This window comes from Leucopleurus acutus, assembly GCF_964270905.1.
Source record: "Leucopleurus acutus genome assembly, chromosome: 7".
NCBI lineage: Eukaryota > Metazoa > Chordata > Mammalia > Artiodactyla > Delphinidae > Leucopleurus > Leucopleurus acutus.
In genome coordinates, this window is record NC_139150.1 from 88,312,546 (window position 1) to 88,384,634 (window position 72,089).

Genomic DNA, 72,089 nt, shown 5'->3' on the forward strand with positions numbered 1-72,089 from the left:
AAAGACTATTAAAGGGACAAAGAAGGACACTACATAATGAACAAGGGATCGATCCAAGAAGAAGATATAACAATTGTAAATATGTATGCACCCAACATAGGAGCACCTCAATACATAAGGCAAATACTAACAGCCATAAAAGGGAAAATCAACAGTAACACATTCACAGTAGGGGACTTTAACACCCCACTTTCACCAATGGACAGATCATCCAAAATGAAAATAAATAAGGAAACACAAGCTTTAAATGATACATTAAACAAGATGGACTTAATTGATATGTATAGGACATTCCATCCAAAAACAGCAGAATACACATTTTTCTCATGTGCTCATGGAACATTCTCCAGGATAGATCATATCTTGGGTCACAAATCAAGCCTTAGTAAATTTAAGAAAATTGAAATCGTATCAAGTATCTTTTCCGACCACAACGCTATAAGACAAGATATCAATTACAGGAAAAGATCTGTAAAAAATACAAACACATGGAGGCTAAACAATACACTACTTAATAACGAAGTGTTCACTGAAGAAATCAAAGAGCAAATCAAAAAATACCTAGAAACAAATGACAATGGAGACACAACAACCCAAAACCTATGGGATGCAGCAAAAGCAGTTGTAAGAGCGAAGTTTATAGCAATACAATCCTGCCTTGAGAAACAGGACACATCTCGAATAAACAACCTAAACTTGCAGCTAAAGCAATAAGAGAAAGAAGAACAAAAAACCCCCCAAAACTTAGCAGAAGGAAAGAAATCATAAAGATCAGATCAGAAATAAATGAAAAAGAAATGAAGGAAATGATGACAAAGATCAATAAAACTAAAAGCTGATTCTTTGGGAAGATAAACAAAATTGATAAACCATTAGCCAGACCCATAAGGAAAAAAAGGAAGAAGACTCTAATAAATGGAATTAGAAATGAAAAAGGAGAAGTGACAACTGACACTGCAGAAATACAAAGGAACTTGAGTACTACAAGCAACTCTATGCCAATAAAATGGACAACCTGGAAGAAATGGACAAATTCTTAGAAATACACAACCTGCCAAGACTGAATCAGGAAGAAATAGAAAATATGAACAGACCAATCACAAGCACTGAAATTGAAACTGTGATTATAAATCTTCCAACAAGGCTTCCCTGGTGGCGCATTGTTTGGGAGTACGCCTGCCAAAGCAGGGGGCGCGGATTCGTGTCCTGGTCTGGGAGGATCCCGCGTGCCGTGGAACGGCTGGGCCCGTGAGCCATCTCTGCTGAGCCTGTGCGTCTGGAGCCTGTTACTCCGTGGTGGGAGAGGCCACAACAGTGAGAGGCCCGTGTACTGCAAAAAAAAAACAACAAACAAACAAAAAATAAAAACAAAAAGAAAACAAAACAAAAAAAATCTTCCAACAAACAAAAGCCCAGGAACAGATGGCTTCACAGGCGAATTCTATCAAACATTTAGAGAAGAGCTAACACCTATCCTTCTCAAACTTCCAAAATATAGCAGAGGGAGGAACACTCCCAAACTCATTCTACGAGGCCACCATCATCCTGACACCAAAACCAGACAAGGATGTCACAAAGAAAGAAAACTACAGGCCAATATCACTGATGAACATAGATACAAAAATCCTCAACAAAATACTAGCAAACAGAATCCAACAGCACAGTAAAAGGATCATACACCATGATCAAGTGGGGTTTATTCCAAGAATGCAAGGATTCTTCAATATACGCAAATCAATCAATGTGATACACCATATTAACAAACTGAAGGAGAAAAACCATATGATCATCTCAATAGATGCAGAGAAAGCTTTTGACAAAATTCAACACCATTTATGATAAAAACCCTGCAGAAAGTAGGCATAGAGGGAACTTTTCTCAACATAATAAAGGCCATTTACGACAAACCCACAGCCAAGATCGTCCTCAATGGTGAAAAACTGAAACCATTTCCACTAAGATCAGGAACAAGACAAGGTTGCCCACTCTCAACACTCTTATTCAACATAGTTTTGGAAGTTTTAGCCACAGCAATCAGAGAAGAAAAGGAAATAAAAGGAATCCAAATCGGAAAAGAAGGAGTAAAGCTGTCACTGTTTGCAGATGACATGATACTATATATATAGAATGCTAAAGATGCTACCAAAAAACTACTAGAGCTAATCAATGAATTTGGAAAAGTAGCAGTATATAAAATTAACGCACAGAAATCTCTGGCATTCCTATACACTAATGATGAAAAATCTGAAAGTGAAATCAAGAAAACACTCCCATTTGCCATTGCAACAAAAAGAATAAAATATCTAGGAATGAACCTACCTAAGGAGACAAAAGACCTGTATGCAGAAAATTATAAGAGAATGAAGAAAAAAATTAAAGATGATACAAATAGATGGAGAGATATACCATGTTCTTGTATTGGAAGAATCAACATTGTGAAAATGACTCTACTACCCAAAGCAATCTACAGATTCAATGCAATCCCTATTAAACTACCACTGGCATTTTTCACAGAACTAGAACAAAAAATTTCACAATTTGTATGAAAACACAAAAGACCCCGAATAGCCAAAGCAATCTTGAGAACGAAAAACGGAGCTGGAGGAATCAGGCTCCCTGACTTCAGACTATATTACAAAGGTACAGTAATCAAGACAGTATGGTACTGGCACAAAAACAGAAATATAGATCAATGGAACAGGATAGAAAGCCCAGAGATAAACCCATGCACATATGGTCACCTTATCTTTGACAAAGGATGCAGGAATGTACAGTGGAGAAAGGACAGCCTATTCAATAAGTGGTGCTGGGAAAACTGGACAGGTACATGTAAAAGAATGAAATTAGAACACTCCCTAACACCATACACAAAAATAAGCTCGAAATGGAGTAAAGACCTAAATGTAAGGCCGGAAACTATCAGACTTTTAGAGGAAAACATAGGCAGAACACCCCATTACGTAAATCACAGCAAGATCCTTTCTGACCCACCTGCTAGAGAAATGGAAATAAAAACAAAAATAAACAAATGGGACCTATTGAACTTAAAAGCTTTTGCACAGCAAAGGAAACCATAAAAAAGACTAAAAGGCAACACTCAGAATGGGAGAAAATAAGCTGTGACAAAGTGAGAGAGTGTCATGGACATATATACAGTACCAATTGTAAAATAGCTAGTGGGAAGCAGCCGCATAGCACAGGGAGATCAACTCAGTGCTTTGTGACCACCTAGAGGGGTGGGATAGGGAGGGCGGGAGGGAGGGAGACGCAAGAGGGAAGAGATATGGGAACATATGTATATGTATAACTGATTCACTTTGTTATAAAGCAGAAACTAACACACCATTGTAAAGCAATTATACTCCAATAAGGAGAAAAAAAAAAAAAAGAATCTGCCTGCCAGTGCAGGGAACACGGGTTTGAGCCCTGGTCCAGAAAGATCCCACATGCCGTGGAGCAACTAAGCCTGTGTGCCACAAGTACTGAGCTTGCACTCTAGAGCCTATAAGCCACAACTGCTGAGCCCTTTTGCCACAACTACTGAAGCCCACATGCCACAACTACTGAAGCCCACGTGCCTAGAGCCCATGCTCCACAACAAGAGAAGCCACCTCAATGAGAAGCACGCGCAACACAACGAAGAGTAGCCCCCACTCGCCGCAACTTGAGAAAGTGCGTACGCAACAAAGAAGACCCAACACAGCCAAAAATAAATAAATAAAATAAATAAAAAAGACAGAGAGGTAAGTTTGGAACCAATCAACCATCTTAGTAGAACTAAAGGTGACCTAGATGGGACAGAATGAAGGCAGGCTGTCAGATTTCTGAGATTCTACAAGAAGGGAAAATAGAGCTATCTATCTGACTACAAACACATTATCCATCAAGAAAAGGAAAGAATGACCCCAAAGGTGAAAGAGAGACCAGCAGGTCTGCCATTTCCAAAACAGGCCCAGAGAATAAATGTCTGAGGAGCCGTATGGTTCTTCCATGGTTTCAGTGGGCCAGGTATTACCGCTGCCATCCCAGTGAGACCAGAAGGTGGGTCTGCCACCCCAGTGGGACCAGAGGGCAGGATACATAGCTAAAGATTATTCTCAAGCCTTAACAACTAACATAATTTGCCTTGCAAGGTTTTAAACTTGCTTGGGACCCAGCAATCCTTCTTACCACTTTTAGAATGGAAATGTGAATTCTCTGATTATCCTATCATTGTATTTTGGAAGCGAATAACTTGTCTGGTTCACAGGTTCACAGCTGGAAAGAAACTGTGCCAAAGGATGAAACATACCTCTACTCTCATCCACACTCAATTTAGAAGAGATTTTGAATTTAGAGTTGATACTGGAATGGGTTAAGATGTTTGCAGCTTTTAAGATGGGGTGAATGTATTTTGTATGTGAAGAATATGAATCTGGGGGGTCCAGAGGGCTGAGTTGTTAAGTCTGAATTGTTCCCCCTAATTCATACATTGAAGCCATAACCTACAATGTGACTTTTAAAGGTAAATATTATGAGGTTATAGGGTGGAGCCCTAACCCAGTATGGCTGGTGTCCTCAGAAGAAGAGAGATACCAGGGAAGCACACACACAGAAAAAAGGCCATTCAGGACTCAGCAAGAATGCAATCATCTGCAAGCCAAGGGGCGAGACTTCAGGAAAAACCAAACTGCCTACACATTGATCTTAGACTTCCAGTCTCAAGAACTTTGAAAAAACAAACTTCTGTTCTTTAAGCCACCACGTCTGTGGTATTTTGTTATGGCAGCCCTAGCAAATTAAAACACATTGCTAGTGCAAGAAGTAAACCATAAATCAACTATCTTAAGATCACTGAAAGAATGCAACATTTTTTTCCTCGACTGAATTTAAGGAAAGTGGAACATTTCCTAGTGATATCTGCCATCTACACACTCATGGGGAAAAGAAAGGAAACGTCAAGAGAACAGCTCTTGTGGCAGGAGGTGATGGCCAGACTTGGTCCTCTTATGTCTGTGGAGATGAGACTTCTGGCTAAAGCCACGACCGCACTCCCTGCACACATATGGCTTCTCTCCTGAATGGGTCCGCTGATGTCTGATGAGGGCTGACTTGAAGCCAAAGCCACGTCCACACTCATCACACACACACGGCTTTTCTCCTGAGTATGTCCTCTGGTCAGAGGTGAGGTGGGTCTTCTGACCAAGTCTTTGCTCACATACTCCGTACACATCAGCCTCCTCCCCTGAATGTGTCCTCTGGTGTCTGGTGAGGAGTGACTTGAAGCCAAAGGTACGTCCACACTCAGAGCACAGATAAGGCTTCTCCCCAGTATGCGTCCTCTGGTGTCTGATGAGGGTGACCTTCTGACCAAAACCACGCCCACACTCAGGGCACACATAAGGCTTCTCACCCGTGTGTGTCCTCTGGTGGCCCATGAGGGAGACTTTCTGGCTAAAGCCACGCCCACACTCAGAGCACATGTAAGGCTTCTCCCCTGTGTGTGTTCTCTGGTGTCTGATGAGAGTGACCTTTTGGCGAAAGCTGTGCCCACACTCGGCACAAACATAAGGCTTCTCCCCTGAGTGTGTGACTTGATGACTGAGGAGCAGCGACTGCTGCCTGAAGCCGCGCCCACACTCAAGGCACAAGAAGGGCCTCTCAGCCGAATGTGAGCTACGGTGTTGGAGGAGTGATGCCTTCTGGCAAAAGCCTCTTCCACACTCTGGACACACAAAAGGCTTCTCCTCCAAGTGTGTCCTCTGGTGCAGGATGAGGGCAATCTTCTGGCGAAAGCCTCGCCCACACTCCTGACATACAAAGGGTCTCTCCCCAGAGTGTATCCTCTTATGGTTAGTTAGGGAGGATGTATACCTGAAGTGTCGCCCACACTCCCTACACATGTAGGGCTTCTCCCCTGAGTGTTTCCTCTGGTGTATGGTGAGGGAGGACTTCCGGCCAAAGCCTCGCCCACACTCCCTACAACTATAGGGCTTCTCCCCCGTGTGTGTCCTCTGGTGCTTGATGAGGTCTGACCTCTGGTAGAAGCTTCTGCCACATTCAGGGCACACATGAAGCTTCTGGAGGCTAAACAGGCTTGACTTTGTGCTAAGTCCTAGTCTGTATTTTTCACATATGACTGCTCCAGATTCTGAGATGTCTGCCCCTGTCAACATTGCATCTGTCTCCTCAGGGATCACCCCCTGATCTATTCCTCCACCACTGTTGCCTTCCTGGTCTACTGGCTGACCTTGAGATGGGCTGAAGAATGCCCTTGAAGTCCCGCTCAGCCGCGGCCTCCCAAACACAGTGCAAGAGCCTTCTCTCTCTCCATCTTCTGCTTTGTTACTCGAGCAGCTTGGAGCTTCTAGTAGGAAGTGGCTTCCTGCAGATGAACCTGGGAAGATCTGAGGGAAGTGACCGCAGAGCACATATTGATGGAGGAACTGTGGACTGGAAAAACTCACTGGGCAGGAGAGATGGGGCTGGAATTCTGTTCTTGGTTCTGCTGGAGAGAAAGTGTCGGTCAGAATCACCACAGGTACCTTGTGGATGGTAACACTTGTCCAGCAGTCATTCCTCAGATGTTCCCACAGCAAAGATTTCCTTCACAGACCTACCTTTCATCCCAGGGTGACACATTAATGTATATCCTTTTACAACACATAAAACCCACACAATGAGCCAGCTCTAAATATCAGCCCAGCTTAAATAGTTTTAAGAAAGCATCACAGGCAGCTCTAGCCCTATAAATTGCTGCCATTAGAGTTGTACATCTGCCCCCAATACAATTATCTTACAAGCCGCAGTCATTAACACTGATGTAAACAATATCTACAAATATATGCTTTTACTGAGAGTTAAACTACATAACTTATTACAAATTTCTTTAGGGACATTTCCTACAAGAAAGGATGGAGTCAAAAAAGGGAGTCACTCCACCTAGAGGCCCCATGGTGGAGGCAATAGAGAGGACAGGTCAGAGACCCATGTGGGAAATGAACTGGAAGGTGTTTCCCCCATCCTAAACAAGTATTTCCTAGAGCATTATGCAGTGGGTTCTCTATCTGGGAGTGTGAATTCAGCAGTAAAACACAAAAACATAGTCTAGGCCTGCAACCCATTAAAGGATTTTGACTCCACCAAGACCTGCTTTTCGCAGTGTTGTTTTTTTTTTTTAACTGTTGTAAATGGAAAAATTTCCACCTAAAATAGCTCTAACAGATATCAAATTTGTATGCCTTGCTCCATTACTCTGCTTCTATCTGCCAGAAGCCTTTGCAGACCTACCTGATTCTTTCTTCATCAATCAAAAGTATTTTATGGGGCTTCCCTGGTGGTGCAGTGGTTGAGAGTCCGGCTGCAAATGCAGGGGACGCGGGTTCGTGCCCCGGTCCGGGAGGACCCCACATGCCGCGGAGCGGCTGGGCCCGTGAGCCGTGGCCGCTGAGCCTGCGCATCGGAGCCTGTGCTCCGCAACGGGAGAGGCCACAGCGGTGAGAGGCCCGCGTACCGCAAAAAAAAAAAAAAAAAAAAAAAAAGTATTTTATGAACCATCTATAACACTGGGCAGCAAACTACAGCCAACTAGGTGTTTTGTAAATAAAGGTCTATTAGACCACAGCCACACTCTGTCTTCATGTTGTGTCTATGGAAGCTTTCACATACAACAACAAAGGTGAGTAGTTGCAACACAGAACATAAAGGCTACAAAGACTAAAATATTTACGACCTGGCCCTTTTACAGAAAACTACTCATTCCATCTGGTCTAAGAGGCTAGTTTTCAATACTAATAAGAAGAGCTACCATGAAACCCCTTCCTAACACTTAAAAGCCCCTCAGCAAACTATTCAGTAAATTTAGTTCTGTGTGTGTGTGTGTGTGTGTGTGTGTTGCTAGACCTAGAAGCTCCTGTGAAATGGCCTTGATAATCACAAGTGCTGACCCTGCTGGACTTTCACTGTGAAAGTGAACATCCTTTCAGTCAGGGGTCCCACCATGGTTGGTCTCTAGTTCAGCTCATTGAACTATCAGTCAGTTTATTTTGTTAAGCTAGACTGTCCACATTTTCGAAATTCGTGGCATGTATGTACATTTCTGGCCTGCAGTTTCCAAGAAATACTTTGTTGTAATTCTAAAGTTCTGACAGCTGAGCTTTCAGTATTGCACTACTGTCTCCTTGTCTGTGATGGGGAGAGAAAAGCAGCCCCTGCCTTCTCCTTGGCCTGTTTATTCTCCTGCCTAGGCATAAAGTCTAAGGCCAGTGGTAAATGGCACATCATTACAGGTGTGCCGTTCAGTGTCTTCTGTATAAAATACGGTGACTGATTTAAATAGTTAACGCTGCCCTTATCGGAACTATAGCCTCTAATATGACTACTCATTCATCATTTTTGTGCCTATCTAGTAATGTGGCAAATTTTAGCTAAAAGTGATTAAGAATTACAAAGTTCACTTTGGTTTTAAACATCCAGAAGTTCCTCAATAGAAGGAGAAATAAAAAACAAAATGTTACCAAGGTAATGCTTTTCACTTAGTCACAAAAATTTCCATGATGTAGAAAAAAGTTAATCAGTTTATAAATTCTTTTATATTCTACAGCTGCTCTCATGCCAATTGATTTTTCAGACCAGTAACTACTTCAATAATTGTACATGAACTTAAACGTTCCAAAGGAAAAAAAAATCCATGTCTAATGGCTCCTTAAAGAAATTTTGCCTTCTGCAGCTGCAGTTGTGAGAAAGGAAAGTATAGCAGTGAGTTAAACAAATGACCATAGACACTGGATTACAGCAGAAGAAGGAATGCTGTGCATTCACTGCTTTTAAACAATTTAAAGAATTTTAAGACTTGGTCCACAAATGTAGAAAGGGAACATTTTCAATATTAATCAGAATTAATCCCTGGAAATTGGACAACTTTCATAATATGCCATCTCTGTGATTTTAAGAAAATATAAAAGAAATATTAGCATATGTGATGGTTAATTTTATGTATTAACTTTGCTGGTCACAGGTTGCCATGACAGAGGAAAATTAGACTTCCTCAATATTAAATATCTGCTCATCAGAAGTTATTGTTAAGAAAATGAACAGAAAAGTTTCAGACTGAGAGGATGTTTGCAAAATGTACAAATGACAATGGACTGGTATCCAGGATTAATAAAGAACTCATAGAACTCAATAATAAAAACAATGCAGAAAAATTGGAAAAAGATTTGAATGTATACCTCACAAAGTAAGGTCTATGATGCATATTAATGATCAAAAAGCATACAGAAGGTTTCACTGTCATTAAGTGTCAGCAAAATGGAAACCCCCATGAGATAACTCTACACATCCATCACCAGAAATAAAATGAAAACTGTCGGGGAAGATGTGAAGTGACAGGAACTCTCATGTGTTTGTTGTTCATGGAAGTGAGAAATTGTACAACCACTCTGGAAAAGTTCTAGTCGTTTCTTATAAAACTACACATACAGTTACCCTATGACTCAGTGAGTTGAATGAATATTATCCCACCAAAATTAATATCAACCTGGAACATGTGAATGTGGCCTTCTTTTGAAATAGAGTCTTTGCAGAGGTAATCAAGTTAAGATGAGGTTATACTGGATTAGAATGAGCTTTAATTCAATGACTGGAATCCTCACAAGGAGAGGGTGATTTGGATACAGATACATATAGAAGGAAGCAGCCTATGTAACCACAGAGGCAGAGATTAGAGTGATACGGCTACAAGCCAAGGAATCCTAGGGATTGTAAGCAACCACCAGAACCTAAGGGAGACAAAGAACAGACTCCATTTCAAAACCTCCAGAAGGAACCAGCCCCTCCAGTATGTTGATGCTGAACTGTGAAAGAATAAATTTCTTTGTTTTAAGCCTCTAAGTTTGTGGTAATTTATTACAGCAACCCTAGAAAACTAATATACCCTAGGTATTTATCCAAAGGAAATGAAAACAAAGGTTTACCAAAAACAAACAAAAAATTCTCAGCAGAAGAATGTTAACAGCAACTTTTTTTTTTCTTTTTGCGGTACGCGGGCCTCTCCCTGTTGTGGCCTCTCCCGTTGTGGAGCACAGGCTCCGAACACGCAGGCTCAGCTGCCATGGCTCACGGGCCCAGCCACTCTGCAGCATGTGGGATCTTCCCGGACCAGGGCACGAACCTGTGTCCCCTGCATCGGCAGGCGGACTCTCAACCACTGCACCACCAGAGAAGCCCAATAGCAACTTTTTTAAAATGACTAAAAACTGGAAGCCATCAAGGTGTCTATTAAGGAGAATGAATAAACAGTCATATATTCATATAATTGAATGCTATTTGATGTTAAAAAAAAAGAACAGACTACTGATGTATGCAACAACATGGATGAAGTTTAAAAACTATACCGAGTCGGGCTTCCCTGGTGGTGCGGTAGTTGGGAGTCCGCCTGCCGATGCAGGAGACATAGGTTCATGCCTCGGCCCGGGAATATCCCACATGCCACGGAGCAGCTAGGCCCGTGAGCCATGGCTGCTGAGCCTGCGCATCTGGAGCCTGTGCTCCACAACGGGAGAGGCCACAGCAGTGAGAGGCCCGCATACCGCAAGAAAAACAAAAACAAAAACAAAAAACAAACTACTGAGTGAAAGAAGCCTTAAACAAACAACATATTAAATGATTCCATTAATGCAAAATTGTATGGTGGGCCAAACTAATCAATGGTGAAATAAAATCAGAACAGTGGTACCTCTGAGGGGTAGGAGCAGGGGTTTACTGGGATGGGCCACAAGGGAACTATGTGGATAACAGTAATGATCTGTATTTTGATAAAGTTTGGGTTTTGGAGGTATATGCATCGTTTGAACTCACAGACCAGTACACTTAAGATTTCTCGGGTATTTTCAGGAAGACGGCGGAAGAGTAAGACGCAGAGATCACCTTCCTCCCCACAGATACATCAGAAATACATCTACATGTGGAACAACTACAGAACACCTACTGAATGCTGGCAGAAGACCTAAGACCTTCCAAAAGGCAAGAAACTCCCCACGTAACTGGGTACGGCAAAAGAAACAAGAATAAACAGAGACAAAAGAATAGGGATGGGACCTGCACCAGTGGGAGGGAGCTATGAAGGAGGAAAGGTTTCCACACACTAGGAAGCCCCTTCCCGGGCGGAGACTGCAGTTGGCGGTGGGGGGATGATTCGAGGCCGCGGAGGAGAGCACAGCAACAGGGGTGCAGAGGGCAAAGCGGAGACATTCCTGCACAGAGGATCAGTGCCAACCGGCACTCATTAGCCTGAGAGGCTTCTCTGCTCACCCGCCGGGGTGGGCGGGGCTGGGAGCTGAGGCTCGGGCTTTGGTTGGAGCGCAGGGAGAGGACTGGCGGCGTGAACACACCCTGAAGGGGTTAGTGCACGACGGCTAGCCAGGAGGGAGTCCGGGAAAAAGTTTGGACCTGCTGAAGAGGCAAGAGACTTTTTCTTCCCTTTTTGTTTCCTGGTGCACGAGGAGAGGGGATTAAGAGCGCTGCTTAAAGGAGCTCCAGAGATGGGCGCAAGCCGCGGCTACCAGCGCGGACCCCAGAGACGGGTATGAGACGCTAAGGCTGCTGCTGCCACCACCAAGAAGCCTGTGTGCGAGCACAGGTCACTATCCACACCTCCCTTCCGGGTAGCCTGTGGAGCCTGCCACAGCCAGGGTCCTGGGATCCAGGGACAACTTCCCCAGGAGAACGCACAGTGCACCTCAGGCTGGTGCAACATCATGCCAGCCTCTGTCGCCGCAGGCTCGCCCCGCATCGTGCCCCTCCCTCTCCCCAGCCTGTGTAAGCCAGAGCCCCTGAATCAGTGGCTTCTTTAACCTGTCCTGTCTGAGCGACGAACAGACGCCCTCCGGCGACCTACACGCAGAGGCGGGGCCAAATCCAAAGCTGAACCCAGGGAGCTGTGAGAACAAAGAAGACAAAGGGAAATCTCTCCCAGCTGCCTCAGGAGCAGCGGATTAAATCTCCAGTCAACTAGATACACCCAGCATCTGTGGAATACCTGAATAGACAATGAATCATCCCAAATTGAGGAGGTGGATGTTGAGAGCAACATTTATTATTTTTTCCCCTTTTGCTCTTTTTCTGAGTGTGTATGTGTATGCTTCTGTGTGAGCTTTACTCTGTATAGCTTTGCTTTCACCATTTGTCCTAGAGTTCTATCTGTCCGGTTTTTTTGTTTTACTTTCTAAAAACACTTTTTTCTTAATAATTATTTTTTATTTTAATAACTTTATTTTATCTTACTTTATTTTATTTTCTTTCATCCTCTTTCTTTCCTTCTATATTTTCTCCCTTTTATTCTGAGCCGTGTGGATGAAACGCTCTTGGTGCTGCAGCCAGGAGTCAGTGCTGTGCCGCTGAGGTGGGAGAGCCAACTTCAGGACACTGGTCCACAAGAGACCTCCCAGGTGCACGTAATATCAAACAGCGAAAATCTCCCAGGGATCTCCATCTCAATACCAACACCCAGCTTCACTCAACGACAAGCAAGCTACAGTGCTGGACACCCTATGCCAAACAACTAGCAAGACAGGAACACAACCCCATCCATTAGCAGAGAGGCTGCCTAAAATCATAGTAAGTCCACAGACATGCCAAAACACACCACCAGACATGGACCTGCCCACCAGAAAGACAGGATCCAGCCTCATCCACCAGAACACAGGCACTAGTCCCCTCCGCCAGGAAGCCTACACAACCCACGTTAACAACATTAGCCACTGGGGACAGATACCAAAAACAACGGGAACTATGAACCTGCAGCCTGCAATAAGGAGACCCCAAACACAGTAAGATAAGCAAAATGAGAAGACAGAAAAACACACAGCAGATGAAGGAGCAAGATAAAAACCCACCAGACCTAACAATGAAGAGGAAATAGGCAGTCTACTTGAAAAAGAATTCAGAATAATGATAGTAAAGATGATCCAAAATCTTGGAAATAGAATAGACAAAATCAAGAAACATTTAACAAGGACCTAGAAGAACTAAAGAGGAAACAAGCAACGATGAACAACACAATAAATGAAATTAAAAATACTCTAGAAGGGACCAATAGCAGAATAACTGAGGCAGAAGAACGGATAAGTGACCTGGAAGATAAAATAGTGGAAATAACTACAGCCGAGCAGAATAAAGAAAAAAGAATGAAAAGAACTGAGGACAGTCTCAGAGACCTCTGGGACAACATTAAATGCACCAACAGTCGAATCATAGGGGTTCCAGAAGAAGAAGAGAAAAAGAAAGTGACTGAGAAAATATTTGAAGAGATTATAGTTGAAAACTTCCCTAATATGGGAAGGGAAATAGTTAATCAAGTCCAGGAAGCACAGAGAGTCCCATACAGGGTAAATCCAAGGAGAAATACACCAAGACACATATTAATCAAACTGTCAAAAATTAAATACAAAGAAAACAGATTAAAAGCACCAAGGGAAAAACAACAAATAACACACAAGGGAATCCCCATAAGGTTAACAGCTGATCTTTCAGCAGAAACTCTGAAATCCAGAAGGGACTGGCAGGACATATTTAAAGTGATGAAGGAGAAAAACCTACAACCAAGATTACTCTACCCAGCAAGGATCTCATTCAGATTTGATGGAGAAATTAAAACCTTTACAAACAAGCAAAAGCTGAGAGAGTTCAGCACCACCAAACCAGCTTTTCAACAAATGGTAAAGAACCTTTTCTAGGCAAGAAACACAAGAGAAAGAAAAGACCTACAATAACAAACCCAAAGCAATTAAGAAAATGGGAATAGGAACATACATATCGATAATTACCTTAAATGTAAATGGATTAAAAGCTCCGACCAGAAGACACAGACTGGCTGAATGGATACAAAAACAAGACCCATATATATGCTGTCTACAAGAGACCCACTTCGACCTAGAGACACATACAGACTGAAAGTGAGGGGATGGAAAAAGATATTACATGCAAATGAAAATCAAAACAAAGCTGGAGTAGCAATACACATATCAGACAAAATAGACTTTAAAATAAAGACTATTACAAGAGACAAGGAAGGACACTACATAATGATCAAGGGATCGATCCAAGAAGAAGATATAACAATTGTAAATATTTGTGCACCCAACATAGGAGCACGTCAATACATAAGTCAAATACTAACAGCCATAAAAGGGGAAATCAGCAGTAACACATTCATAGTAGGGGACTTTAACACCCCACTTTCACCAATGGACAGATCATCCAAAATGAAAATAAATAAGGAAACACAAGCTTTAAATGATACATTAAACAAGATGGACTTAATTGATATGTATAGGACATTCCATCCAAAAACAACAGAATACACATTTTTCTCAAGTCCTCATGGAACATTCTCCAGGATAGATCATATCTTGGATCACAAATCAAGCCTTGGTAAATTTAAGAAAATTAAAATTTTATCAAGTATCTTTTCTGACCACAATGCTATGAGACTAGATATCAATTACAGGAAAAGATCGGTAAAAAATAAAAACACATGGAGGCTAAACAATACACTACTTAATAACGAGGTGATCACTGAAGAAATCAAAGAGGAAATCAAAAGATACCTAGAAACAAATGACAATGGAGACACGACAACCCAAAACTGATGGGATGCAGCAAAAGCAGTTCTAAGAGCGAAGTGTATAGCAATACAATCCTACCTTAAGAAACAGGAAACATCTTGAATAAACAACCTAAACTTGCACCTAAAGCAATTAGAGAAAGAAGAACAAAAAAACCCAAAGTTAGCAGAAGGAAAGAAATCATAAAAATCAGATCAGAAATAAATGAAGGGACTCCCTGGTGGCGTGGTGGTTGGGAATCTGCCTGCCAACACAGGGGACACGGGTTCAAGCCCTGGCCTGGGAAGATCCCACATGCCCTGGCAACGAACAGTGGCTTCTGCTCGCCACAGCTAGAGAAAGCCCGCATGCAGCAGGGAAGGCCCAACACAGCCATAAATAAATAAATTAATTTTAAAAAAAGAAATAAATGAAAAAGAAATGAAGGAAATGATAGTAAAGATCAATAAAACTAAAAGCTGGTTCTTTGAGAAGATAAAAAAATTGATAAACCATTAGCCAGACTCATCAAGAAAAAAAGGGAGAAGACTCAAATCAATAGAATTAGAAATGAAAAAGGAGAAGTAATAACTGACAGTGCAGAAATACAAAAGATCACGAGAGATTACTACAAGCAACTCTATGCCAATAAAATGGACAACCTGGAAAAAATGGACAAATTCTTAGAAATGCACAACCTGCCAAGACTGAATCAGGAAGAAGTAGAAAATATGAACAGACCAATCACAAGCACTGAAATTGAAACTGTGATTTAAAATCTTCCAACAAACAAAAGCCCAGGACTGGATGGCTTCACAGGCGAATTTTATCAAACATTTAGAGAAGAGCTAACACCTATCCTTCTCAAACTCTTCCAAAATATAGCAGAGGGAGGAACACTCCCAAACTCATTCTACGAGGCCACCATCACCCTGATATCAAAACCAGACAAGGATATCACAAAGAAAGAAAACTACAGGCCAATATCATTGATGAACATAGATGCAAAAATCCTCAATAAAAACTAGCAAACATAATCCAACAGCACATTAAGAGGATCATACACCATGATCAAGTGGGGTTTATTCCAGGAATGCAAGGATTCTTCAATATACGCAAATCAATCAATGTGATACACCATATTAACAAACTGAAGGAGAAAAACCATATGGTCATCTCAATGGATGCAGAGAAAGCTTTCGACAAAGTTCAACACCCATGTATGATAAAAACCCTGCAGAAAGTAGGCATAGAGAGAACTTTCCTCAACATAATAAAAGACATATATGACAAACCCACAGCCAACATCGTCCTGAACGGTGAAAAACTGAAAGCATTTCCACTAAGATCAGGAACAAGACAAGGTTGCCCACTCTCACCTCTATTATTCAACATAGTTGTGGAATTTTAGCCATAGCAATCAGAGAAGAAAAGGAAATAAAAGGGATCCAAATCGGAAAAGAAGAAATAAAGCTGTCACTGTTTGCAGAAGACATGATACTATACACAGAGAATCCTAAAGATGCTACCAGAAAACTACTAGAGCTAACCAATGAATTTGGTAAAGTAGCAGGATACAAAATTAATGCACAGAAATCTCTGGCATTCCTATATACTAAGGATGAAAAATCTGAAAGTGAAATCAAGAAAACACTCACATTTACCAATGCAACAAAAAGAATAAAATATCTAGGAATAAACCTATCTAAGGAGACAAAAGACCTGTATGCAGAAAATTATAAGACACTGATGAAAGAAATTAAAGATGATACAAATAGATGGAGAGATATACCATGTTCTTGGATTGGTAGAATCAACATTGTGAAAATGACTCTACTACCCAAAGCAATCTACAGATTCAATGCAATCCCTATCAAACTACCACTGGCATTTTTCACAGAATTAGAACAAAAGTTTCACAATTTGTAATGGAGACACAAAAGATTCCGAATAGGCAAAGCAAGCTTGAGAACAAAAAACGGAGCTGGAGGAATCAGGCTCCCGGACTTCAGACTATACTACAAAGCTACTGTAATCAAGACAGTATGGTACTGGCACAAAAACAGAAATATAGATCAATGGAACAGCATAGAAAGCCCAGAGTTAAACCCACACACATATGGTCACTTATGTTTGACAAAGGATGCAGGAATGTACAGTGGAGAAAGAACAGCCTATTCAATAAGTGGTGCTGGATAAAGTGGACAGGTACATGTAAAAGTATGAGATTAGAACACTCTCTAACACCATACACAAAAATAAGCTCAAAATGGATTAAAGACCTAAATGTAAGGCAAGAAACTATCAAAGTCTTAGAGGAAAACATAGGCACAACACTCTATGACATAAATGACAGCAAGATCCTTTGTGACCCACCTCCTAGAGAAATGGAAATAAAAACAACAATAACCAAATGGGACCTATTGAAACTTAAAAGCTTTTGCACAGCAAAGGAAAGCATAAACAAGACCAAAAGACAAATCTCAGAATGGGAGAAAATGTTGGCAAATGAAGCAACTGACAAAGGATTAATCTCCAAAATTTACAAGCAGCTCATGCAGCTCAATAACAAAAAAACAAACAACGCAATCCAAGAATGGGCAGAAGACCTAAATAGACATTTCACCAAAGAAGATATACAGAGTTTGAACAAACACATGAAAGAATGCTCAACATCATTAATCATTAGAGTAATGCAAATCAAAAGTACAATGAGATATCATCTCACACCAGTCAGAATGGCCATCATCAAAAAATCTAGAAACAATAATGCTGGAGAGGGTGTGGAAGAAAGGGAACACTCTTGCACTGCTGGTGGGAATGTGAATTGGTACAGCCACTATGGAGAACAGTATGGAGGTTCCATAAAAAACTACAAATAGAACTACCATAGGACCCAGCAATCCCACTACTGGGCATATACCCTGAGGAAACCATAATTCAAAAAGAGTCATGTACCCGAATGTTCATTGCAGCTCTATTTACAATAGCCAGGAGATGGAAACAACCTAAGTGTCCATCATCGGATGAATGGATAAAGAAGATGTGGCACATATATACAATGGAATATTACTCAGCCATAAAAAGAAACGAAATTGAGTTATTTTAGTGAGGTGGATGGACCTAGAGTCTGTCATACAGAGTGAAGTAAGTCAGAAAGAGAAAGACAAATACCGTATGCTAACACATATATACGGAATCTAAGAAAAAAATAAATGTCATGAAGAACCTAGGGGTAAGACAGGAATAAAGACACAGATCTACTAGAGAATGGACTTGAGGATATGGGGAGGGGGAAGGGTAAGCTGTGACAAAGTGAGAGAGTGGCATGGACTTATATACACTACCAAATGTAAAACAGCTAGTGGGAAGCAGCCGCATAGCACAGGGAGATCAGCTCGGTGCTTTGTGACCACCTAGAGGGGTGGGATAGGGAGGGCGAGAGGGAGGGAGACACAAGAGGGAGAGATATGGGAACATATGTATATGTATAACTGATTCACTTTGTTATACAGCCGAAACTAACACACCATTGTAAAGCAATTATACTCCAATAAAGATGTAAAAAAAAAAAATTTCACATTTCCTTTTAAGTTATTTCCACCTTAAACAAATAAACAACTCTAGGTAATCATATGCATGCTACCCATTACTCCTGGGGCCAACCACCTTTCATGGGGCCCACTAAGCTGAGATGAGCTGCCAGAAGTTGGCCCTTTTAAAACTGCAGTGTCTGGAGATGCTCAAGTGGACACCCTGGAACTGAGTCCATGGGTCCCTTCCTGCCAACCACTCACATGAGCTAACCCAGGAGTAGACTCTGCCTTTCCTCTCAGCACTTGTTAGATTGTCTTTGCCAGAACGATTTGCTGTTCAGATCAGATCTTAAGACACACTTATATCTGCCAGCCACCTGGGGATAAAGATCGTCTGAGCAGAATGAGTAGATGCTAAGGACATGCCATGAAGACCTCACAAAATGACAGCAATAGCCACCCATAAACAGGGACTCATGCTTTTTACCTACCCATGGGAGAACACAAGTCTCTTTCTAAGAAGAGTAAAGCCTTGATACAGTGCACTTAACTCAGATATGCTCAGCTACTCAGCTCTCTCCAGAGAGGAACTGCTTGCATTAAACTACTTACTCTTACCAACTAAGGAGATACTGCTAGAAATCTATTAGAATGGCTAAAATAAAAAATAGTGCTGGGACTTCCCTGGTGGCACAGTGGTTAAGGCTCCGCACTCCCAATGCAAGGGGCCCGGGTTCGACCCCTGCTCAGGGAACCAGATCCCACATGCATGCCACAATTAAGAGTTCGCATGCTGCAACTAAGGAGCCCGTGAGCCACAACTAAGGAGCCCACCTGCTGCAATTAAGACCCGGTGCAACCAAATAAATAAATAAATGGTTTTTTTTTTAAATAGTGCTAACACCAAATCCTGGCAAGAATGCAGACAAACTGGATCACTCAAACACTGCTGGTGGGAATGTAAAATGGTTTAGCCATTCTGGAAATGAGTATGGCACTTTATTACAAAATTAAACATATTGATATATTTATACAAGCCAGAAACTTGCACTTTTGGGCATTTATGCCAGAAATGAAAACCTTACGTTCACACAAAAACCTATACACAAATGTCCATAGCAGCTTTATTCATAATAGCCAAAAACTATACAGAACCCAGATGTCCTTCAATGGATGAATGGTTTAACAAACTGTGGTACCTTCATACATTAGACTACTACTCAGCAATAAAAGGAATGGAATACTGATACATGCAACAATTTGGATGGATCTCAAAAGAAAATTATGCTGAGTGAAAAAAAGCAATCCCCAAAGGTAACATATGATATGACTTCTTCCATATAACATTCTTGAAGTGACAAAGTTATAGAGACAAAGAACAGATTAGTGGCTGCCAGAAGAAGAGAAGGGGAGGAGTGAGGGAGTTGGCTGTGACTATAAAAGGGTAGCAGAATGGATCCTCGTGATGGAACTGTCCTGTATCTTTGAATATAGTGGTAGTTACATGAATGTACATGTATAAAATTTCATAGAACTAAATACACATACACAAAAGTGAAGGTCAAACTGGTAAAATCTGAATAAGGTCAGTGCATTGCATTACAGAAATACAAGGCTGGTTTAAGAAGAAAAAAAACCCCTGTAATTTACCAAATTAAAAGACTAAAAAAGAAAAACACACATGATCATCTCTAAAGATGCCAAAAAAAAGTGGACAAAATCCAGCATTCATTCCCAATAAAAACTCATCAAACAAGGAATAGAAGGGAAGTTTGTCAAGCTGCTGAAGGGCAGCTATAAAACTTCCACTTAGGAGGACAGTATTCCCCATAAGATCAGGAAGAAGGAAAGGATGTCTACTCTCACCATTTAAATTCATCATTGCACTGATTTTCTCACCATGCAATGAGGCAAGAAAAAGAAATTAAAGACATAAAGAATGGAAAGAAGTAAACTATACTTACTTACAAATAACTTAATAATCTATTTAGAAAATCCTATACAATCTACAAAACCTGCTAGGACTGAGAAGTAAGTTTTGAAAATTTACCAGATACAAGATCATTATACATAAATTAATTATATTTCTATATACTATCAACAAACAATTGAAAACTGAAATTTTAAAGTACCTTAAATAGCACCAAAAATATGAAACACAGAGGGATAAATCTGACAAGATGCATAAGACCTGTGTATGAAAAACTACAAAACAATGCTGACAAAAATTAAGAAGTCCCATAAAAATAGAGATCGACTGTGTTCATATACTGGATGACAGAGTATTATTTACATGTAAATTCTCCTCAAATTGATGTACATTCAACTCAGTCCCAATCAAAATCCCAGCAGGCCTTTTTTTTGTGAAAATTGCCAAGCTGAGTCTAAAATTCATGTGGAAATGCAAAGAATCTAGCACAACTTGAAAAAAGAAAAAATGTTAAAGGATTTATACTAAGTTCCAGACTTACTATAAAGCTTCAGTAATCAAGACTACATAGTATTGGGACTTCCCTGGTGGCACAGTGGTTAAGAATCTGCCTGCCAATGCAGGGGAGATGGGTGTGAGCCCTGGTCCAGGAAGATCCCACATGCCACAGAGCAACTAAGCCCGTGCACCACAACTACTGAGCCTACTCTCTAGAGACCGCAAGCCACAACTACTGAACCCACATGCTGCAACTACTGAAGCCCGCATGCCTAGAGCCTGTGCTCTGCAACAAGAGAAGCCACCACAATGAGAAGCCCACACGCTGCCCCTATTCGCCGCAACTAGAGAAAGCCCGCACGCAGCAACAGAGACCCAATACAGCCAAAAAATAAATAAAATAAATAAATAGGGCTTCCCTGGTGGCACAGTGGTTAAGAATCCGCCTGCCAATGCAGGGTACATGGGTTCAAGCCCTGGTCTGGGAAGATCCCACATGCTGTGAAGCCACTAAGCCCGTGCACCACAACTACTGAGCCTGTGCTCTAGAGCCCGTGAGCCACAACTACTGAAGCCCGCGTGCCCTAGAGCCCATGCTCTGCAACAAGAGAAGCCACCGTAATGAGAAGCCTGCACACCACAATGAAGAGTAGCCCCCACTCGCTGCAACTAGAGAAAGCCTGCGCACCGCAACTAGAGAAAGCCTACACACAGCAATGAAGACCCAATGTGGCCAAAAAAAACCTAATAAAATAAAATTAATTAAAACTAATTAATTAATTAATTAAAAAGACTATGTGGTATTGACATCAAGATAGATAAAGAAAGGAGTGAAAAAGAGTCTGGACATAGACCCATACACAACTGATTTACCACAAAGGTTCACAGGAAATTCAGTAAAGAAAGGGTTGTCTTTTCAATAAATGGTGCTGGAAAATTGGATATTTGTATACAAAAGAAAAGAAAGAAAAATTGTACTTAAATCCAGACCTGGTACCAAGTATAAAAATTTATTCAAGATATAGACCTAAATGTAAAGTAAAAATTATAAAACTTTTAGAAGAAAAAATATATGAAACTCTTTTTGGCCTTCATTTTGGGAAAGATTTCTTAAATATGTCACCAAAAGTGAAATTCATGAAAGAAAAAATTGAAACTTTGGACTTCACCAAAATTAAGAAATTCTCATTGAAAGACACTATTAAGAGAATAAAAAGCAAGCCACAGAGAAAATACTTGTAAATCAAATATCTGATACTGGAGTTCTATACAGAATATATGAAAAACTTGCAAAATTCAATAATAAAAACATAAGAAACCAACTTTTCAAATGGGCCAAAGATTTGAGAAGACATTTCACCAAAGAAGATACACAGATAGCAAATAAGCACTTGAAAAGGTTCTCAACATCACTAGTCATTAGAAAAATGTCAAGTAAAACCACATAAGATGCCACTACATGGCTATGAAAATGCTTAAAATTGAAATCATAATACCTAAGCGTTGACAAATATGTGGAGCATCCAGAATTCTCATATACTGCTGGTGGAAATGTGAAATAGTGCAGCCACTTTGTGAGTTTCATAAAGTTAAATATACCCTGTATCATCCAACCCAGCCACTCCAGTCCCAGGTATTTATCCAAAAGAAATAAAAGCGTATGTTCACACAAAGACTTTTCATGAGTGTTCATACAGGCTTTATTTGTATTCATCAAAACTGGAGACTACTCAAATTTCTTTTAACAGGTGAGTGGCTAAATAATTGTGATATCTATATTACTACTCAGCAATAAAAAGAAATGAACTATTGATACATGCAACATTATGGATAAAATTCAAAATAATTATGTTAAGTGAAAGAATCCAGTATGTATTCTACATGATTCAATTTATATGAATTCTAAAAATGCAAACAAATCTATGACGGAAAGCAGATCAGTGGTTGCCTGGGTATGGGAGGAAGGGGAGGACTGGGAGAGGCAGGAGATAGAGATTACAGTGAGGCACAAGGAAACTTTGGGGTGAAAGGTATGCTCAGGATATCGATCATGACAATGGTTTCATGGCTGTGTAGATGTCAAAACTTACCAAATTATACACTTTAAATATATGTAGTTTATTACACTTTGATAATATACCTTATAATTATCCCTTAACTATTATACCATAATAACATTTTTCTATTATAATTATAGTTTATATAATAGTTCTTTTTTAAAAAAGAAAAAAGCACTGAGTTTGCTGTAAAGTACAAGTACAGATATATGGTTGTACTTAGAAGCAAATAAATAAATAAATAACAGAACAAAAATAAAATGCCAGGAATGTTGAAAATAAAAGAATGAAAAAAAAAGGCAGAAATTTATCCTTACCTCCCAACATTCACATAAAACTAATTCCACTTGGATTAAAGACCTAAATGTTCCCAGAATGTGTATGGAATTTCTACAAGTCAATGACAGAAATGGCCCAAATCAAAAGTAGGGAAATACCCTGAACAGTCAAATCACAGAAAAGGAAACACCAATGGCCAATCAACACAGGAAGAGATGCTCTTGCTCACTGGAAAGCAAAACCCATATGAGATTTCACCACAAACCTAACAGATGGGTGAAAAATGTGAGGATGTGGAACAAGAACTCATCACTGCTGCTGGGAGTATAAAATGGTGTTGAACAGCTTCAGAACACAATGTGGCAATCTAATCAAGTTGAGGCTACCCATGCCCATGAACCAGCCACTGTGCTCCTAGGTATGCATCTTGAGAGAAACTCTCGCATGTGTTTCCAAGGAGGTAGCAAGAATATACAGCAACGTTATTTCATAGCCAAAAACTGGAGGTAACTCAAATGTCCAAAAGAAGGGACAAGATAATTCATCTGCATTAAAATATTCATATAATAGAATCATATATAACCATTTTTAAAAGTATAAACTAAACCTACACATTTTAATATGAATCTCACATAAAACTGGTGAAAAAAGGCATGTTCCAGAAGGAGGTATACAATATGATACTATGTGCAGAGAAGTTTACAGACATGCAAAACAACTCTCTATATGGTTGAAAGACCTGCTGAATGGTTAAAAGGCTAAAGGCAATCATGGGCATGCTAATGCAGAAGTCAGATTCTCAGGGGCAGGAGGAGTGGGACATAACCAGGGGGTGTCACCTGGTCTTATAATGGTCTATTTCTTAGACCTGCAGGGAAGGCAGATTGGCACTCGTATAATTCTTCATACCCTGTTGTAATCTTAAATAACCCATCACTGAAGAAACAAAGTAATGGGGTAGAACCAATGCACAAAAACGTTACCAGGTTACTGGACAGAAATCTAGCAGGGTAGATGACTTAGTCTCAGAGGATAAGTGCTATGTTAAAGGTCAGGCCAACCAACAAAAGTTCAAGAATGGAGAGATCCTAGAAGTGCTGGACAAGGGACACCAAATGAGCGGAGTGTGGCTCTATGGGGGAGGAAAGAGGGGGTTGCCAGGGAAGCCCTCTCTGGGCTGAGTGGGATAGCATAGAAGGGAGGCCTGCAGAAGAGCTTTCTCCCCAGAAGCTCACAGATGCTCCTCTTTCCTCACCTGCTAAGCGCCTCACTGCCTTGTCTCCTTGTATGCCTGGTGTTTCCTACTTACCTGGACAAAGGTCCAGAAGACTTTCACTCTCCTCTCTCCAGGGCTCGTCCCCTTGCTCCAGTTGTATGATGAGTTTTGGTTTAGGAAAGGCAATTCCTACTCACAGGGGAAAAAAAACAAGGTGATCTTGGGTTAGTGACTTAAGAGGCTATCACAGAACTTGGACTCAGCTGGGGAATGCAATGACTAAGAGGGTAGGGAAGCATGCCAGGGCGGGTGGAGGGGGACAAAGTTTCTCTGAATGCTGAGAAAAGATGACTAAGGGGAGGGAGGAATCCTGGATCTAAAGGCAGTATATGATTCTCCCCTGTGCTTGAGTAAATACAAATATTTACCCATTTGAAGCAAGATCACTTTGGAGGAGGGCCCAGCCTTGGAAGAGGCCTGGAAAAGCAACATCATAACCCACCAGCAACACACACACACATAACTTCACTATTTCCAACTCTATAGAATCCAGATACTCTCTGGGTGTAGGGAAAATATGTTTCTTTCTAAGCCCAAAGAATGGTGGCTGCTCCATAAAATCTTAAGATGCCCACAGGCAGTCTGAGACATGAGACAGGCCAACCTTACCCAGCGACACCATATGGCTGTAGTTCTCCAGCATTACATCCCGATACAGGGTCCTCTGAGCAGGACTCAGTAGCTTCCACTCCTTCTGGGTGAAGGCCACAGCCACATCCTTGAAGGCCATTAATGCCTGTAACACAAACACATCCCTGCTCACCCAGAAGCCACCCATGCCCACTAGTCAACTTAACCTAAGCCACTAACCAGAGCCATGGCAGCAGTAAGGCTAGCGTGGGGCACACGGGTGAGATAGATAGATAGATCCTGCTTTCAACCTGAACCCTTTTGCCATGTGTTCAAGACTACTAATCCTTCTCCCACATTGCTGGTGGCTCTATTCAGGGGTTCTCTATTCTGTTGATCTTTATGTCTATGATGCTGTGAAAATCAGTTTTGATTACTGTAGATATCCTGTAGGTCTTGAAATCAGGTAGAGTGTTTCCTCCCCCTTTATTCTTCACTTTAAAGATATCTTACCTATTCTAAGGCATGTGCCTTTCCATATAAATTTTAGAATAATCTCATCTATATCTACCAAAAAACCCTGCTGGAATTTTGACAAGATTTGCATTAAACCTGTATATCAATTTAGGAAGAAATGACATCTTTACCATGTTGACTCTTCAAATCTATGAACATGAGATGTCTCTCCATTTACTGAGATGTTCTTTGATGTTTTTCATCAGCATGTTGTGGTTTTCAGCATACAAATCCTAAGTAGGTTTTGTTTAAAAACTGATCCCTAAAAATTCCTTCATTTTTCTTTTTTTTAGTGATTTTAATGGTATTATATTTTTAGTTCAGTTAAAAATGATATAGATTTTGTTCATTGCTATGATATAGAAATAAATTGTATGCTTATCTTGAATCCTGCAACATGGCTGAACTCACTTATTAACTTTAGGAGTTTTTCTTCTCCTAGATTCCTTAAGATTTCCTATATAGACAATCATGGTATTTGCATATAGGGACAGATTTATTTCTTTCCTTATAATCTATATGTATTTTATTTCCTGTCTTGCCTTACTATAGAATTTCTAGCACAAAAGTGAATAAGAGTGGTGGGGGCTTCCCTGGTGGTGCAGTGGTTGAGAGTCTGCCTGCCGATGCAGGGGACACGGGTTCGTGCCCCGGTCCGGGAAGATCCCACATGCCGCGGAGTGGCTGGGCCCGTGAGCCATGGCCGCTGAGCCTGCGCGTCCGGAGCCTGTGCTCCTCAACGGGAGAGGCCACAACAGTGAGAGGCCCGTGTACCGCAGAAAAAAAAAAAAGAGTGGTGGGAGCAGACATCCTTTCCTTGTTCTTCATATGGGGAGGAAAACATAATGTCTCAAAGCATTAAGAATACTGTTCCACAAAGATACCACACCACACCCATTAGGATAGCTATTACCAAAGAAACAGAAAAAAACAGGTTTTGGGAGGGAGTGAAGAAACTGGAACCTTTGTGCACTGTTGTGGAAAAAGTAAAATGGTATGGTTTCTGTGGAAAAGAGTTCAGCAGCTCCTCAAAAAGTTAAACATACAATTTACCATATGATCCAGCAATTTTAATCCTCAGTATATATACCCCAAAGAATCAAAAGCAAGGACTCAGATACTCATACACCAATGCCCATAACAGCATTATGCACAATAGCTCAAAGGTGGCAACAACCCAAATGTCCATCAACAGATAAATAGATAAGAAAATGTAGTACATATATACAAAAAACTGTACATTATTCAGCCTTAAAAAGGAAGGAAATTCTGATACATGCTACATCAGAGATTAGCCTTGAAAACATTATGCTAAGTGAAATAAGCCAGTCACAAAGGACAAATATTGTTTGATTCCACTTATAGCAGGTACCTGGAATAGGCAAATTCATAGAGACAAAGTGAAATAGAGGTTACCAGGAGCTGGGGGGGAGTGGAGAATGGGGAGTTATTATATAATGGATAGAGTTTCAGTCTAGGAAGATGAAAAAGTTTTGGAAATGAAGAAAAGTGATGACTGCACAATGGTGTGAATGAACTTAATGCCAATGAACTGGACATTTTAAAATGGTGAAAATTTTGTTATGTATATTTTATATTTTAAAAAAAAAGAATTATGCTACTTATAGATGTTTTTGTAGATGTCCCTAATCAAGTAGAGGAGTTCCCCTGTTTCTATTGTTCTAAGGTGTTTTTTTCCCCCACAAATGGTTATTGAATTCTGCCAAATACTTGTACTGAATAAACTGATATTAATATAATCATGTGGTCTTTCTTCTTTAGCCTGTTAATATGGGGGATTACACTGATTGAGTTTCAAATATGAAACCAGTCTTGTGTCCCTGGAATAAATCACACTTGATAATGGTGTACAGTTATTTTTATATATTGTTGAATTCAATCTGCTAATAATTTAAGGATTTTCATGTCTATATTCATGAGAGGGGTTGAACTGTAGTTTTGATTTTTCCTATTATCCTTGTCTGGTTTTATTACCAGCGTAATATCCAAAAAGTGAATTAGAAAGTGTTCCCTCCTATTTTCTGAAACAAAAATCATGTAGCATTGGTGTTTAAGTCTCCTGTAAAAATTTGGCAGAATTCCACAGTAAAATCACCTGGGCCTATAAATTTCTTTTGTGGAGTTTTTAAATTATAAATTGGATTTTCCTAATAGGTATAGCCCTGTTCAAATTATCTACTCCATATTGGTCAAGTTAAAGTACAACAGTTTGTTTTTCAAGGAAACCAGTCCTGTTTCATCTAAGTTGTCAAATTTATGGGTGGATATTCTGTTGATGGCTACAGAGTATGTAGTAATACCCCTTGTTTCATTCCTGATACTGGTAATTTGTGTCTACCCTTTTTTTCTTAGTCTTGCTAAAGTTTAGTCAATTGTATTGTTTTCAAAGAATCAGCTATTTCACTGATTTTCTCTATTCTTTTTATTTTCAATTTCATTGATTTTTGCCTTTATCACTATTATTTCCTTCCATTTTGTTCTTCTGAGTTTACTTTGCTCTTATTTTTCTAGGTTCTTGAGGCAGAAGCCTGGATTATTGACTTGAGACTTCCTGTTTTCTAACATATACATTTAGTGCTACAGGTTTTTCTCTCAAGACTGCTTTAACTGCATCCCACATACTTTGATATCTCATAGTTTCCTTTTCATTCACTTTCATGCAGGTTTTTTAATTTCCCTTGAGATGTCATTTTTGATGCCCAGATTATTTAGCAGTGTGTTATTTTCTAAGTGCTTAGAGATTTTTCTGTTAACTTTCTCTTATTGATGTCAAGTTTGATTCCATTGTGGTCAGACTACATACTTTGCATGATTTAAATTTTTTTAATTCACTAAGGTAAACAATTTTTTTTGTTTCATGTGTTGTTTTGTGGCCCAGAATACATCTATCTTCATACAGTCATCCCTCAGTATCCACAGAGGACTGGTTCCAGAACCCCGCTTCAGATACCAAAATCCACAGATGCTCAAGTCCTGTATATTAAATGGCATGGTATTTGTATATAACCTCATACATCCTCCTGTATACTTTAAGTCATCTCTAGATTACTTATAATGCCTAATACAATGTAATGCCATGTAAATAGTTGTAAATATAATGTAAATGCTATGTAAATAGTTGCTGGCACACAGCAAATTCAAATTTTGCTTTTTGGAACTTTCAGGAAAAATTTTTTTTTTTAATTTTTGATCTGCAGTTGGTTGAATCTGCAGATGTGGAACCCATGGATATGGAGGGCTGACTGTAAGAATATGCATTTTGCTATCGTTAGGTGGAATGTTCTGTAAATGTTGATTAGATTCTGTTGGTTGATGGCGTTGTTGAGCTCCTACTGATTTGGGGTCTAATTATTCTATGTAACATTGAGAGAAGGGTGTTGAAGTCTCTAATTGTTGATTTGTCTTTCTCCTTTCAGTTTTCTCTTCATATCTTTTGAAGCTCAGTTATTTGATGCATACACATTAAGGATCCTATCTTGCTGATGAATTGACCAATTTATCACCCTCTGTATCTGGTAATTTTCTTTTAAGTCTATCTTACCTGATATTAATATAGCCACTCTTGCTTTCCTTTGATTAATGTCTGCATGATGTATCTCTTTTTTATGATTCCTCTTCATTTGTGAAAAATATTTTCATTTCATACAGGATTTGGCGTTTACAATTCTTTTACTTCAGTGCCTGAAAAACATCACACCACTTTCCATCTAGCCTCTCATTTCTGATGAGAAATTCACTACCATTCTAATAGTTTTCTTCCTCTGTAAGAAATGTGTTATTTTTTTTAGCTGATTTCAAGATGTTTTCTTCATTTTTAGTGTTCAGGAGTTTCATTATAATGTATCCTGGTGTGGATTTCAGTGGGCTTATCATGTTTGGGATACACTCAGCTTTTTGAATCTGTAGGTTTACATCTCTTGCCAAATTTAGGAACTTTTCAGCAATTAATTATTCTAATACTTTTTCAACCCTGCCCTTCTTTGCTTCTTCTTCCAGAACTGCAGTAACACAAATGTTAGATATTTTGTTATACTCTCACAATTCTTGAGACTCTGTTCGTCTTTTTCCCCGTATATTTTCTTCCTGTTGCACAGATTGGGTAATTTCTATTATTCCATCTTATAGTCCAATAATTTCTCTGTTAACTCCAATCTGCTCTTAAGCCCATCTTCTGAACTTTTTCTTTCAGGTACATATTTCTCAGTTCTGAAATTTCCATATGCTTATTCATTACATCTTCTATTTCTTTGCAGAGGCTTTCTAATTTTTCATTTTTCTCAAGTGTGTTCTTTTAGTTCTGGATATCCAGTTGTCCAAGCACCACTTGTATAGACCGTTCTTTTTCAATTGAATAGTTTTGGCATCCTTGTCAAAAATCAATTGATCATATGTAAGAGGAATATTTTTCTGGGCTCTCAGTTCTATTCCACTGATCTATATGTTTATACTTATGGCAGTATAACACTGTTTTGCCGCTGTTTGTAGCTTGGAGCTAAGTATTGAAATCAAGCAAAGTGAGTCCTCCAACTTTCTTTTCCTTTTTCAAGATTGTTTTGACTATTCAGGGTCCTATGAGATTCCAAATGAATTTTAGGATAGGTTCTTCTATTTATGTAAAACATGAATGGTACTTTGATAGGGACTGTATTGAATCCATAGATCACTTTGGATATTACTGTCATCTTAGCAATATTGTCCTCCAATCCATAGCATGGGAAGTCTTTCCATTCATTTAGGTCTCCTTTAATTTCAGCAATGTTTTGCACTTTTCAGTGAACAAGGCTTTTGCCTGCTTGGTTTATTACTGAATATTTTATTATTTTTGATGCTATTGTAAGTGGGATTTTAAAAAATATTTGCTGTTTGAATAGTTCTTTGAAAACGTACATAAATACAACTGACTTTTGTGTGTTGATTTTGTGTCCTGAAACTTCGCTGAATTCATTTTTAGCTCTAACAATTTTTTTGTGGATTCTAGGGTTGTATAGATTTGAGATAATGTCTGGAGGAAAGAAATAATTTTACTTCTGTTTGAATGTGGATGCTGTTTCTTTTTCTGCCTAATTATTCTGGCTAAAACTGCCAGTACTATGTTGAACAGAAGTGGCAAAAGCTGACATCCTTATCTTGTACTGTTTTTCAGGGAAAAGCTTTCAGTCTTTCACCATAAAGAACAACATTAGTGTGGATTTTTCATATAAGGCCTTTATCACGTTGAAGAAGTTTTCATCTATTCCTAGTTTACTGAATGTTTTTACCATGAAAGGGTACTGAATTTTGTCAAGTGCTTTTTCATCATCAATTGAAATGATCATGCAGTTTTTATCCTTCATTCTCTGAATGAAGTATATTATAGGATTTTAATATTTTGAAACATCATTGTAAATCTCACTTGGTCATGAGTTACAGCATTTTGGTGAGGATTTTTGACCCTATATTCATAAGGGATATTAGCCTGTAGTTTTCTTTTCTTCTAGTGTCTTTGTCTGAGACCTCTGTAGTCAGAGCAACGTGTCACAGAATGAGACAGAAAGTGTCCTCTCCAGTATTTTGGAATAGTTTGAGAAAGATTTGTGTTAACTCTTCTTTATATATTTAGTAGAATTAACAAGTGAAGCCATCTCATTGTGAGCTTTTCTCTGTTGGGAGGTTTTTTTAATGACTGCTCCAATATCCTCACTAGTTACAGATCTATCCATAATTTCTATTCTTTCCTGAGTCAGTTGAGATAAACTGTGCATGTCTCAAAATTTGTCCATTTCACCTTGGGTAGCAAATTTGTTGGCATACAGCTGTTAATAGTATTCCCTTATAATCCTCTATATTTTTAAAAAATTGATAATAAAGTTTCCAATTTCATTTCTGATTTTAGTAACTTGAGTCTTTTTTGGTTAGTCAATTTAGATAAAGGTTTGTCAATTTTGTTAATCTTTTTAAGGAACCAACTTTAGGTTTTGTTGATTTCTCTTATCATTTTTCTATTCTCTATTTTGTCTTTGCTCTTTTATTATTTCCTGCCTTCTGCTAGCTTGAGTTTAGTTGGTGCTTCTTTTTCTAGTTACATAGGTTATACAGTTAGGTTATTAATTTGAGTTTTCCCTTAATACATGCATTTACAGCTATAAATTTCCCTCTAAGCACTGTTTTCACCATATTCCATAAGTTTTGGTATGTCATGTTTTCATTTCCATGTCTCCTAAAGTATTTTCTACTTTGTGATTTTTCTTCTTGACACATTAGTTGTTTAAGAGTGTCCTACTTAGTTTCCACATATTTGTGAATTTTCCAAAGTTCTGTTATTCATTTCTAGTTTCATTCCATTGTGAACAGAAAAGTTACTTTGTAAGATTTCAATCATTTCAAACTGAAGACTTACCTGTGGCCTAACATATGGTCTATCCTGGAGAACATTCCATGTGCGCTTGAGTGGAATATATATTTTGCTGTTGTTGGGTGGTGTGTTCTGTACATATGTTAGGTGAAACTGATTTACAAGTTCTATATTGCAGTATAGAAAGCTGAGTATTGAAGTCACCAACCATTATTGCAGACCTATTTTTCTCTCAATTCTGTCCATTTTTACTCCATATATTTTCGGACTATATTGCTAGGTTATGTTTATATTTATAATTGCTATATATTATTTCTGTAGTGAATCTTTTATAAATATGTCTTTCTTCATTTTATTATCTTTTCCTAATTTAAAATCTGTTTTGTCTCATGATACAGCCATCCCAACTCTCTTTTGATTACTATTTGTATGAAATATATTTTTCCATCCTTTTACTTTCAACCTCTTTATGTCCATATTATCTAAAGTGAGTCTCTTGTAGGCAGTATATGTATAGATCTTGGGTTTTTTTTTTAATCCAAACTGCTAACCTAGGCCTTTTGATTGGGGAGTTTATTCAATTTATATTTAATGTGATTACTGAAAAGGAAGGATTTACTTTTGCCATTTAGCCTTTTGTTTTCTGTGTATATCTTTTGTTCCCCAGTTCCTCCATTACTGCCTTTTAAAATATTTATTGATTTTTTCTTGTATTTTTTTCACTTTTATCATTTCTTTCATTTTCTGTATATTTTTAAGTATTTTCTTAGTGGTTACCATGTTAACATGTTAAGCTTGTAAAAATCTACTAACTTAGTTTCAATAGTATACAAACACTCTGCTCCTATACTTTTCCATCCCTCTCCCCTTATTTTGTAATTGTCCAAGATTACATCTTTATACAGTGTATGCCCATTAACATAGATGTATATTTTTTGTGTTTGCCTGAAATCATACAGAAAAAGCAGAAGTTATAAACCAAACAAAAAGCACAATAATACTGGCTTTTATACAAGCCTCTGTACTAGTGTTCACTTTTCTTTCTTATGGTTTAGAGTTACTATCTAGTGTCCTTTTCAAATCAGCTTGAACGTTTTGGTTTGGTTTGGTTTGGTTTTGGGGTTTTTGTAGAGCAGATCTACTGTTAATGAGCTCTCTCAGATTTTATCTGGTAACATCTTAATTTCTCCCTCATTCTTCAAGAATAATTTGCCAGATATAGAATTCTTAGTTGACAGTTTTTCTTCTAAGACTTAAAGTGTGTTATGTCTCTGACTGGTGGCCTCCATGGTTTCTGGTGAGAAATTGGCTGTTAATCTATCTGAGGGTCCCTTGTAGGTAACAAACAACTTCTCACTTGCTGCTTTCAAAATTCTGTCTTTGGGTTTTGACAATTTGGTGTGGATCTTTTTGAGTTTATCCTACTTGGAGTCTGTTGAGTGTCAGGGATATATAGATTTGTTCTTTTATCAAATTTGGGAAGTTTCTGGATATTATTTCTTGAAATTTTCTCTCTCCCCTTTCCTTCTGCACTTCCCATTATGTGTATGTAAGTAAACCTGATGGTGTCACACAGGTTTTTCAAGCTAATCTTTTCTTTCTGTTCCTCACAATGGGTAACCTCAGTTGAAATATTTCCAAGTGTACAGATTTAATTTTACCTGTTTAAATATGCTGTTGAACCCCTTTAATGAATTTTTCCCTTCAGTTATTGTACTTTGCAGCTCCAAGATTCCTATATGGTTCCCTTCTATAATTTCTCTTTATTGATAATCTCTATTGGTTCAAACATTGTTGACATATTTGTTGACCTAGTTCCTTTCGTTCCATGTCCATGGTTTTCTTTAGCTCTTTATGCATATTTAAGATAGTTGATTTAAAGTCTTTGTGCTGGGGCTTCCTCATGGATAGTTGGTAGGCAGGCAGTTTAAAATGCCACAGTACTCTCCTGCCACAAACTAAGGAGCTTCTTTCTTCACCAAATCTTCCAGTTTTGACTAGATTCCAAAGTTTTACAAAAGTTAATTCTGACAGTTTCTGGCAGCCCATTAGTTGCTTTTGAGCAGGTACGATCATGGATTTCCCTTACTCTGTCATTTTTCATATCACAAAGTTTTTTTGTTAATTGTATGATTCCATTTATATGAAATATCCACAACAGTTAAAACCACAGAGACACAAGAGGGTTAGTGGTTGTCCGTATCTGGGAAGAGGAGCAAATAGGGAGTGATTGCTTAATGATAAAAATGCTGGAACTAGATAGAGGTGATGGTTGCACAACACTGTGAATGTACTAAATGCCACTGAATTGTACATATTAAAACGGCTAACTGGGCTTCCCTGGTGGTGCAGTGGTTGAGAGTCCACCTGCTGATGCAGGGGACATGGGTTCGTGCCCCCGTCCAGGAAGATCCCACATGCCGTGGAGCGGCTGGGCTCGTGAGCCATGGCCGCTGAGCCTGCACGTCCGGAGCCTCTGCTCCGCAACGGGAGAGGCCACAACAGTGAGAGGCCTGCATAATGCAAACAAAAACAAAAACAAAACAAAACAAAAAAAAACGGCTAACTTTATGTTATGTGAATTTCACATCAACAAAAAATTTTAAAGTCACTTTTGAGGAGATGTGTTTCCAAGGGCACTTTCCACATCCTAGTAGATGGCCCAGACTAATACTTTCAACAAATTGGAAAGAGATTATTCACAGGGCTCTCATGATCTTACATACACTGAATATCATCAGAATCTTCCTCATGTTCCTTACACTTCCTGGTGTCAACACTCTGATGTGGAGTCAGGCTCCATATGGGCTTAGCACATTGAAGCTTCCTACATGTCACTTGTATCTATGGCCTTTCTCCCTCTATCAGTCTTCTTGACACTGAACAAATCCAGAGTTTCACATTCACTGTATTTAAGGGTTCTCTCCACCCCTGTGAATTTTTACTTGTGTACTCTCTGATGCTTGTGAATTTTGACTAAAGGTTTTTCCACACTCATAACATTTGTGGGGTGCTATGGACTAAACTGTGTCCTCTCAAAATTCATGTTGACCCCTTATTCTCAATGTGTCTATATGTGGAGATATGGCATGCAAGGGATAAGTTTAAATGAGGTCAGAAAGGTAGGGCCCTGATAGGGTTGGTACTTTATAAGACGAGACCAGAGCTTACTCTCTTTCTGATGCTGCTGTGTGAGCACACAGCAAGAAGGCAGCAGTATGAAAGCCAGGAAGAGAGCCCTCACCAGGAACCAAATCAGCCAGTACCCTAATTTTAACTTCCCAGCTTTGAAAACTGTGAGAAATAAATTTCTGTTGTTTAAGTCACCAGTCGATGGTATTTTGTTATGGCAGCCCTAGCAGACTAATACAGATTTTGGTACTGACAGTGGGGTGCTGCCGTAACAAATTCCTAAAACTGTGGACATGGCTTTGAAACTGTATGATGGGTAGAGATTGGAAGAATTTTGTGGTGCATGCTAGAAAAATCTGAGATTGACATGAAGGTACTGTTGGTAGAAATACAAACATTAAAGGTGATTTTTATGAGGGCTCAGAAAGAGAAGAGCTGAAAAGAAAAGTTCCACCTTCTTAGAGAATACATAAATAATCATGAAAAAAATGACGGCAGAAATATAGATGTTAAAGGACATTTGGTGATGTCTCAGATGGAAATGAGGAACAGGTTACTGGAAACTGGAGTAAAGGTGATCCTTGCTATAAAGTGGCAAAGAACTCGAGTGAACTGTGTTCTGGTGTTCTATGGAAGGTTGAACTTGTGAGTAATGAGACTGGATATTTAACCGATATTTCAAAGCAGTGTTAAGGAGTGGCTTGGTTCCTCCTGACTACTTATGGTAAAATGTAAAAGAAGAGAGATGAAGTGAAGAAGGAATTGTTAAGTAAAAATGAACCCATACTGAAGACTGGAAAATTCTTAACTTATCTACATTGTAAAAAAAGAGAGAGAAAACTTGTTCTGAGGAGAACACTGAGGGCATGTCTGAACAATTTGATAAGGTAATTAGTATGGGTGTGAACCATGAATTTAATCAGCCATCTCAGCAGAAGCCAGGAAGAGATGGACATATACCCACAAAAACACTGCAGCTGGCACTAAAGTAGGCACAGAAAATGGGATGAAACAGGAAGAGTGTGAATATGCATTATCCTTCAAGGAAAGAGAGGCTATTCGTAAGTTGTCAGGGCTGCTAATCCCACCACAGGCCCAGAGGGCAAGGCTGCCACTCCTTGCTTACAGCAGGGCCCTCTCAGAAAGCCACAGAGGCAGGGTCACCCCTCTGGGCCAAAGGGGTACTGCCAATCCAGTGGGCCTGGAGAGTAGAACATCAAACCAGAGGGTTATTCTCCAGCCTTAGGATCTAATACAATTTACCTTGCCAGGTTTGGACTTATTTAGAATCCTTCACCCTATCTTCCTTCTGATTTCTCCCTTTTAGAATGGGAATGTGTATCCTACTCCTGTCCATCATTTTATTTTGCAAGTACATAACTTGCCTGGTTTCACAGGTTCACAACTGGAGAGGAATTTTACCTTAGGGAAATGGTACCTTTACTCATGTCTCACCTGTATCTGATTTAGATATTTAGATGAGACTTTGGGCTTTAAAGTTGATACTGGTATGAGTTAAGATCTAGGGGGCTGTTAAGATGAAATACTGTATGTTCATATCAGAAGGGCATGAATTTTGAAGGGCCAGGTGTGGAATGCCATGGAGTGAATGATGTCCCACAAAATTATGTTGAAGCCTTAACCCCAATTTGATTGTATTTAGAGATGGGGCCTCTAAGGAAGTATTGAGGCTAAGTGAGGTCATAAGGGTGGGGCCCTGATCCAATAGGAATGGTGCCTCATAAGAGGAAGAGATACCAGAACTCTGTCTCTGCCATATGAACACACAGCAAGAAGCCAGCCATCTACAAGCCAGGAATAATCCTCACCAGGAACTGAATTGGCTGCACCTGGATCTTACATTTTCCAGCCCCCAGAACTGTGATAAAATAAAATTTCTGTTGTTTAGGTCACCTAGTGTGTGATACTCTTTTATGGCAGCCCTAGCAGTGTAATACAGAGAGTTTCTCTCCAGTATAAACTTCCTGATGCTGAATAAGATTTGCAATTTGACAAAAGGCTTTCCCACACTTATCACATCCATAGAGTTTCTCACCAGTGGGGATTCTGTGGTGGTAATGATGGTAGAAGCTCTGGCTGAAGCACTCCCTATAGTACTACATTTGTATGGCTTTTTTCCCATGCTGTAACTTCTTTGGTGCTGGCCAAGTTGTGAGTTCAAACAGAAGCCCCTCCCACATTTATCACATCTGTAGGGCTTCTCTCTGAAGTAGATTCTTTGGTGTTGGGTTAGATATAAGCTATAGATAAAAGATTTCCCACACACCTTACACTCATAGGGCTTCTCCCTATGAGTTTGTAAGTTTGCCTATGTGGAACAAGGTATGAGTTCTAACTAAAGGCTATCTATCTCACACTTAACAGATTTTTAAGTTTCTCTCCCAAATGGATGCTCTGGTGCTGAAAGAGATTTGAGATGGATTTAAATCCTTTCTTGTCCTACACTGTTACATCCATAGGGTTTCTCTCCAGTGTGAAATCTCTAATGCTGAAGATTAGAATTTTGACTGAAGCTTTTCAAATATTCAGTATACTTGTAATGTTTCTCTCCAGTATGAATCCTCTGATAGTAAGTTTTGAGCTTTCAATGAAGCATTTACTTCCATTATCACACACATAGGGTTTCTCAACAAAATGAATTTTCTGATGTTGCCCGAGTTCATAATTGAATCTGAAGCCTCTGCCATAAATGACACAATTGTGGGTTCTTCTTCCTGAAGTATCACTCTCTGTGTAGGAAAGTCTGAGTTTAGACTGACATTGCTCCTACACTCATGAAATCCCTTGGTTCTTGTTCCTGCAGAATTTGGGGAGGCATGGTCACTTGCCAGAAATACAAGAGAATTCCTCAGGGAGGGTCTTGAAGGAATCTAACCTGAGCCAATGTTACAAGCTTTCCCCAAACCAGGCTCCCAAGGACCATGCCTCAAGACCATCCCCAGTACCAAGAAGGAACCATTATCTGAGATTTCTTCTCTCACAAAATAAGATGATTTATCTCCATCTTTATTGCAGAATTGCCTGTTTTGATTTAGGTTGTATACATGAATTTTCTCCTATTCAACATTAGTCCACTGAAGGCAGAGCCTATGATGTTTCTGTCCTGAAGTTCTTTCTGATTAGGCAAAGGAGATCTTGCTTTTGGGCGCAATGTGCCTGATACCAAAGTAATTCAGATAAAGTCCAGAGTGGCTCATCAGCCAATTGGCGAGCTAGCACTGTGGCCACATGTAGCTGCCTCTATCCCAGTCTAAGAAAGCAAGCAGGTGATGGCTCTGGGGTGTTCATTCCAGTCACTTCCCAACTGCTAATCCTTGTAACCTCATCAGCAAATCACAGACCATGAGCTTCCCCAACAAGGAACAGAAAGTCAAGTGAGAGAGAGAATATGGGGGCCCAATCAGCAATACTCTGTCTTCCTCTCAGTCCCTCTGGGGACACTGCATGGGTCTCCAAGTTGGATGTCAGAGGTGGGGCTAGCACAGAGACCCTAGCCCCAGAAGTGGTGGAGGGCACTGCTAGAGGGCTGGCAAGGGAGAACTACCCAGGTTAGCCTCCCATAAGCTTTGATATGTTGTATTTCCATCATCACTCTGTTCTAATTTCTCTTACAATTTCTTCTTTGATGTAAGGATTAGTAAACAGTGTGTTGTTTAATTTCCAATATTTTAAATTTATATTATTGTTGACTTCTAATACAATTCTCTTGAGTCATAGAATATACTTTGTATTCTTTAAATCTTTTTAAATTTATTAAGACTTCCTTTATAGACCCCTCATGTAGTCTGTCTTGGTGAGCACACCAAATGTACTTGAAAAGAATGTGTATTCTACAGTTGTAGGGTGCAGTGTTCTATAATTATCAACCAGGATAACACAGTTGCTAGTTTTCTTCAGATCATCTATGTCTTTACTAATTTTTTACCTAGTTGTTCTATCAATTACTCAAAAGCGGGCCTTTTTCTCCCTTTAATTCTGACAATTATTTTGAAGCTTTGTTATTTTGAACAGTTATATACACACATAACTCTTATGTCCTCCTGATGAAGTGACTCCTTTATCATTCCGAAATGGTCTTCTTTCCCTCTGTCTTGAAGTTGATTTTATCTGATAGCTGATAGTGAGTGCTATGTTTTCCTTTCCTCATTGGGCATAGTTAATGTAGACACTTTAAAGTCCTTGTCTGATAATTTCATCCACAGGGTGAATTATGGTATGTAAACTATATATCAGAAAAAATTAAAATTTAAAAGGTGAGTAAGATTCAGAATAGTTGAGGAAAAAGCAGAGGGCTAAGAATCAAGATGAGGCATGTAGGGAGGAAGGGAACACAGATGCCATGAGCAGGAGAGGGAGAAAGCCTATGATATGGGTAGGGTAAAACATCTGGCAGGAGGGAAAGGTAAGCTAGTGGTAGAACAGAGAGCAGAGGTGTTAGAGCATCTTGTGGATGGTTTTGAAAGCAGACAAAAGAACACAGATACTCTACTATAGAGTTGTAGCTCATATGATTTAAAACACTCATGTCTCTTCACTTGGCCATATTTTGTGGTAAGTCCAAAATTCATTTCATGAACAAAATTTCCTACAGAAATAGGTTCTCAAACATTGAGAACAGGTTAAATTTCCAATGACTGAGAAACAGTGGGATGGAATAGTGAAAATCTGTGAATAATTTTAACCTGTAGAGTCATTGATTTCAATATGAATGTTTGTGGTTTCTTCACTTTAAAGGTATGACAGTGGGGTAGTCACTAGTTTTAATACACTACAATTTTATCATTAAAATCAGATGCACACAGACCAAAAATATTAATTAAATTCAAGTGATAGGAATAATTGAAATGTCTATCAATAGATAAATGAATAAACAAAATGTCTCATAGCCATACAATGGAATACTATTCAACCTTAAAGCAGAATGAAATATTACTGATTTGGGCTACAATGTGGATGAATCTTGAAAATATTACGCTAAGTGAAAGAAAACAGACACAAAAGACCACATATTATATGAGTCCAATTATTTGAAACATCCAGAACAACCAAATCTATAAAAATAGATTAGTGGTTGTAAAGAGCTGGGGGAGGGGAGAATGGGGAGTGACTCCTAATGCGTGCAGGGTTTCTTTGGGGTGGGGGTGGGTCTGAAAACATTATGGAATTAGATAGTGGTGAATGTTGCACAACTTTGTGAATATATTAAAATCTACTGAATTGTACTCTTTAAAAGGGCAAATTTTATTGGAAATGAATTATATGTCAATGAAAACTTTTCAAAATATTTAATTCCAGTGATTGGTAAACCCCTAAAAAAGCTGGAAGTCTTATAAGAATGGAGGCTGTGCTACAGGTAACACTGTAAACCATCAAAGGCTCCTGCACACAGCAGACATTCAAAAAAATTTTTTTGAGATTAAATAAAAGAGTGCTAATTTCCTACTAGTTAATAGCCTCTAGGTACAACCCCCTTCTATGTCACAACTCTAATGCATATTCCAATTTCTCCTCTCAGGTAAAAGCCCTTAGGAAAAAATGCCTAAATGTCATGATGTATATATAGGTCAGAAAATTCTATATAATTCAGAACTGACACATAACAAAGTACCTGAAAATGCAATTTAAAGAACCCTAAAATATATAATTTCTATGCCTCAAATAACAAACATAAAAACAAACAAACCCCTTTGTTCTTTTGTACTTTCAAAGTAAGTTAAGATTGGGTCCATTTATGAAACAGCTATGTTATAAGTGTCTTACATTTGCAGGTACGGAAACTTCATCTTAAAAAACAAACCTACTCAGATGCTCATGCCCTGGAATCAATTTTTCATGAATGAATAAAAGAAAAAATGTATACTGAGAAATGTTGGTCATAGATAGGATAAGGTTCAGGGTGTGCTAAGGATCCCACAGGAAGTGGCAGAATAGGGACAGGAAAAGTAATGTTCCATTTTGGCCAAGAATGCTTCTCTATTAACATCAGAAATGGTAAAGTGAAACATACAAAAGAAAAGCCCCCCACCCCCACCCCGGGAACATTCTGAATTGCATGCACTACATAAAACATTTTCTCTCAAAGGTATAAAAGATTTGACAACTGAGGGACATACGACCCTCAACGATATCTGATAACATCAAAACCAATCATTTTTAACTGATACAGTAACAGACAAATATCCACTATATGAGCTCAGTATTAAGATCAAGTTCAGATCTTACAAAAAAATTCTACACTTGTCATATTTTTAGGACAGGCAAAGCAAAACTTAATTAGCCCAACTGACACTATTTTTGATAATTGATATAATCATCATAAGCATCCCACCTGGCATCTGTTTAGGTGGTCAGTAAATGTTAACTCCATTTGATTACGTCATGTTCACAATATGCCTAGTCTCAGGGATTAGAAAATCTTCCCTTCAGGACATACATTCATTCGATTACCATTTATGGCAAATTCCTTCTCAGAATCCTTCAAAACCGAACTTGTTCCAGGCTCAAGTCCACACTCCTCAGCCTGGCTTTCAGAATTCTGGCTGAACTACTTCCATCCAGGCTCAGAGGGGGTGAAAGCAAAGCCTTCAGGGGCAAGGCAAGTAATGAATGAATCAGGCACCTCAGCCATGGGGTTAAGGGGCACAAGGGGGTGTGACTACACCATGGAGACGCCATTTGGCTCCAGCTACTTGTCATACACACCAGGAGTGTGGACTCAGGACTTAGGTGTAATCTTCCAGTTTTTAAGTGTGGAAAATATAAAGCATGGGGTCAGCAAACTAAATCTACCCACGAATCACCAGCAGACAGCAGATCAGCATCCTCACCTCTAAACAGAGAAAAATGATGTGACGAAAGGCCACTGACTGCTCCAAGCTTCCCATATGATGAGGGACAGTCTGCAGGTCACCTGCTCTCTGAGACGTGCTAGGCTTCCAGCCACATTCCCACAAGAATGCATTCCCTCAGCTCTTCAACTTGCCAAATCTGTCAGGGGCAGCTCAGGCAGCTTCTTCCTTGAAAGCCTTCCTTCACTTTTTTAGGCCTTGGGAGTCACTGGGCACATAAGCATGATTGTGTTTTAACTGTGTTGATAACACTTTACTACTTGATGAATGCATAGGTCATGAATGGAGCAGAGGAGTCTGAGAAAAGGCTCCAGGTAAGATGAACCACACCTCCAAGATCAGGGCTAGGTACCAACAAGGCAGCTCCAAGACAAGAAAAGGCAATGGGTCCATCCTGCAAGAGCTAGGAAGAAATTTCAGGACTTACCTCATCCCTGGTTGTCAGGAGCCCTGGGGCCATATTCTTGGTCTGCTGAGTGCTCTTCCTAGACAAGAGTCAAGTTGCAGAGGCAGAGCTGGGGAAAGAGAAGAGAAGTGAGGGGGTGCTTGGGAGAAGTACCCTTCTATCCAGCCTCCAAGTTCAGCATAGGCAAGAAGGAGGTAAGGAAGGCAGGTTGCAGAGGGCATCAGAGCCATCCATTCTTAACCAGTGTCCTGTAAGTAAGGCTCCCAGAGCTGGGCCAGCAGCAGGTTTAGTCCCAATCTCCAGCTGGGAAATGAAGTCCACAGCCCCAGCAGCTGGATGAGACTCTATTAAGTCACTGTGTGGACTCTATTAAGAGGAAAGGGCCTCATAGTGCCCACAGATAAGCATTCACATTGAGAAATAAAGTGACCTATCATAGTGAAAATAGAAGCTCCCCATCCACATCAGCCCTGAGGCCAAAGGACAAGGCCTAGGAAATTCAAAACAGAAAGACCACTACAGCTCAGGACAGAATGTAGATTTGGGGGACAGGGAGACTTGAAGCACGGAAGAAGCCATAACCTGGCTGCACCTTCCCCTTCACATATATACCTAAGATTTGAAATGTGACTTGAAATTTAAGAATGGGCAGTCATAAAATACCTTAGGTCTTCAACAAGTCAATTTCATGACAAATTTTTTTTTTTTTTTTTTTTTGTGGTATGCGGGCCTCTCACTGTTGTGGCCTCTCCCGTTGCGGAGCACAGGCTCCGGACACGCAGGCTCAGTGGCCATGGCCCACGGGCCCAGCCGCTCCGCGGCATGTGGGATCTTCCCAGACCGGGGCACGAACCCGTGTCCCCTGCATCGGCAGGCGGACTCTCAACCACTGCACCACCAGGGAAGCCCCCATGACAAAATTTTTAAGAGGAGAGATTGTCCTTAATGCAAATCCACTTAAGAGATAAACCATTCTTCAGATGTCATCTATTAGCCTTGACTGACTAGTCTGCACAAATGAACTGAAGAACATTCTGGGGACTATGAAGGCCAATTCAAATGAACTGGGTATTAGATGATGTTAGATAATTATTGTGAATATTGTTAGGTAGGATCATGATATTCTGGATATAGAGAAAAACAAGTCACAATTAGAAATGATGCTGAAGTACTGAGGGCGAACTGACATAATTTGCAATTTTTAAAAAATATGAAGGTTTCAACAAGTTAATAGCATAAAAAGAGGGAGGTCTTATGGAATAAAAGGAAGACTTAAGTGACACAGCAATCAAATACAATGTGTGGACCTTGTTATATGAACACTGATAAGATATTAGATGACATTAAAGAATCAGTATTAATTTTGTTAGGATTAGGCTAAAAATGGGCTGTGCTGATACTCTCTGCAAATAATTGTGGCTATATAATAAAAAGTGCAAAATCTACAACTAACATCGTATTTAATGCTGAGAAACTAGATGCTATCCACTAAGATCAAAAACAAGGCAAGAATGTCACCTTTCACCACTCCTATTCAACACCATGCTGGAATTCCAAGCTAATGTAAGACGATAAGAAAGGGAAATAAAAGGTATACTGATTGGGAAGGAAGAAATAAAACTGTCTTTGTCCGCAGATGACCTGATTGTCTATGCAGAAAATCCCAAAGAATCAACAAGAAATTTCGAGAGCAAGTGATATATCAAAGCTGCAGGATACAAGGTAAAAATCAGCTGCTTTCCTATACCAGCCATGAACAGATGGATTTTGAAATCAACAACATTAGCAACCAGAAAAATGAAATACTTAGGTATAAATCTTTTTAAATTTTTCATATAAGATCTATATGAGGAAAACTACAAAACTCTGCTGAAAAAAAATCAAAGATCTAATAAAATGGATAGTCCATATTATGGATAGGGAGACCTGATATTGTTAAGATGTCAGTTCTTCCCAACTTGATCTATACATTCAATCCATTAAAATCCCAGCAAGTTACTTTGAAGATATCAACAAGCTGGTTCTAAAGTTTATACAGAAAGGCAAGGGCCCAGAAGAGCCAACATAATACTGAAGAACAACAAAGTCAGAAGACTGACGTGACCAGATTTTGCAACTTACTATAAAGCTACAGGAATTAAGAAAGTGTGGTATTGGCAAAAAATAAATTTAAAAAATAGACAAATGGATCAATGGAACAGAATAGAGAGCATAGAAATAGACTCACATAAAGTCAACTGAGCAAGGAAAATTTAATGGAGAAAGGACTATGTTTTCAATAAATGGCAGTACTGGAACAATTGAACATCCACATACACAGACCTTATACCTTCCACAAAAATTAACTCAAAATGGATAGTAGGGACTTCCCTCGTGGAGCAGTGGTTAAGAATCCTCCTGCCAATGCAGGAGACACAGGTTTGAGCCCTGGTCTAGGAAGATCCCACATGCTGCGGAGCAACTAAGCCCGTGCGCCACAACTACTGAGTCTGCGCTCCAGAGCCTGCAAGCCACAACTACTGAGCCTGCGTGCCACAACTACTGAAACCTGTGTGCCTAGAGCCTGTGCTCCAGAACAAGAGAAGCCACTACCATAAGAAGCCTGCATACTGCAACGAAGACCCAACACAGCCATTAATTAATTAATTAATTGATTGATTTTTAAAAAATGGATAGCAGAGCTAAAGGTAAAATATGAAACTATAAAACTCCTAGAAAATAACATGGGAGAAAATTTAGGTGACCAGGGACTTGGCAGTGTCTCTTCAGATATAACACCAAAAATACAACCAATGAAAGAAAAATATTGATAAGGTGGATTCTGTTAGGATTAAAAGACTTCTGTTCCGCAAAAGATACTGGCAAGAAAATAAAAAGTCAAGTCATAGACTGGAAAAAATACATGAAGGAAAAAAATGACAGAGTGGAAAAGAAAACAATCATAATCACAGTTAAAAAAAACTTGATACACCTCTCAGTAAATGAAAAAGCAAACTAACAGTAAAGAAGAAAAACAGAAGGTTTAAAAAATACTATCAGGCAGTATTGATCAAATTGACATTTATAGAATGCTAAACCCTGCAAGTGTAAAAGGGGCACAAAGAATATTAACCAAGGAAAATGAAATTCCAAGGCATATAAAACAAGTCACCAATTTCAAAGGACTGAAACTTAAAAAGAGTATGTTCTTTGCCCAAGATGGAATTAAAGTAGGAATCAGTAAAGCAACGCTGGTCTAAAGGAGATACAGATGAAAGAAAAAATTCCATGGGACATTTAGAAATACTTTTAACTGAATGATTCTAATAAATACAACATATCGAAACATATGACAACTAACCAAATTTGTGATATAGATCTATTACAGGTTTATTGTGTCCCCTATGAAATTCATATGTGAATTCATAACCTCCAGTGCCTTAGAATGTGATTGTATTTTTAGATAGGTCTTCAAAGAGGTAATTAGGTTAAAATGGCATTATTAGGGTGGGCCCTAATCCAATATAACTGGTGTCCTTATAAGAGGAAATTTGAACACAGACAGGTCCAGAGGGAAGCCCATGTAAACAGGGAGAAGACAGCCAGCTACAAGCCAAAGAAGGGCCTCAGAAGAAACCAACACTGCCAACACCTTGATCTTTAACTTCTAGCCTCCAGAATTGAGAGAAAATCAATCTCTGTCATTTAAGCCACCCAGTCTGTGGTGCATTATTATGGCAATTCTAGCAATAAACACAGCAGCTAAGGCAGTTCTTAAAGGGAAACTTATAGCTTTAAATGAATACACCAGAAAAGTTTTAATTTAAAGCAACAACTCCAGCTCCCACCTTAAGACGCTAGGAAATGAAAAGGAAAAAAAAATAGAAAATAATAAAGAGGAAAAAATATCAATGAAATATAAATGAAACTCCAAAGAAAATTAAAAAGCCAAAGGTTGATTATTTGCAAATATTAAAATTGCTAAACCCCAGGCCTGAAACTATAAAACTCCTAGAAGGAAACATAAGGGAGAAGCTTCATGACATTGGAATAGGCAATAATTTCTTGGATATAACACGAAAAGCACAAGCAACAAAAGCAAAAATAAACAAATGAGACTACATTAAACTTAAAAACTTCTGTGCAGCAAGGGGAACAAACAACAAAGTGAAAAGGCAATTTATGGAATGAGAGAAAATCGATGCAAACCATGTATCAGATAAAGGGTTAATATCCCGAATATATAAAGAACTCCAGCTCACTAACAAAAAACATATATCCAGATTAAAAAGTGGACTAAGGACTTAAATAAACAGCATATGGCCAACAGCATATGAAAAGACACTAAGCATTACAAATTATCAGGGAAATACAAATCAATACCACAATGAGATAGCACCTCTACCCATTAAAATGGCCATTATTTAAAAAAACAACACACACACACAGACAAAATAACAAGTTTTGGCAAGGATGTGGAGAAACTGAAACCCTAGTGCACTGTATAGACACTGTGGAAAACACTATGAAGGTTCTTTGACTTGAATGGAATTGAATAAGAAATCAGTAACAATAAATTATCTAAAAAAATCCCAAATAGCTGGAAATTAATTAGAGATTGGGCAGAAAAAAACTGGACTATCAAACATAGAAAACTCTCTTGATGATTTCCATTCTAAAGGAGAACACAGAGAGGAAGTAATAACTGAAGGAGGAAATGATAAGCCTTCTCTGCTCAAAACCCTGCAGTGGGTCCCAATGACCACACAAAAAGGTCCACACCTATTATCTTGGCACCCACGCTCTACCCCAATAATAGCCTAACCCTCTTTTCTACTTGAGTTTCCATCAGTCCTCCTACAAACCTTTCCAGGCAGAAAGGACAAACCCTCATATCCTCACAGTTGGGTGCCAATCAGTGACCCATGAGGAGCAGACAAGGTGCCCGTCCCTCAAAGCACCATCTCAAAACCAGTGGGACAAACAGGATATACCATGCAAGCCCTGGAGTCCTCACGTATAAGGTGCTCTGGGGCTAAAGGGAACAATAGGAGTAATTCTGCCAGAGAACATTCAGAAATCTTTGCACTGGAGAAACATCTGAGCTACTTAGATAACAAGAGTGAATTTGTGAAGCATAAAGGCATGAAGGAAGAGATTGGTTCAAGATGGCAGCGTAGAAGGACATGCTCTTGCTCCCTCTTGTGAGAGCACTGGAATCACAACTAACTGCTGAACATTCATTGACAGGAAGACACTGGGACTCACCAAAAAAGATACCCCACATCCAAAGACAAGGAGAAGCCACAATGAGACGGTAGGAGAGGCGCAATCACAAAAAAATCAAATCCCATAACTGCTGGGTGGGTAACTCACAAACTGGAGAACACTTATGCCACAGAAGTCCACCCACTGGAGTGAAGGTTCTGAGCCCCAAGTCAGGTTTCCCAAGCTGGGGGTCCAGCAACGGGAGGAGGAATTCCTAGAGAATCAGACTTTGAAGGCTAGCGGGATTTGATTGCAGGACTTCGACAAGGCTGGGGGAAACAGAAACTCCACTCTTACAGGGCACACACAAAGCAGTGTGCTCATTGGGACCCAGGGGAAGGAGCAGTGACCCCATAGGAGAATGAACCAGGCCTACCTGCTAGTGTTAGAGGGCCTCCTGCAGAGGCAGGCAGTGGCTGTGTCTCACCATGAGGACAAGGACACTGGCAGCAGAAGTTCTCGGAAGTACTGCTTGGCATGAGCCCTCCCAGAGTCCGCCATTAGCCCCACCAAAGAGCCCAGGTAGGCTCCAGTGTTGGGTTGACTCAGGCCAAACAACCAACAGGGAGGGAACCCAGACCCACCCATCAGCAGACAAGTGGATTAAAGTTTTACTGAGCTCTACCCACCAGAGCAACAGCCAGCTCTACCCACCACCAGTCCCTCCCATCAGGAAACCTTCACAAGCCTCTTAGATAGCCTCATCCACCAGAGGGCAGACAGCAGAAGCAAGAAGAACTACAATCCTGCAGCCTGTGGAACAAAAACCATATTCACAGAAAGACAGACAAGATGAAAAGGCAGAGGGCTATGTACCAGATGAAGGAACAAGATAAATCCCCAGAAAAACAACTGAATGAAGTGGAGATAGGCAACCATCCAGAAAAAGAATTCAGAATAATGAGAGTGAAGATTTAATTAATATTTATAGGACATTCCATCCAAAAACTGCAGATTACACTTTCTTCTCAAGTGCACACGAAACATTCTCCAGGACAGATCACATCTTGGGTCACAAATCACACCTCAGTAAATTTAAGAAAACTGAAATCATATCAAGTATCTTTTCTGACCACAACACTATGAGATTAGAAATCAATTACAGGGAAAAAAACGTAAAAAACACAAATACATGGAGGCTAAACAATACGTTACAAAATAACCAAGAGATCACTGAAGAAATCAAAGAGGAAATCAAAAAATACCTATAGACAAATGACAATGAAAACACGATGATCCAAAACCTATGGGATGTAGCAAAAGCAGTTCTAAGAGGTAAGTTTTTAGTGATACAAGCCTACCTCAAGAAACAAGAAAAATCTCAACAAACGTTCTAACCTTACACCTAAAGGAACTAGAGAAAGAACAAACAAATCCCAAAGTTAGTAGAAGGAAAGAAATCATAAAGGTCAGAGCAGAAATAAATAGAAACAAAGAAAACAATAGCAAAGATCAATAAAACTAAAAGCTGGTTCTTTGAGAAGAGAAACAAAATTGATAAACCATTGGCCAGACTCTTCAAGAAAAAGAGGGAGACGACTCAAATCAATAAAATTAGAAAAGAAAAAGGAGAAGTTACAACAGACACCACAGAAATACAAAGCATCCTAAGAGACTACTACAAGCAACTCTCTGCCAGTGAAATAGACAACCCGGAAGAAATGGACAAATTCTTAAAAAAGCACAACCTTCCAAGACTGAACCAGGAAGAATTAGAAAATATGAACAGACCAATCACAAGTAATGAAATTGAAACTGTCATTAAAAATCTTCCAACAAACAAAATGCAGGACCAGATGGCTTCACAGGTGAATTCTATCAAACATTTAGAGAAGAGCTAACACCCATCCTTCTCAAACTCTTCCAAAAAAATTGCAGAGGAAGGAACATTCCCAAACTCATCCTATGAGGCCACCATCACCCTGACACCAAAAAGAGACAAAGACACTACAAAAAAAGAAAATTACAGACCAATATCACTGATGAATATAGATGCAAAAATCCTCAACGAAATACTAGCAAACAGAATCCAACAACGCATTAAAAGGATCATACACCATGATCAAGTGGGATTTATCCCAGGGATGCAAGGATTCTTCAATATATGCAAATCAATCAATGTGATACACCATATTAACAAATTGAAGAAGAAAAACCGTATGATTATCTCAATAGATTCAGAAAAGGCTTATGACAAAATTCAACACCCATTTATGATAAAAACTCTCCAGAAAGTGGGCATAGAGGGAACCTACCTCAACATAATAAAGCCCATATATGACAAACCCACAGCAAACACCATTCTCAATGGTGAAAAACTGAAAGCATTTCTTCTAATATCAGGAACAAGACAAGGATGTCCACTGTCACCACTATTATTCAACATAGTTTTGGAAGTCCTAGCCACGGCAATCAGAGAAGAAAAGGAAATAAAAGGAATACAAATTGGAAAAGAAGGAGTAAAACTGTCACTGTTTGCAGATGACATGATACTATACATAGAGAATCCTCAAGATGCTACCAGAAAACTACTAGAGCTAATCAATGAATTTGGTAAAGTTGCAGGATACAAAATTAACGCACAGAAATCTCTTGCATTCCTATACACTAATGATGAAAAATCTTAAAGAGAAATTAAGGAAACACTCTCATTTGCCACTGCAACAAAAAGAATAAAATACCCAGGAATAAACCTACCTAGGGAGACAAAAGACCTGTATGCAGAAAACTATAAGACACTGATGAAAGAAAATAAAGACGATACAAACACATGGAGAGATATACCATGTTCTTGGATTGGAAGAATCAATATTGTGAAAATGACTCTACTACCCAAAGCAATCTACAGAATCAATGCAATCCCTATCAAATTACCAATGGCATTTTTTACAGAACTGGAACAAAAAATATTAAAATTTGTATGGAGACACAAAAGACCCCGAATAGCCAAAGCAGTCTTGAGGGAAAAAAAACAGAACTGGAGGAATCAGACTCCCTGACTTCAGACTATACTACAAAGCTACAGTCATCAAGACAATATGGTACTGGCACAAAAACAGAAATACAGATCAATGGAACAGGATAGAAAGCCCAGAGATAAACTCATGCACCTATGGCCAACTGATCTATGAAAAAGGAGGCAAGGATATACAATGGAGAAAAGACAGTCTCTTCAATAAGTGGTGCTGGGAAAACTGGACAGCTACATGTAAAAGAATGAAATTAGGACACTCCCTAACACCATACACAAAAATAAACTCAAAATGGATTAAAGACCTAAATGTAAGACCAGACACTATAAAACTCTTAGAGGAAAACATAGGAAGAACACTCTTTGACATAAATTACAGCAAGATATTTTTTGATCCACCTCCTAGAGTAATGGAAATAAAAACAAAAATAAACAAATGGGACCTAATGAAACTTAAAAGCTTTTTCAAAGCAAAAGAAACTACAAACAAGATGAAAAGACAACCCTCAGAATGGGAAAAAGTATTTGCAAATGAATCAACGGACAAAGGATTAATCTCCAAAACATATAAACAGCTCATGCAGCTCAATATTAAAAAAACAAATAACCCAATCCAAAAATGGGCAGAAGACCTAAATAGACATTTCTCCAAGGAAGACATACAGATGGCCAAGAAGCACATGAAAAGCTGCTCAACATCACTTATTAGAGAAATGCAAATCAAAACTATAGTGAGGTATCACCTCACACCAGTTAGAATGGGCATCATCAGAAAATCTACAAACAACAAATGCTGGAGAGGGTGTGGAGAAAAGGGAGCCCTCCTGCACTGTTGGCGGGAATGTAAACTGATACAGCCACTATGGAGAACAGTATGGAGGTTCCTTAAAAAACTAAAAATAGAATTACCATATGACCCAGCAATCCCACTACTGGGCATATACCCAGAGAAAACCATAATTCAAAAAGACACACGCACCACAATGTTCATTGCAGCACTATTTACGATAGCCACGTCATGGAAGCAACCTAAATGCCCATCGACAGACGAATGGATAAAGAATATGCAGTACATATATACAATGGAATATTACTCAGCCATAAAAAGGAATGAAATTGGGTCATTTGTAGAGACGTGGATGGATCTAGAGACTGTCATACAGAGTGAAGTAAGTCAGAAAGAGAAAAACAAATATCGTATAGTAACACATATATGTGGAACCTAGAAAAATGGTACAGATGAACCAGTTAGCAGGGCAGAAATTGAGACACAGATGTAGAGAACAAACGTATGGACACCAAGGGGGGAAAGTGGTGGGGGTGGTGGTGGTAGTGGTATGAATTGGGAGATTTGGATTGACATATATACACTAATATGTTTAAAATTGATAACTACTAAGAACCTGTTATATAAAAAAATAAATAAAATAAAATTCAAAAATAAAGGCATGAAGGAATACAACTGCATGGAATAGAATATATTCCCATATGACTGTAAGACAGAGTCCAATCAGTGTGAAGAGTAAAGGATAATTCTGGAAAGGTGGGTTGGGGGGGCAATTCAGAATTGATAATCATCACCACAACTCACTTTTCCCTGAGCACTCACTGTGCGCCAGGCACCCTAACCACTTCAGAAGCACAGGCGCACTTCCACCTCACAACAACCCTGACATTGCTATCAACCCCATTTTACAGATAAGGAAAAAGGAGGCACATAGAACAGAAGCAATATCCAAGGTCACAGAGTCAATAGGTGGTGGAGGCTAAGAGTCCAGCTTCAGAGCCCAAAGGGCGGGTCCTTTTTTAACAGACAAACTAGAACATGGGGAAAGACAAATTATGCTGAGCTAACACAAAGGTGAGGGGAGAGGAGAAAGGGAAGAATTGACAGGATTTAACAGCTCATCAGATTAGTGAGAAAATCTGTGAAACACAAGGAGGCAAGAAGAACGCTGAGGTCAAGGAGCAAGTGCCCAGAGGTGGACTCCTGCTATTAACAAAGATCAGCAAGGCAAGAGTGGGTATAAAGAAAGGGGAAGGGGGGATTCAGAAGACAGAATTCCAGATATTTCCCTGTTCATGCCTCTTAACTGGGTTAAGAGAGTAGGATTTAAACTGTAGAAAGGCATTTTGAGACAAATGGGGTAAATGAACACAGGCTGAATATTAGATGACATTAAGGAATTATGGTTAATTTTGTTGGGTGTGCCATTTGGTATAAAGGTTATTTTCTATAAAGTCCTTATTCAAAAACGATGCACACTGAAGTATTTACAGGTAAAATACCAGGGATTTGCTGCAAAATACTACAACAGAGAAAACTAAAAGAAAGAGAAGAGCAGAATGTTAACAACTGCTGAAGCTGAGTGAGAGGTACAAAGATGCTCTATCAGTATTCTCACTACTTTTAGCTGCATCTGTAAAATTTTCATAATAAACTTTAAGTGTAATAACTCCATCTCCTTCTATACCCCCAAAAAAGGAAAGGAGAAAAAACTTTATGGGGGTGGGGGTAGGGGTGGGTGGTATGTGGACTTCAAACACTGGTCTGATTCCAGCCTTCTGCTGGTGTCATTAATGTCACCATTACTGTTAGGGGCTGAGACCAATGATCAGGAGAAAATGAACATATATTTTATCTTTATCAGCATTAGATGTATGAGACAAACATGAAAAATAGAGCAGCTCCTTTTAAATTTTCATTAAAACTTTGAAAGTTTTAATAGCTCCAAAGTAAAAGTTACTTAATTCTCTATTACACCATTTCCCTCTCTAGAAAATGAGAATTCAACTACCTAATGTGCAAGGTGACTGAGAAAATAAAATATGGCAGTGAATAGAAAGCACACTGCCAACACAGGACTACTGCTAACAAAACAGTACTTTTCACCATCGTTGTTTTGGCAGCACTCTAAGGCCCTGAGAATACAACAGTGTGAATGTATATGGAGAGAAACAATGCAGGACAATGCAGGAGCAACTCTGGAGAAGATAGAAAGCCCTGAATGAGGGCACAGGAATATGCCCCTTCAAGAACAAGCCTGGCTTCCTGGGAGACCACCTGCAGCTGTGCCCCAAAGGGATTATGACTTTGGCATAGGATATCAAGGACACACCCTCCATTATGACTAAAGACAAGAACACAACAAGGAAGTGGTACCCATCTGAGGCAGGGCTGCCAGGCCCCTAGGAGTTCCCTCCTCCCTAACGGGCAGTCCCCTCTGGATGTGAGGGAGCAGAGTGCTCCAGGGCAAACCTGGTACAACAGAAGTGGTTCTGGCCTCAGGATTCTCTCCCAGCACAGAGAGCAGGCTGGAAACCCCCAAGCCTGCAGCTGGCTTCACTAAAGTAAGGTATCAGAACCAGGTATGGAAGGGAAGGACAATACGCGGGACAGAAGCAGGGTATGGGTTTTAGAATAAGCCTTCTCTCATGTCATGCTGATGTCCAGCATGACATTAATCTTCTATGTGCCTATGGGGGTTATTGAACCCTATTGAAATGAACGTCATATTGGCATGTACCAGACACCCGTTTTCCCCTTTCCACACTCCCAACAGCCCCAGGAGGTTCAGTACCTTGCTCAACGTGACTATGAGAAAGAGGCCGACCTGGATTTGAACTCTCCCTATGGAGGGCGGGGCTCCCACAGCAGGCCTGGGATAGGCCCCGAGGGAAAGGCAATGCCCAAAGAGATGCACACTTGAGGTTGCAGATTTGGAAGAGAAAGATAGGGCTCTCATTCGTAAGTGGTGAATCTGAGCGATGAATCCAGGAGACCTCACGGCTACTTCTGTGTATATTTACAACGTTTTCATAATGCAAAATTTAAAATAAAACTTAAGTCTGGACGTCTTACCACCCACTCCTCTCTTCCATCCCCAGTAATTCAGGGAGTCAGCCACCAGCCCCCTGGGGGTTGAGGAAAGTTCCCTGCCCCGTGGGCTGCACTCCACTTGCTCCACCCCAAGCTCCTGGAACAGCCCCAGCGCCGCAGGAGCCAGACAACTTCTGGAGTCGTAGATCTGGGCACAAGGACGCCCCACGCAAACCCGGGGATGTCTGACTCCCACCAGGCCCTTCCAACTCCCCCAGGAGCCTGCGGGCCCCGATGCCGCTGACCCAAGTCGTCCTCCCCACCCCAATCAAGGCAAGTCTGGGTGTTTGCCCCAGGCCAGTCCTTCCCCCAAAATCCGGGACATCGAGGCCAAGCGGCGCTTCCATCACCATGGTTGGCACCACCCAGCCGCGCTCCCCAATTAAGACCCAGGAAGGATGCCCGAGTCGCGCTCCCCAATTAAGACCCAGGAAGGATGCCCGAGCCGCGCGCCCCAGCAGTGGAGACGTCTGCTCCGGGCGAGGGGTACTTATGTCCTCCAAATCACCTGCACCAGTCCAGACCCCTCCGGGACAGGACGCTGGCTCCCCAGCACCGCCGGACAGCACGAGACCCGAGACCCAGCCCATAACCCCTACTAGGCGGACTGCGTCCGACCCCGTCCGGAAAACAATCAAACCTCAAGGAACCCGCGGACAGGGCAAACCAACCCCGCCTGCCCTCGCCAAGGTTTCCCAACCCTCTATCCCCGGGACTCAGCGGCCATGGGGGGGGGGCTTGCTCACCATGAGCTTTAAAAGATGGTCACAATGTCCAGAAATACAACAGCGCGAAGCGGAAGTGCGATACCCACAATACCTCTGGGAGGGACTACAATACCCAAAATGCTTAGAGGGCTCCGAAGCTCAAGATCGTACTCGCCAGATCACCGGTGGGCGCGGGACTACATTACCCACAATGCGCCGGGGCGCGGGTTCATTTCCCCACTGGACCCAGTTGTTGAGCTCCAGTACGCCTCCCTTCTGCTCCGTTGGAACCCGCGCTCAAGATCCATAATTACAGCCACTTGGGCTCTGGGAGAAATTGTGGAAAATTAGATAAGTAAAGTCTAGTAAAGTGACTTTCAGGTGCATTAGAAGGGTGGTTCAGGTGAGCACTAAAATCTTTCTTTTTTAACTTGTGGGGTCCTCTTAGTTTTTAGTCACCTGGGTGTGTACTTGTCCTCCATACTGCAGATTCACCCTAGTGTTTTTATATTTAAATAACAGCGCGTAATGAATGAACTTCTAAAATGTGCCAAAGGTCCTGGCATTTTTCTTTATTTTTTTATTTATTTTTTTGCGGTACGCGGGCCTCTCACTGTTGTGGCCTCTCCCGTTGCGGAGCACAGGCTCCAGACGCACAGGCCCAGCGGCCATGGCTCACGGGCCCAGCCGCTCCGCGGCACGTGGGATCTTCCCGGAGCGGGGCACGAACCCGTGTCCCCTGCATCGGCAGGCGGACTCTCAACCACTGCGCCACCAGGGAAGCCCTATTTTTCTTTTTCAAAGAGGAAAAATTCTGAAGTTTATTAAAAATAATAACAATCAGAAGAAAAAATGAGGAAAAACTAAGCATGAAGACATTTAAAGCTACAATAACTAAAATTTAAATTATTTTACTAATACAAAAATCGCTGATTAGATGTAACAGAATAGGAAGCTTAGAAACATTTCAAAGTATTAATAAACAGGGCTTCCCTGGTGGTGCAGTGGTTAAGAATCTGTCTGCCAATGCAGGGGACACAGGTTCAAACCCTGGTCTGGGAAGATCCCACATGCCACAGAGCAACTAAACCTGTGTGCCACAACTACTGAACCTGTGCTCTAGGGCCCGTGTGCCACAACTACTGAGCCCACGTGCCACAGCTACTGAAGCCCGTGTGCCTAGAGCCCATTCTCCACCACAATGAGAAGCCCATGCACAGCAGAGTATCTCCTGCTTGCCACAACTAGAGAAAGCCTGCATGCAGCATCGAAGACCCAAAGCAGCCAAAATAAAAAAAAAAAATTTATATTAAAAACGTATGAATAAGCAGACATACTCTTTTTCTAGGAATTTGATGAAAGTGTTTTCAAATTACTTCCTATTTACTCAAAATGAAGTAATGAGAACCAGATTTAACCTCTTGCCTAAATCAACTTTAAAAAAACAAAATATATGAAATGACAGGTTTGAAGACATCGGACATAAGACAATGAAGAGCAATGAACCCTGAGAAAGAGGTAAGAAACCAGATGAGACTTTGAACATCACTGGATGGAGAGAAATTTCAGGCCACAGGACAGAGAAGGGAAATCCAAGTGGAGGGTCCTCTTCCTCAAGTGTCAGTTGAGTGCCAACCAATGTGCACATGTGCAACCCCCCAAGAAAGAAACTGAAAAAGATTAGAGAGAAATACCGTGAGCTCACATAGGGCCAGGAATAGTGCCTGCTCCTGCCAGACAGTGGAAATCTTCATAATTCACATGGTGTGGAGTAAAGAATTCTCACAAGAATTTTGCCTCAATGACAGGGGCAAAATTAGGCCTAAATGCCTGATTGAGAGAATCTTTATGTTAAATTTAGGGGAGAAGTATGTCAAATATGTTTCAGAAATCTTAAAAGTCACTTCCATTTTTATATGAATCGTGTATGCAGAAATATACATATTATATAAAAAAATTTTGAACAAACTAGATTCAAGATTTCCCATAAAATGAGCAGTAAATTTAATAAAATTCACTTAAAATAGCATTTGCATATATTTCAACACCACAAAGTAATTCTAATATATATCTGGATGACTATCTTGATGATATTATCAAAAAATGCGTATAAATAATAAAACCCAGTTTGCTCTATTATTAGCATTTTAATATAAAACTATAATAATCAGTGTGACAGTAATGCAAGTCAGCTGAAAGGAACTAAAGGGAAAGTCAATATAATGGAAGGGAGAGAGGGAGGAAAATTGAGAAAGATGGAAAGCTTCAGTTTGGAAAGTTTGAGAAAAAATAGTTATTTGGGGAAATTAAGCTAGCTCACAAAACAAATATAAAAAGAGAAATCAGAGATCTAACATGAAATATAAATGATTTTGAAAACCATCTTGTGGTACGGAAGGCCTCTGCATGCATTACACTGAAGCAGAGACCATCAAGAAAAGAATGCCTCAAGAGAACAGTGTCAGGACAAGTATGCTCATGCTCATTGGTGGATATCTCTCTCATCTGTCTGGGTTGAAATCCAGCTGAAGTGACCGAGTCTGCTATTGAGAGAGAAAGGGACATTTCTATAAACACTATTGGTGGCTTAAGCTTTGAAACCACAGAAGAAAGCTTGAGGAACTACTATGAGCCATGGGGAAAACTTACAGACGCTGGTAATGAGAGATCCTGCAAGCAAAACTCAAAAGAGTATTTGGTTTTTTAACTATTCCATCCATAGATAAGGTTGATGCTGCCATGGCTGCAAAATCTCATTCAATTGATGGAAGAGTGATTGAGCCAAAATGTGCCAGAGAGGAATCTGGACAACCTGGCACTCATGTAACTGAAAAGCTGTTTGTTGGTGGAACTAAAGAAGATACCAAAGAACATCAGCTTAGAGATTACTGCAAGGACTATGGAAAAGCTGATGTCATTTGAGATAATTACTGATAGGCAGTGTGGAAAGAAAGGAGGCATTGAGAGTCTGGAAAGAAAAGAAGCATTGGGTTTATTACTTTTTTTTTTGGCTGCGCTGTGCAGCACATGGGATCCCTCATCAGGGATTGAACCCACATCCCCCGCTTTGAAAGGGCAGAGTCTTAACCACTTGACCACAAGGGAAGTTCTGGGTTTACTACTTTTGATAACCATGATCATGTGGATTAAACTGTACTGCAGCAATACCATACCATCGGTGGTCAGAAGTAAGAAAGGCTTTATCTAGACAAGAAACACAGGAAGTCCAAAGTTCTAGGAATGGCAGAGGAGACTTTGAGGGATTCGTGCGGAGGCAGTGAATTTTGGGACCAGGATCATGAGGCAAGTGTAGAGTAGGATCTGATGGATATGGAAGAGGACATGGATTTGGGGATAGCTATAATGGGTATGGAGGAAGATCTGGAGGTGGCAATTTTAGAGGTAGCACAGGTTATGAAGGAGGAAGATGAAGATATAATAGTGGAGAACCTGGATCTGGCAGCCGGAGGCGAGTAGTGGGGAGGCTACAGAGGTGATTATGACAACTATGCAGGAAAAATTTATGGAAGTAGAAATTAGAATGTTTTTAGAAATTATAATTAGCAACCTTATATCTATGGTCCAATGAAGACTGGAAATTTTGGTGGCAGTAGGAACATAAGAGAAACTTACGGTGGAGGAAACTATGGTCCAAGAGGCAGTGGCACAGTAAGGGATATGAGGCAGGAACCAACACTCAACTTCTTCCCGTTTGCCCTGGGCTTTACTGTGTAACTTGGAGAGGACAAGAGCCCAGAAGTAACAACAGGTTCAGGTTATCAAAATAAGAATGTTTAGAACACTTATTATCTCACACATGCATAAATATAGAATGATATGGTAGAAGACACTACAGCAGATACGAGGAGCTGTTTGTGGATGGACTGGATTATTTAATAGCATTCCCTTACTATAAAGGAAGGACTGTAAAAAAAATGCCTTTGAGATAGTTTCTTTTTGTTTTTTTAAACATATTTATGGGAGTATAATTGTTTTACAATGTTGGGTTAGTTTCTGGTGTATAAAAAAGTGAATCAGCTGTATGTGTTATATATATATATATATATATATATATATATATATATATATCCCCATATCCCCTCCCTCTTGCGCCTCCCTCCCACCCTCCCTATCCCACCCCTCTAGGGGATAACAAAGCACTAAGCTGGACTCCCTGTGCTGTGCAACAGCTTCCCACTAACTAGCTGTTTTACATTTGGTAGTGTATCTATATCAGTGCTACTCTCTCATTTTGTCCCAGCGTACCCTTCCCACCCCGTGTCCTCAAGTCCATTATCTATGTCTGTGTTATTATTCTGGTTCTGGCTGTAAATTCATTCGAGCGATTTTTTTTTCTGGACTCCATATATATGTGTTAGCATACAATATTTGTTTTTCTCTTTCTGGCATCCTTCACTCTGTATGACAGACTCTCGGTCCACCCACCTCTCACAAATAACTCAATTTCATTTCTTTTTTATACCTGAGTAATATTCCATTGTGTATATGTGCCACATCTTCTTTATGCATTCATCTGTCGATGGACACTTAGGTTGCTTCCATGTCCTGGCTATTCTAAATAGTGCTGCAATGAACATTGTGGTACATGTATTTTTTTGAATTACAGTTTTCTCAGGGTATGTGCCCGGTAGTGGGATCGCTGGGTCATAGGGTAGTTCTGTTTTTAGCTTTTTTTTTTTAACATCTTTATTGGAGTATAATTGCTTTACAATGGTGTGTTAGTTTCTGCTTTATAACAAAGTGAATCAGTTATACATATACATATGTTCCCATATCTCTTACCTCTTGCGTCTCCCTCCCTCCACCCTCCCTATCCCACCCCTCTAGGTGGTCACAAAGAACCGAGGTAATCTCCCTGTGCTATGCGGCTGCTTCCCACTAGCTACCTATTTTACGTTTGATACTGTATATATGTCCATGCCACTCTCTCGCTTTGTCACAGCTTACCCTTCCCCCTCCCCATATCCTCAAGTCCATTCTCTAGTAAGTCTGTGTCTTTCTTCCTGTCTTACCCCTAGGTTCTTCATGACATTTTTTCCCCTAAATTCCAAGTATATGTGTTAGCATATGGTGTTTGTCTTTCTCTTTCTGACATACTTCACTCTGTATGACACACTCTAGGTCCATCCACCTCATTACAAATAGCTCAATTTCGTTTCTTTTTTTTTTTTTTTAATTTCGTTTCTTTTTATGGCTGAGTAATATTCCATTGTATATATGAGCCACATCTTCTTTATCCATTCATCCGATGATGGACATTTAGGTTGTTTCCATCTCCGGACAATTGTAAATAGACCTGCAATGAACATTTTGGTACATGACTATATTTGAATTATGGTTTTCTCAGGGTATATGCCCAGTAGTGGGATTGCTGGGTCATATGGTAGTTCTATTTGTAGTTTTTTAAGGAACCTCCATACTGTTCTCCATAGTGGCTGTGCCAATTCACATTCCCACCAGCAGTGCAAGAGTGTTCCCTTTTCACCACACCCTCTCCAGCATTTATTGTTACTAGATTTTTTTGATGATGGCCATTCTGACTGGTGGGAGATGATATCTCATTGTACTTTTGATTTGCATTTCTCTAATGATTAATGATGTTGAGCATTCTTTCATGTGTTTGTTGGCAGTCTGTATATCTTCTTTGGAGAAATGTCTATTTAGGTCTTCTGCACAATTAAGGATTGGGTTCTTTATTTTTTTGTTATTGAGCTGCATGAGCTGCTTATAAAATATGGAAATTAATCCTTTGTCAGTAGCTTCATTTGCAAATATTTTCTCCCATTCTGAGGGTTGTCTTTTGGTCTTTTTTATGGTTTCCTTTGCTGTGCAAAAGCTTTTAAGTTTCATTAGGTCCCATTTGTTTATTTTTGTTTTTATTTCCATTTCTCTAGGAGGTGGGTCAAAAAAGATCTTGCTGTGATTTATGTCATAGTGTGTTCTGCCTATGTTTTCCTCTAAGAGTTTGATAGTTTCTGGCCTTACATTTAGGTCTTTAATCCATTTTGAGCTTCTTTTTTGGTATGGTGTTAGGGAGTGATCTAATCTCATACTTTCACAGGTACCTGTCCAGTTCTCCCAGCACCACTTATTGAAGAGGCTGTCCTTTCTCCACTGTACGTTCCTGCCTCCTTTATCAAAGATAAGATGACCATATGTGCGTGGGTTTATCTCTGTGCTTTCTATACTGTTCCATATATCTATCTTTCTGGTTCTCTGCGAGTACCATACTGTCTTGATTACTGTAGCTTTGTAGTATAGTCTGAAGTCAGGGAGCCTGATTCCTCCAGCTCCGTTTTTCATTCTCAAGATTGCTTTGGTTATTTGGGGTCTTTTGTGTTTCCATAAAAATTGTGAAATTTTTTGTTCTAGTTCTGTGAAAAATGCCAGTGGTAGTTTGATAGGGATTGCATTGAATCTGTAGATTGCTTTGGGTAGTAGAGTCATTTTCACAATGTTGATTCTTCCAATCCAAGAACATGGTTTATCTCTCCATCTATTTGTATCATCTTTAATTTCTTTCATCAGTGTATGAAATTTCATTATAATTCTCTGCATACAGGTCTTTTGTCTCCTTAGGTAGGTTTATTCCTTGATATTTTATTCATTTTGTTGCAGTGGTAAATGGGAGTGTTTCCTTGATTTCACTTTCAGATTTTTCATCACTAGTGTATAGGAATGTCAGAGATTTCTGTGCATTAATTTTGTATCCTGCTACTTTACCAAATTCATTGATTAGCTCTAGTAGTTTTCTGGTGGCATCTTTATGATTCTCTATGTATACTATCATGTCATCTGTAAACAGTGACAGCTTTACTTCTTCTTTTCCGATTTGGATTCCTTTTATTTCCTTTTCTTCTCTGATTGCTGTGGCTAACAATTCCAAAACTATGTTGAATAATAGTGGTGAGAGTGGGCAACCTTGTCTTGTTCCTGATCTTATTGGAAATGGTTTCAGTTTTTCACCATTGAGGACGATGTTGGCTGTGGGTTTGTCATATATGGCCTTTATTATGTTGAGGAAAATTCCCTCTATGCCTACTTTCTGCAGGTTTTTTATCGTAAATAGGTGTTGAATTTTGTCGAAAGCTTTCTTTGCATCTATTGAGATGATCATACGGTTTTTCTCCTTCAATTAGTTAATATGGTATATCACATTGATTGATTTGCGTATATTGAAGAATCCTTGCATTCCTGGAATAAACCCCACTTGATCATGGTGTATGATCCTTTTACTCTGCTGTTGGATTCTGTTTGCTAGTATTTTGTTGAGGATTTTTGCATCTATGTTCATCAGTGATATTGGCCTGTACTTTTCTTTCTTTGTGACATCCTTGTCTGGTTTTGGTATCAAGGTGATGGTGGCCTCATAAAATGAGTTTGGGAGTGTTCCTCCCTCTGCTATATTTTGGAAGAGTTTGAGAAGGATAGGTGTTAGCTCTTCTCTAAATGTTTGATAGAATTCGCCTGTGAAGACATCTGGTCCTGGGCTTCTGTTTGTTGGAAGATTTTTAATCACCATTTCAATTTCAGTGCTTGTAATTGGTCTGTTCATATTTTCTATTTCTTCCTGATTCAGTCTTAGCAGGTTGTGCATATCTAAGAATTTGTCCATTTCTTCCAGGTTGTCCATTTTATTGGCACAGAGTTGCTTGTAGTAATCTCTCATGATCTTTTGTATTTCTGCAGTGTCCGTTGTTACTTCTCCTTTTTCATTTCTAATTCTATTGATTTGATCTTCTCCCTTTTTTTCTTGATGAGTCTGGCTAATGGTTTATCAATTTTGTTTATCTTCTCAAAGAACCAGCTTTTAGTTTTATTGATCGGTGCTATTGTTTCCTTCATTTCTTTTTTGCTTATTTCTGATCTGATCATTATTATTTCTTTCCTTCTGCCAACTTTGGGGGTTTTTTGTTTTTCTTTCTCTAGTTGCTTTAGGTGCAAGGTTAGGTTGTTTATTTGAGATGTTTCCTGTTTCTTAAGGTAGGATTGTATTGCTATAAACTTCCCTCTTAGAACTGCTTTTGCTGCATCCCATAGGTTTTAGCTCATTGTGTCTCCATTGTCATTTGTTTCTAGGTATTTTTTTATTTCCTCTTTGATTTCTTCACTGATCACTTGGTTATTAAGTAGTGTATTTTTTAGCTTCCATGTGTTTCTATATTTTACAGATTTTTTCCTGTAATTGATATCTAGTCTCATAGCGTTGTGGTTGGAAAAGATACTTTATACCATTTCAATTTTCTTAAATTTACCAATTTTTACCAATACTTTATACCATTTCAATTTTCTTAAATTTACCAATTACCAATTGATTTGTGACCCAAGATATGATCTATCCTGGAGAATGTTCCATGAGCACTTGAGAAAAATGTGTATTCTGTTGTTTTTGCATGGAATGTCCTATACATTTCAATTAAGTCCATCTTGTTTAATGTATCATTTGAAGCTTGTGTTTCCTCATTTACTTTCATTTTGGATGATCTGTCCGTTGGTGAAAGTGGCTTGTTAATGTCCCATACTATGATTGTGTTACTCTCGATTTCCCCTTTTATGGCTGTTAGTATTTGCCTTATGTACTGAGTTGCTCATATGTTGGGTGCACAAATATTTACAATTTTTATATCTTCTTCTTGGATAGATCACTTGATCATTCTGTAGTGTCCTTCTTTGTTTTGTAATTGTCTTTATTTTAAAGTCTATTTTGTCTGAAATGAGAATTACTACTCCAGCTTTGTTTTGATTTCCATTTGCATGTAATATCTTTTTCCATCCACTCACTTTCAGTATGTATGTGTCTCTAGGTCTGAAGTGGGTCTCTTGTAGACAGCATATATATGGGTCTTGTTTTTGTATCCATTCAGCCAATCTGTGTCTTTTTGTGGGAGCCTTTAATCCATTTACATTTAAGGTAATTATCCATATGTATTTTCCTATTCCCATTTTCTAATTGTTTGGGGTTTGTTATTGTAGGTCTTTTCCTTCTCTTGTGTTTCTTGCCTAGAGAAGTTCCTTTAGCAGTTTTTGTAAAGCTGGTTTGGTGGTGCTGAACTTTCTCGGGTTTTGCTTGTCTGTGAAGGTTTTAATTTCTCCATCAAATCGGAATGAGATCCTTGCTGGGTAGAGTAATCTTGGTTGTAGGTTTTTCTCCTTCATCACTTTAAATATGTCCTTCCACTCCTTTCTGGCTTGCAGTTTCTGCTGAAGGATCAGATGTTAACCTTATGGGGATTCCTTTGTGTGTTATTTGTTGTTTTTCCTTTGCTGCTTTTAATATGTTTTCTTTGTATTTGATTTTCATTAGTTGACTTATATGTGTGTTGGCATGTTTCTCCTTGGATGTATCCTGTATGGGACTCTCTGTGCTTCCTGGACTTGATCAACTTTCCTTTCCCATATTAGGGAAGTTTTCAACTATAATCTCTTAAAATATTGTCTCAGTCCCTTTTTTTTTTCTCTTCTTAGTCTATGACCCCTATAATTAGAATGTCAGTCTTTTTAATGTTGTCCCAGAGGTCTCTGAGACTGTCCTCAGTTCTTTTCATTCTTTTTTCTTTATTCTGCTCTGCAGTAGTTATTTCCACTATTTTATCTTCCAGGTCACTTATCTGTTCTTCAGCCTCAGTTATTCTGCTACTGATCCCTTCTAGAGTATTTTTAATTTCATTTATTGTGTTGTTCATCATTGCTTGTTTCCTCTTTAGTCCTTCTAGGTCCTTGTTAAATGTTTTTTGTATTTTCTCTATTCTATTTCTACGATTTTGGATCATCTTTCCTATCATTCTGAATTCTTTTCAGGTAGACTGCCTATTTCCTCTTCATTTGTTAGGTCTGGTGGGTTTTTACCTTGGTCCTGCATCTGCTGTGTGTTTTTCTGTCTTCTCATTTTGCTTATCTTACTGTATTTGGGGTCTCCTTTTTGCAGGCTGCAGGTTCGTAGTTCCCATTGTTTTTGCTGTCTGTCCCCAGTGGCTAAGGTTGGTTCAGTGGGTTGTGTAGGCTTCCTGGTGGAGGGGACTAGTGCCTGTGTTCTCATGGATGAGGCTTGATCTTGTCTTTCTGGTGGGTAGGTCCACGTCTGGTGGTGTGTTTTGGGGTGTCTGTGGACTTATTATGATTTTAGGCAACCTCTCTACTAATGGATGGGGCTGTGTTCCCATCTTGCTAGTTGTTTAGCATAGGGTGTCCAGCACTGTAGCATGCTGGTCATTGAGTGAATCTGGGTGTTGGTGTTGAGATGGAGATCTCTTGCGGATTTTCACCATTTTATATTACGTGGAGCTCGGAGGTCTCTTGTGGACCAGTGACCTGAAGTTGGCTCTCCCACCTCAGAGGCACAGCACTGACTCCTGGCTGTAGCACCAAGAGCCTTTCATCCACACAGCTCAGAATAAAAGGGAGAAAAAATAGAAAGAGTGAAAGAGGATAAAATGAAATAAAATAAAGTAAGATAAACTATAGTTTTTAAAATAAAAATAATTTTTAAGAAAAAATTTTTTTAAAGTAAAAAAAAAAAACGGATGGACTGAATCCTCGGAGAAATGGTGAAAGCAAAGCTATACAGACAAAATCTCACACAGAAGCATACACATACAGACTCACAAAAAGAGGAAAAAATATATTTATCTTGCTCCCAATGTCCACCTCGTCAATTTGGGATGATTCGTTGTCTATTCAGGTATTCTGCAGATGCATGGTACATCAAGTTGATTGTGGAGATTTAATCCGCTGCTTCTGAGGCTGCTGGAAGGGATTTCCCTTTCCCTTCTTTGTTTGCACAGCTCCCGGGGTTCACCTTTGGATTTGGCCCCACCTCTGTGTGTAGGTCACCTGAGGGCGTCTGTTCTTCGCTCAGACAGGACAGGGGTAAAGAAGCAGCTGATTCGGGGGCTCTGGCTCTCTCAGAGCTGGGGGAAGGAGGGGTACGGATGTGGGGCGAGCCTGTGGTGGCAGAGGCCGGTGTGATGTTGCAGCACCCTGAGGCACGCCTTGCATTCTCCCAAGGAAGTTTCCCTGGATTACGGGACCCTGGCAGTGGCGAGCTGCACAGGCTCCCATTAGGGGAGGTGAGGATAGTGACCTGTGCTTGCACACAGGCTTCTTGGTAGCAGCAGCAGCTGGCTTAGCGTCTCATGCCCATCTTTGGGGTCCGCGCTGATAGCCGTGGCTCGCCCCCATTTCTGGAGCTACTTTAAGCAGCGCTCTTAGTCCCCTCTCCCCATGCACCAGAAAACAAAGAGGGAAGAAAAATTCTCTTGTCTCTTCGGCAGATCCAGACTTTTCCCCAGACTCCCTGCCAGCTAGCTGTGGTGCGCTAACCCCTTCAGGCTGTGTTCACGCCACCAACCCCAGTCCTCTCCCTGTGCTCCGACCGAAGCCCGAGCCTCAGCTTCCAGCCCGTGCCCACCCTGGTGGGTGAGCAGACAACCTCTCGGGCTGGTGAGTGCAGGTCGGCACCAATCCTCCGTGCAGTAATCTCTTCATTTGCCCTCTACACCCCTGTTGCTGTGCGGTCCTCCGCAGCTCCGAAACATCCCCCCTCCGCCACCCGCAGTCTCTGCCCGCGAAAGTGCTTCCTAGTGTGTGGAAACCTTTCCTCCTTCACAGCTCCCACCCACTGGTGCAGGTCCCGTCCCTATTCTTTTGTCTCTGTTTTTTCTTTTTTCTTTTGCCCTACCCAGGTACGTGAGGAGTTTCTTGCCTTTTGGGAGGTCTGAGGTCTTCTGCCAGAGTTCAGTGGGTGTTCTATAGGAGCAGTTCCACATGTAGATGTATTTCTGATGTATCTTTGGGAAGGAAGGTGATCTCCGCATCTCATTCTTCTGCCATCTTCCTCTCTTGTTATAGTCTTTATTTTAAAGTCTATTTTGTCTGTTATGAGTATTGCTACTCCAACTTTCTTTTGATTTCCATTTGCATGGAATATGTTTTTCCATCCTGTCACTTTCAGTCTGTATGTGTCCATAGGTCTGAAGTGGGTCTCTTGTAGACAGCATATATACAAGTCTTGTTTTTGTATCCATTCAGCCAGTCTGTGTCTTTTGGTTGGAGCATTTAATCCATTTACATTTAAGGTAATTATCAATATGTATGTTCTATTACCGTTTTCTTAATTGTTTTGGCTTTGTTTTTGTACGTCTTTTCCTTCTCTTGTGTTTCTTGCTTAGAGAAGTTCCTTTAGCATTTGTTGTAAAGCTGGTTTGTTGGTGCTGAATTCTCTTAACGTTTGCTTGTCTGTAAATATTTTAACTTCTCCATCGAATCTGAATGAGATCCTTGCTGGGTAGAGTAATCTTGATTGCAGGTTTTTCCCTTTCATGACTTTGAATACGGCCTGCCACTCCCTCTGGCTTGCAGTTTCTGCTGATAGGTCAGCTGTTAACCTTATGGGGATTCCCTTGTATGTTGTTTGTTGCTTTTCCCTTGCTGCTTGTAATATTTTTTCTTTGTGTTTAAGTTTTGATAGTTTGATTAATATGTGTCTTGGCATGTTTCTCCTTTTATTTATCCTGTATGGGACTCTCTGTGCTTCCTGGACTTGATTAACTTTCGTTTCCCATATTAGGAAAGTTTTCAACTATAATCTCTTCAAATAATTGCTCAGTCCCTTCCTTTTTCTCTTCTTCTTCTGGGACCCCTATAATTCAAATGTTGGTGCATTTAATATTGTCACTGACGTCTCTGAGGCTGTCCTCAATTCTTTTCATTCTTTTTTCTTTATTCTGCTCTGTGGCAGTTATTTTCACTATTTTACCTTCCAGGTCACTTATCCATTCTTCTGCCTGAGTTATTCTGCTATTGATTCCTTCTAGAGAATTTTTAATTTCATTTATTCTGTTGTTCATCATTGTTTGTTTGCTCTTTAGTTCTTCTACATTCTTATTAAACATTTCTTATAGTTTTCTCCATTCTACTTCCGTGATTTTGGATCATGTTTACTATCATTACTGTGAATTCTTTTTCAGGTAGACTGCTTATTTCTTCTTCATTTGTTTGGTCTGGTGGGTTTTTACCTTTCTCCTTCATCTGCTGCATATTTCTCTGTCTTCTCATTTTGTTTGACTTGCTGTGTTTGGTTCCCCTTTTCACAGGCTGTAAGTTTATAGTTCCCTTTTCTTTTTTTTTTTTTTTTTTTGGTGTCTACCCCAGTGAGTGAGGTTTGTTCATTGGCTTGTGTAGGCTTCCTGGTGGAGGGGACTGGTGCCTGTGCTCTGATGTGTTGGGCTGAATCTTGTCCTTCTGGTGGTTAAGGCTGCATCTGGTGGTGTGTTTTGGGGTGTCTGTGAACTTAGTATGACTTCCAGCAGCCTCTCTGATAATAGGTGAAGTTGTGTTCCTGTGTTGCTAGTTGTTTGGCATGGGCTATACAGCATTAGAGCTTGCTGGCTGTTGAGTGGAGCTGGGTCTTAGTGTTGAGATAGAGATCTCTGTGAGAGCTCTCACTGATTGATATTACATGGGGCTAGGAGATCTCTGGTGGTCCAGTGTTCTGGACTCGGCTCTCCCACCTCAGAGGCTGAGGCCTGACACCTGGCCAGAGGACCAAGACGACCTGGCCAGAGGACCAAGACGACCTTGCCAGCCACATGGCTCAGAAAAATGAAGGAAAGAAAGAAAATAACGAACAGGTATAATCCCAAACAAAATGGTAAAAGCAAAACTAAACAGACAAAAATCACACAAAGAAACAGACAAACACACTCATAAAAAGAGAAAAAAACAAACAAACAAACAAAAACCCAGACAGAACCCTAGGACAAATGGTAAAAGCAAACCTAAACAGACAAAGTCACACAAAGAAACGTACACATACACACTCACAAAAAGAGAAAAAGGGAAAAACATAATAATAATAATTTTAAAATAAATAAATAAGGAAGAGAGCAACCAAACCAATAAACAAACCCACCAGTGATAACAAACACTAAAAACTAAACTAAAATAAACATAAAACCAAAAACAAATCAGATGCAGAAAGCAAACCCCAAGTCTGCAGTTGCTCCCAAAGTCTACCACCTCAATTTTGGGAACATTCGTTGTCTATTCAAGTATTGCGCAGATGCAGGGTTTATCAAGTTGATTGCGGGGATTTAATCTGCTGCTCCTGAGGCTGCTGGAAGAAATTTCCCTTCCTCTTCTTTGTTTGCACAGCTCCTGGGGTTCAGCTTTGGTTTTAGCCCTGCCTCTGGGTGTAGGCTGCCCTCAGGCATCTTTTCCCCACCCAGACAGGAGGGGGTTAAAGCAGCAGCTGATTAGGGCTCTCTTGCTCACTCAGGCCGGGGAGAGGGAGGGGTATGGTAGTCATAATTGGAATGCAGGGTGAGCCTGCAGCAGCAGAGGCTGGCATGACATTGCAACAGCCTGAGGTGCTCTGTATGTTTTCCCAGGGAAGTTGTCCCTGGATCATGCCCATCTCTGGAGTTCACTTAGGCAGTGCTGTGTCTTCTGTGGGCGCACCAAACAGGAATCCCCTCTCCTCATGTACCCCAAAACAATGGGGTTTTTTTTCTGGACTCCCTCCTGGCTAGCCCCCTTCAGGCTGTTTTCACACAGCCAATCTAGTCCTCTCCTTGGGGTCTGACCTCTTAAGGTGCAAGCCTCAGTTCCCAGCCCCCACCCACCCCAGCGGGTGAGCAGACAAGTGTCTCAGGTTGGTTAGTGCTGGTCAGCATTGATCCTCTGTGCCGGAATCTCTCCGCTTTGTCCTCTGCACCCCTGTTGCTGCACTCTCCTCCATGGCTCCGAATCATCGCCCCCCCAGCCAACCCCCATCCCTGCCAATGAAGGGGCTCCATAGTGTGTGGAAACTTTTTCTCCTTCACAGCTCCATCCCAGAGGTGCAGGTCCTATCCCTATTCTTTTGTCTCTGTTTATTCTTTTTTCTTTTTCCCTACTCAGGTACGTGGGGATTTTCTTGCCTTTTGGGAAGTCTGAAGTCTTCTTCCAGCGTTCAGTAGGTGTTCCGTAGGAGTTGTTCCACATGTAGATGTATTTTTGATGTATTTGTGGGGAGGAATACATCTTATTCCTCCACCTTCCTGAAGGTCTCTCAGCATTCCTAAGATAGTTTCTTACCTTTTTAATTCTTTTTTTTTCTGCATCAGGTCTTAGTTGTGGCACGTGGGCTTCTCTCTAGTTGTGGCATGCGGGTTTTCTCTCTCTGGTTGTGATGTGCAGGCTCCAGAGCACGTGGGCTCTGTAGTTGTGGCACACAGGCTCTGTAGATGTGGTGCATGGGCTTAGTTGCAGGATGTGGGATCTTAGTTTTCCAACCAGGGATCAAACCTGCCTCCCCTGCATTGGAAGGTGGATTCTTTACCACTGGACCACTCGGGAAGTCCCTAATTGTTCTTTCTTTCTAGTGGCCTTTGTAAGAGTATAGAAACATTCCTTCGTTGGTAGTGTTAAATGTGTAAATTTTAGGTTTCATGTGAAACCTTTTAAAACAATTTTCTGAAAATATTGAAAAGCTACTAGCCAGGATCACGTTTTCCTTTTTAAAAATTTAAGTACAGGGCTTCCCTGGTGGCGCAGTGGTTGAGAGTCCGCCTGCCGATGCAGGAGACACAGGTTCGTGCCCCGGTCCGGGAAGATCCCACATGCCGCGGAGTGGCTGGGCCCGTGAGCCATGGCTGCTGAACCTGTGCGTCCGGAGCCTGTGCTCCACAACGGGAGAGGTCACAGCAGTGAGAGGCCCGCGTACCACAAAAAACAAAAAACAACAACAACAACAAAAATTTAAATACATATGTAGAGTTAGGAAGCTATTGTACATTTATGATTTAATAAAATAAATGAAAAAATGCCTCTTGAATTCCAGCCAAAATAGAATTAGCCCCCTTCCTCCCAGGTTCTTCCTCTTACCACTAAAAAACTCTGGACATAACACAACAAAAAAGCATAGGCAGAATCTGAATGTGGAAGGAAGAAGGAAGACTGTCAATGGGCCATGGGATTTGAGGATCCATACAGTAGTGGATTCTCTATGTTTCTGCTGCCTCTTGTATATACTGGACAGGGTGCTGAAGAAGCCTCCAACCAGGAACAGCCCAACAGGCATGGATAAAAAAACCCTCCAAGAGCAAGAAAATTTTGTTCTCCCTAGCCAAAGCACCAGGAAAAGATTTAGTTACCATCAGATAACCTTTTCCGCAATACCCACCCTACTCTACCCAAACACCAGTGGAAAAAACCTCATCCTGCTCCATAGTTTAATAGAGCCAAGCAGAGAGCTGATCTTCCACCTTATTATCTCCCACTGTGCAAGTAGCCTTCCAAGTCCAAATGGTGTCAGTAGGCTGATGGAGAGTTGATCTTCCAACCTCCACTAGGTGGAAACAATGCTCCAATTCCCCCCACTTCCTTACGCTTACCCCTAGAGTAGTGTCAGTGGAGTCCTACAGAAATTTGAACCTCCTCCCCACCTGGCAGTAACAAAACTTAATGAGAAGATGCAATATGAGGCTAGTCACACTACACTAATACCACCACCAACAACAACCCTCCACCCAATCAGCAAGGCCCACACCCATATCCAGCATCCAGACTGAACAACGCAATGCAATTCTGACCCAGTGAGCATTCCACTCTACTCCACCCCCACCTGGTGTCAGCAAAGCCCAAGAGGGAGCTAAAACTCCACCCCCACCTGCCAGCAATGAGATTGAACAGGCAGAATGAAGCACAGCTAGTAAGCAGTTCACTCACCCTAACCTCCCATGAAGAAGACCCCTTGGGAACTGAAGCCATCACCCTAGGTGGCATTATTAAGGCAGAACAAGGTGGTGCTTGGGAGGTGGTCATCACTCTGCTTCACTCCTCTCCTGGTACCAGGGGGCCAAGTGGGAAGGTGAGTTTCCCTTACCCTGGGATTAATGAAGTAAAGTAAGGTGGTAGGTGGTGGGACTAACTAGCACTTTGCTTGCCCCCCTTTCTCCAGGTGTCAGTGGTGCCAGCCAAGAGCTGAGCTAACACTTTCACTCAGAGGCAATAAGTAGATATGAGTTGGTGACCCCCTTTGGCTAGAAAGGTGTCAGCAGCGAAAAGGGGGAGCTGAACTTTTACGTATCCATTGCAATGGCACAATGTAAGAACTCCATTTTCACCAGGGTAGTTTCTGGGGTCCAGTGGGAAGCTGAACAGCTACACTCAGCTGGTCCTCATTCTAAACCCCAACTTCTAAAAGAAAAAGAAGGTAGTATCCAGAGTCTCTAATCTAATATCAATCACCCAAAATGGCAAGATAACCAAACCCCAGAAT

General features: G+C 40.2%; 1 protein-coding gene and 1 pseudogene across 2 annotated transcripts; one reads left to right on the plus strand and one right to left on the minus strand.

Annotated features, from left to right (window-relative positions):
• Positions 1 to 4,937: 4,937 nt before the first annotated feature.
• ZNF169 (zinc finger protein 169) lies at positions 4,938 to 54,921 on the minus strand (the record flags this gene model as incomplete). Its single annotated transcript, XM_082842355.1, has 5 exons — positions 54,848 to 54,921; positions 42,025 to 42,112; positions 24,768 to 24,894; positions 24,192 to 24,287; positions 4,938 to 6,484 (listed from the first exon to the last, which is right to left on the minus strand). The coding sequence occupies exons 2-5, from the start codon at positions 42,055 to 42,057 to the stop codon at positions 4,938 to 4,940; spliced, it is 1,803 nt and encodes a 600-aa protein (XP_082698481.1). The 5' UTR covers positions 42,058 to 42,112; positions 54,848 to 54,921.
• LOC309963825 (heterogeneous nuclear ribonucleoproteins A2/B1-like) lies at positions 54,453 to 58,543 on the plus strand (annotated as a pseudogene). The gene is made up of 4 exons: positions 54,453 to 54,993; positions 57,334 to 57,750; positions 57,900 to 58,195; positions 58,323 to 58,543. The product of its transcript is annotated as a heterogeneous nuclear ribonucleoproteins A2/B1-like (transcript).
• Positions 58,544 to 72,089: the final 13,546 nt, after the last annotated feature.